This window comes from Zea mays, chromosome 3, assembly GCF_902167145.1.
Source record: "Zea mays cultivar B73 chromosome 3, Zm-B73-REFERENCE-NAM-5.0, whole genome shotgun sequence".
Classification (NCBI taxonomy): domain Eukaryota; kingdom Viridiplantae; phylum Streptophyta; class Magnoliopsida; order Poales; family Poaceae; genus Zea; species Zea mays.
This window is the reverse complement of record NC_050098.1, coordinates 214,421,959-214,493,834: the sequence shown is the minus strand read 5'-3', so window position 1 is coordinate 214,493,834 and position 71,876 is coordinate 214,421,959. Positions and strand designations below refer to the sequence as shown.

The following is a 71,876-nucleotide window of genomic DNA, read 5'->3' as shown; positions in this document are numbered from 1 at the left end:
GAACTGTCCGGTGGGTGGCACCGGACCGTCCGGTGCAATGAAGAGCAGTCCACCTTATCCTTTTTCAATCTAAGTCTCTTTTGCTCCTTTTGGCTTAACTTCATAAGGTCCCTAGCACTTAGACAAATATGATTTGTACACAAAACAATTGAGTGTCCAGAGCTTACCTTTTTCACATGGTACGATATAGATTTGTACTTTGCCCTCTTCCAAGCTCAATTTGTTTTACGTACCTATGCTCATTTGCTCATGTAAGATGATGTTAGTCTAAATGTAATGTGTTGAGCATTTAATCACCAATACAATATAGAAATGGCCCAAGGGCACATTTCCCTTTCACTTGTGCAATTGAGAGTTGCGAGTTCTTAGGTTCTTGATTCTATTTCAGTCTCACTCCCTTACTCATTCTCTTGATTATAAAGAAAGGAAAGAGACTATGTTCTTCGTATGGAGATCCTTGTAGGACTTGGTGTCCCTGAGATAGTGAGAAAACTCATTTGGCTTTCATGACCGTGTGAGAGAGGGAAAGGGTTGAAAGAGACCAGTCCTTTGTGGACTCATCAACGGGGACGCAAACTCTTCAGAGTTGAACCTCGGGAAACAAATCATCTTTGTCTTTGTGTTGGTCACAATCTTTGTGATTTGGTTCTTCCTCTCACCTCTCTCTAGTTCTCTTGCTTGCGATCGATTTGAGTTGGCTCCCAAAGTAATCCACAATTTATTGAGTAACTCTAAGCAAGAAGAACTCCTCTTCCACACTCTGATTCATTCTATACTCGTTCTAACATTGACCCCAGGTGAAGTTTTGTGTTCAAAATTGTAAATTTTAGGTCTCGCCTATTCACCCCCTCTAGGTGACTTTCAATACCTTATTGTTCCATCTGTGTAGACCCTAGGCTGATGGATCCTCTTCTAAGCTTGTGTGGAAGGTCTTGAATCAACCATGACACCAGAGACAACTTGTGTTGCAAAAACATTGGCCACCACATGTTCTGTTGATGGAGGAGGCTTGGTCGCATCAGTCACTAAAGAACCAATGTTGGAAGGATTTGCTGCATGCGCTAGGCACACAATAGACAAAGATGTGCAACATGAGTGGTTTGTGGTCGAAGGCAAGACAACACGCTCTATAGAGGATCCTTCTTCCCCATGTGGTGCGCGCGAAGGAGAAGTTATGTCAGAATCGTGCATGAGAGTCGACCATGTTAGGCGAACCGAGAGAGGTGAAGCTTCTGATGCTGGTATGGGGTCCGGTCCAAGGGTGTCGTGGTTGGACGCGGAAAGCAATCCTCCTCAATGTATTCACTATTTCTGCTTTGAAAAAGATGCAGTCCCGGTGCTAATGTCGTTGTTATGTCTTCGTATAAATTAACCTCAGACACATAGGAGAGATATTAGTACACCGTTCCACTTCATGAATTCTTCCAAGGCCAAAGCTAAGGATGGGCAAAGTTGGAGGAATGAGTTGACTTTCAAACTTGAGGCAAGCTCCTATATTGGAATGTAGTTTTGAAAATGGAAAATGTGCTCATCGAAAAGCACATCGTGAGAGACTAGATTGATTGAAAGATATTTTGCTCCTATATTATCACACCACATCTTAGTTGCTCTTAGAGTGTGAATCTTGAGTTCTCTGAGAAGAATTTGAACCCACATGACCTTTGTCGTAGCATTGACGATAGCTTTATATTCTGCTTCTATACTGGATCATGATGTGGTCCCTTGTTTTGTGCACTCTAGGAGATATGGATGGAACCTAGAAACATGGCGAAACCTTCTATCGAACGTCTATCATCTATGTCTCATGTCCAATCTGCATCTGAGAACACACCAACAAGGGTTGAATTTGATCTCTTGATCTTTAAGTCGAGATTAGCACATGACTAAATATATCTCAAAATTCCTTTAAAAACTACCCAATTAACTATAGTAGGAGTGCAGAAATTAGCAAACCTTGTTCATAAAGAAAGAAATGTTTGGCGTTGTTAGAGTTAGATAGTGCAATTCCCACAAAATACTCCTATAATTTGTTGCATCCTTGCAATTCCCACAAAATACTCCTATAATTTGTTGCATCCTTCTCTTCCTAAGTGTTGACTTTCATGGAGTGACAATTTTTTTCAAAAAAAATGAAAGCAGGGTACCAACAGGCTTGCTTTTGGCCATGCCTATCCATATTAACGGATATAAAGCATATTTTTCTTGACTCAATATAAGGCCATCATATTGTTTTGTCACTTCCATGCCAAGAAAATAATGAAGATTTTCCTATCTTTATGAACAAATTCACTTTGTAGATCAGAAAGCAATGTCGGTGTGGCCTCCTCCGAGGAGCTTGCTAATGTAATGTCATCAACATAGACTAGCATAAATATTGCTAAAGTTCCTTGTTGTAGATGAATAGAGAAATATTTGTCTTTGAAACATTAAAGCTAAGAGACACCAATTTTGCACTTAGTCTGGAATACCATGCCCAAGGCGCTTGTTTTTAACCTGACGATGCATTATCAAATTTACAAACATACCTTGGCTTTGTTCTATCTTCATAACTAGGAGGTTGTTTCATGTATACTTCTTCCTCTAAGTATGCATGAAGAAAAACATCATGTACATCTAGTTGTCTCAAGCTCCAACATCTAGAAACTACAATAAATGAAATAACGTGTATGGTAGTTATCTGTAACACCCTGAATTTTGGGGTATAAAAATTTCTTTGCTCTGTACTCAAAATTCAGGCGTTACTCTTTCCTTTCTTCGCTTTTCTTTTCCCGTTATTAAAACAATAGAGAGTTATTTTGTTCTATGTTGGCGTGATCCCTATAAGTGCTTTGGTTGTTGCATTCATGCTATTGCATAGTGTTTCTAAGTGCAAGAAGTGTTTGAACATGTTAATATGTCTTGTAGATTTTTTTGGTAAATTTTCATATTTTTTGGAATATTTTCTATTTTCTGAAATTCAAAATTATTTAGGATACTTAAAAATATTTTCAAAAGTCCTAAATATGTTTTTTCGTTCATTGGATGCCACATCATGTCTAGGAAGTTTCCTAGATTTCTTTGAGCCTTCAAGATATTTTCGGACATTAAAACGATTTCAGCTTTTTTCTGGAATTAATTTTAATTTTAAAAATGGGATAATTACGAAAAATAAAATATCTTCACACCCTAGCAATATATATATATATATATGGCTGGAACCCCCTAGTCGAGCCCTTTCCAAATCTCGAAACCATTTCCCCAGATTCGATCCACAATTCCCGGAATTGCTCGCCAAAGTTCAGGGCGGTTCCAACTCTAGCGACAACTCCGACGAGCAATTACTTTCAATATGTGCATTGTCGGCAGAATCTGAGGGTACTGTTGAGTTCATCTCGTCGAGAGCTTCGCCCCGGTGCCTTTGATTTGTCGATCCAACTGATGGTTCGTCGCCAATCGACGTTTTTCTTCTCGGCTCCAACGAGGTCTTCTCCGGTTAGCCCTCCCTCCATTGTTGCCCATGAAGTACTTTGTTTCTTCGATTCTCGTTCGCGCAGCAACCTTCCCTCCCCTCCCTCTTCTCCCCCAACGTGGGCGCCCTATCACACCCGGTTTTAAAGGTAAACCGAATACGAACCATGTACGTGCCAGGATCAGAAATTCACGTACACAGGGATTACATAAATGACTCATCATAGCACAATGCTTCAAATATAATAAAGGATAAGCAATAATATTATAAACTAGAGTCATTTGCATAATATGAATCAAAGTACAAGGAATAGAAACTGAAAGGAAATTAGGCTTACACCTAGTTCCTATATAATTTTGGTGGTTGAATTGCCCAACACAAATCTTTGGACTAACTAGTTTGTTCTAGTGTATAAGTTATACAGGTGCAAAAAGGTTCACACTTAGCCAATAAAAAGACCAAGTATAGAGTTCAAAGGGACAACCGAAGGCACCTCTGGTCTGGCGCACCGGACTGTCCGGTGTGCCACCGGACAGTGTCCGGTGCACCAGAGGACTCCAGTTCGAACTCGCCACCTTCGGGAATTTCCAGAGGCACTCGCGCTATAATTCACCGGACTGTCCGGTGTACACCGGACAGTGTCCGGTGCTCCAAGGAAGAGCGGCCTCCGGAACTCGCCAGCCTCGGAAAAACGCAGCGGCTGCTCCGCTATAATTCACCGGACATGTCCGGTGTGCACCGGACTGTCCGGTGCATCCTCGGAGCAACGGCTACTTCGCGCCAACGGCTACCTGCGACTGCAATTAATGCGCGCCAGAGCGCGCAGGCGTCAGGCACGCCCATGCTGGCGCACCGGACAGTGAACAGTTCATGTCCGGTGCGCCACCGGACATCGAGGCGGGCCCAGAAGTCAGAACTCCAACGGTCAGATTCCAACGGCACTGGTGACGTGGCTGGGGCACCGGACATGTCCGGTGTGCACCGGACTGTCCGGTGCGCCATCGAACAGACAGCCTCCACCAACGGTCAAGTTTGGTGGTTGGGGCTATAAATATCCCAACCACCCCACCATTCATTGCATCCAAGTTTTCCACTTCTCAACCACTTACAAGAGCTAGGCATTCAATTCTAGACACACCAAAGAGAACAAATCCTCTCCAACTCCACACAAGTTCTTAGTGATTAGCGAGAGAGATTTGCCTTGTTCTTTTGAGCTCTTGCGCTTGGATTGCTTCTTTTCTTTCTCACTTGTTCTTGTGATCAAAACTCCATTGTAATCAAAGCAAGAGGCACCAATTGTGTGGTGGCCCTTGCGGGGAAGTTTTGTTCCCGTCTTTGATTTGAGAAGAGAAGCTCACTCGGTCCAAGGGACCGTTTGAGAGAGGGAAGGGTTGAAAGAGACCCGGCCTTTGTGGCCTCCTCAACGGGGAGTAGGTTTGCAAGAACCGAACCTCGGTAAAACAAATCCGCGTGTCACACTCTTCATTTGCTTGCGATTTGTTTTGCACCCTCTCTCGCGGACTCGGTTTTTATTTCTAACGCTAACCCGCCTTGTAGTTGTGTTTATATTTGTAAATTTCAGTTTCGCCCTATTCACCCCCCCCTCTAGGCGACTATCAGAAACGTAGCCAACATAAATAAACCCACCACAGGCAGCTGACTGGGGGAGGTCGCTAGCCCAATCCTCGAACTTGTTGAAGTCCTGGAACTCCTGGAGATCCGCCTCGACACCTTCTTATTCTTCTTTACCTGAGCATAGATTGCACCAAAGACAACCTGGTGTTTTGTGAAAGCAAGGGTGAGTACACATCAACGTACTCAGTAAATGTCTCGTTTGGTTGAGGTGGACTAGCTTTGTGTGGGGTTTGGGTCAAAGCAGTTTCTTTTAGCCCTCGTCCTGGACCACCACTCTGCCAAGCCCTTCTCCCTCACCACCAAGTTTTCCTCATTCGTGTCCCAGTATAGCGCACACCCTCACCATCACCAATGTCTATGCGCCCTCTGATCACCAGGACTCCCCCTCGTTCCTTGATGAGCTCACGGACATTTCCTGATCTATCTACGACCCATGGCTCCTTGGTGATTTCAACCTTGTGTGTTGCCTCGATTACATTAGCTCCAGGAGAGTCGATTCCAGACTCTACAAACTTTTCAACGACTCCATTGACGCCATGGGTGTCGAAGAACTCCCTATCCATTGGTGCTCGTTCACTTGGTCCAATGACCGGCCTAACCCAACCCTTGCTAGCCTAGATTGGGCGTTCACCGACGCCTCCTTTGGTGACCTCTACCTGGACACCACCCTAACCACCCTACCTAGATCCACCTCAGATCGCCGCCCCCTCCTTGTGTACCTTCCCACCTCCAGTCCTATGAAATTTGTTTTCCGTTTTGAAAACGTTTGACTCCACAATCCTGATTACTTCCCTAATATCCTGTCGGGTTGGCCTACATGCATCGCTAACTATGGCGCGGCTAGCGGTCTGGCTGCAGACCTAAAGCAAATGTGTCGAAGAGCTAAAGCTTGGGCACGCTCCCACAAAAAACCACCCATGTTATCTTTGATTGCAAATTCATCTTTCTCCAACGCCACCGAAACACCATCAAAATCATTTAGGAATATAACATCGTTTTCTAGGATCATAACTCCAAAATGGATGCTGCAACTCGTCAATTCAATCATGCCATGAACTTGTGTCCCTAGCGATCTAGCCCTTCGATGTCAGGACTCTCTATCAGGGCAAGCAAAATGATGGTTTCTCTGAAGAGGAAGCCCAGATCGCTGTCTTCATCATGTCGGAACCACAGTGCCCTTGGCTCCGATGGTTGTCCCTGGCTTCTATAAAGCCACTTGGATCACCATTATATATAGGATTACGAACTTTCCGAATGCCTTCTACCTTGGTCAAGCAGACCTGGAATGTGTCAACATGTCATACCTAGTTCTAATCCCAAAGTTGTCGGGTGCATTGGCGATGAAAGACTTTAGACCAATATGACTATAAAGCCGTTGTGTCAAAATCATCTCGAAGGCCCTCACTGCCAGGTTGTAAACTAAGATCTCCTCCCTCATTGACCTAGACCAGACAAGGTTCATCCGAGGGCAGGCGATCTCAGAGAACTTCATTTACGCACTAGAACTTATGTAATCCTGTCACAAGCGAAGATTGCCCACCCTAGTGCTAAAACTAGACTTCATGAAGGCCTTTGACACTTTCAATTGGACCGCTCTCAGAACTATCATGCATGAAAGGGGTTTCTCTGACAAATGGTGCACTTGGGTCCACTAACGAGCTTCTGAAGCGCCACGGGCCTCGTTCCCTCCGGTACAAGGTGGCGGTCGTATCACAAACATGGTTGATACGATCTCGCAAGACTCTCGTCCCACTCGATACAATTACAATGACTCGCGCAAGAGCTGAGGGGTTATGTGGGTTTTTTCTAAACTCACTCAACTAATTAGTGATCACCTAGAGCAAGCGCAATAGCGGTCTTACTAACCTAAGCACTTCGCAAATCATCTATGTTAATCATCGAGTGATTCTATTAAGCACTTGGGTGTTTGAGCACTTGGAGATGTGTATAACCTTCCTTGTTCTGTAGCTTTCTGTGGCACACCGGACAAGCCACATGTACTAGCTGTTAGATGTAGCCGTTGGAATTTCCGGTCATGGCGCACCGGATAGTTCGGTGTGCACCGGACAACCAACGTAGAACATGATGCTTTGTCGTATTTTGGCAATAACTTTTAGATCCAAAGTCCGATTTTGATGATCTTATATTTTTTAGGAAGCCTATAAAATCCTATATATCCTAGAGTTGAAGCCATATCATTTTTGAATAAATTTGGCACACCGTACAGTCCGATGAAATAGCTCTTGTGCTGCTGCAGTTTTTTAGCACTTCCAACTTTGTATTGTGGGCATAACTTTTAGCTCTGAACTCCGATTTTGATGATCTTGGACTTTTTGAAAAGCTTATAAATGTATATACATCTCAGAGTTGAAGTCATGTCAGTTTGAGGAGATTTAAAATCGTGAAACACTTTCATATCAATTAACTCTTCCTCTCAACTTTGTCAACTTCACTTTTGTCTTGTGGCTTTGCATCCCACTTCTACTTCTTGATGTGTTGGACTCTTAGCATGTATAAAGTGTCTTCAATATGACTTTGTAATGTCTTCTGTGTGTCTCATAATATCTTCCTTAAGGTGTTGCTTCCTCAGTGCCTCAGTCCAAGTCACTTTTCCTGTGAACTACAAACACTAGAAAACACATTAGTCCATAGGTTATGTTGATCATCAAACACCAAAATCGTTTAGTCAAATGGGCCAAGGTCCATTTTCCTTACACAATGCAAAGAAAAAAGGACTGCGGTAGGGAGACCCCCTCTCTCTCCTTACATGTTCCTTCTGGTGGCTGATGTTCTAAAGGCCTTGATCAAGTCGGACTACAACATAGTGCACCCCATTGCTCCTAGGAAGCCAGGTGCGAACCTTCAGTATGGAGACGCGCACATTAATCCTCCTCGAATGAATTATTCCAGCTGCCCACGCCTTGAAGATCATGCTGGACCAGTTTAGCTACAGGCCTCCGCATCAATTACACCAAATGTGTGATAGTGCTGATGCATATGGATAACCTAGTCGCCACCCATTGCGTGAATACCTTTCTCCCCTGGAGAGAAGGTTTCCCTCAAAGCTACCTCGGTCTCCCCCTTTCCAACTGCAAGCTACGCCTACACATGTTCACCCCCACTATTGCGAAGGCTAACAAATTCCTCGTATGCTAACAATCCTGCTTCCTGAACCCAATGGGACACATGTTCCTCCTCAACCTGGTCCTCGATGGTCAGCTGAATTATATCATGAGCGTGATGCGGTTACCGGCTGCTACTGTGGGTTTCCTATGGAATGGAAAGGATATGGCCTCCGGTGCTCAGTGTTGATACGATGTGCTGCCAGCGCCATGTGGGTGGGATGGGGGTGAAAAAACGTCCAAACCCAGAACAATTGCCTGCTCTTCAAGATGGACAGATGGTCCACCGCCTATACACCTCGGTCACCTCCTCCTGGGCGACATAGGTTTGCCAAGAAACCTGCATGGCAAACATCATCGGGCCCCTGCAAGGTGATCACTAGAACAGCCTCAGGGTCTGTTCGGATATGCCGGATTCAACCTCCGGAATAATTTCACTTGGAATGATAGTTTAATTTATATAGTAATTGATCATCTAGAATAGTTCCGGGTCTCGTTCCGATGTAACCGAAAAAGCCCTCAAGAAGGTTCTCCTCCTCTATCGTGCTACCACAAGCCATGAGGTGGGCCATGAGTCTTCGTCTGCGTGTTCTCCCCGTACACTTTGTAATGTAACTCTCTTCGGGCCTTCGAGGTCCCCAGTCTTGAATCCTCGGACACTGGCTTCTCGAGCGAGGGGGCGTTACGCCTTCGCCCCAACAACCTCCCTGGATGAAATTCTTTACCTGGACGATGACGTGCGATCACCTTCAGTCGCGTGATTCTACACAGGAAGGCGAAAGGGCCTCTAGCGTAATGATTCTACACAGGAAGAACATTGTCCCTAACGATACCTGAGAGGTCTGCTCCAACGGTCCAGAGACAACGCCGCATATCCTCTTCCTCCGTGGATTCGCTCGCGACTTTTGGGCTGCTACGGGCATCAACATCGACGCCTCCACCTGCAGCTTCCTCGACCTACCACGCCGTCCTAGGAGGCCTTCCCCATATTTGTGGCCATGTGTTTTGGAATGAGTCCACCGCGGTGGCTGCTACCTTCCGGGCATGTCTGGCGGATGTCCGCTTGTGGGTATACTGTCTAGCGACTCCATCCAAATGAGTTCTTGGTGTACCACTCTCTCCGGCTTGTAATTCTCCATGTACCCGCTCTGGTGCTGATCTTTAACCTCCCTAGCTAGCCTTAATCTGTTTGTTTCAGATATTTTCGGCTTGTAGCCACCGAAAGCTGTTGTGTACTCCAAAACGCTCAGCTTTTCAGCCAGCTTATATAAAAACGATTTGGTAAAAACCATACAAAATCAACCTAAACACATAATTGGTCGATGCGATAATAAGAATCCATCACTTCGTAGATCCTGAATTATATGGACACCTTCATTTTCCTCCGCACGTAATCCCAACGATACTCAGGTTTTCTCTACAGTTACATTCTTTCCACAACCATATTCTTAGAAAAGCTGACCAGAAAAAAGATGAATCAAGCAGGCGTATATATATCTGGTGCTTCCCGTCGAGAAGTCAAAAAAAAGGGATCACTAAGAGCTAATTTGGTGACTATGAATCACGAGAAGATCCATAGGGAGAATTTCCTTCCTATTCAAATTTAAATAGCAAGAGATTACTTCTCATGGCTCGTGATCTCTCGCGACCCTGCCCGCTCTTACGGTACGTGCCTGCTGTCTGTCACCGATGATATTGCAAGTGGATAGTAATGAAGTTGCAAATAAAGAGGTCGGATATTGCGCCACTTGGAGCGGCCATCATCGATCGTTATCGGTCGCAACCGCGTGGGCATGCAATACGCACGTACGACCATGGACTTGTGCGAGACGTGCACTGCCGTATAACGCCCATGCATGTGCGTACCGGCACACTCCAGCTAAGATAGATATACATTGATGATTGCTGTGGCGCTGCTGGGCCGGTCAACTGCATGCAATGCAACTAGCTGGCGGCCTGGAAACAGTATATATATAATATAATATATACGTAGCCAACTACCTAACCCACCCATGTACGCTTGATGTATGCATGTACGTACTTGCAGCTATGCATGCCTGCCTATATATGATTGATCCAGCTTATATATAATATATGATTCCTAACCTGCGGTGGTTGGTAAAAGTTGGATGTCTGTCTCTTGAAGGGAACTCGACTTCTCCATTGCTGGCCAGTGCGGTGAGTGACGAGCCAGCTTCTGCCTTGGTTGTTGCCGGCTGCTAGCTGCGACAGCTTGCTGTAGTACAGTACAGGTACAGTACATACGTTGCAGTAGAAGCAATCCATGCATAAATACGTCTGGCACACCGGATGAGAAAAAAAAAGGTAAAGCAATGTCAGCCAGCGGATAGATTCACCAAAAATGTGATGATGCCATCATGATCCATACTACCTGTGCCCCCTGCACTTTCACTTGAACAAAAGCAGTAGAAAGCCCCTGGATGGAGTAGCACCGTGCAGTGCACCGACTGTCTGACGACGTACACGCGGTGGCGTGTTCACCTACCCTGCTGACCGTCTGACGACGTACGTACGTACCACGGTCAACGGATGATGAGCTGGAAGCCACAGGCACAAGCAATGGCCACAACCAGAGCAGCCCTCTTGCCTGAGGCATGTGGGCGGGCTTGCTTCCTCCAATCCTCCCTGCTGCTAAAGCACCGCCAGCTAGTAGTCGGAGTCGCGGACAAATTTCCATCCGCCGGGCCCTGCCTCCTGTCCTGCCTGCCTGAGACGTCGCTCGCTTTTATATATCATGCCTGATGACCAGACCCCGGCAGCGGCCTGCGTGGAATTGAAATGGGATTCGGTCGTACGCCAGGCTGGATCGTTTCCTTTTCGTTTCCTCTCGACATCGCTCATCAAGCCTCAAAGGGTATAGTAATCAGGCTAATGACACATTATATTCTAAGTGCATTTATGATAACCCCTCAGGCCTAGTTTGTGCTCAATCCACATGTATTTGTAATGTAACTTACACAATTTACACCACAATCCAACTCAACACACGTGAATTGAGGTCAATACAAAAGTACCCAAACAAAGCCATTACTGCCAATTTAACGATAATACGACATGATAATCTCCTCTCACGTATTCGATCGACCATTCGAGAGTAAGTAATGCTCTATAGTATTATACGTACATATTTATATATATATATATAATAAGGTATTAATGTGGCCATGGAAGCTCTAGATCTCAACGTAGTACGGTTGTTCCTTATTACAGACTTACAGTAGTCCTTACTATGGCAGCTGGCTTCCTTTATTTATATATGATATGATGATCGATATCGGCTGCGGTATACGTGTACGATCGAGATAGAGATAGAGGCCGGTCAACGGTGCATGCTAACATTAATGATTAGCGTCCAAAGAACTAACGGCCGGGCCCGATCGAGAGACATGCTAGCCATGCCATGTCCGTCCGCCGCCTGCTCTTCGTATTCGTATACTACTACTAGTCTACTACAACTGCACTGCATGCGCCCCCCGAACGACGAAACGCTCGCAGCAGCAGCAGGTCATGCATGCCATGCATCGTCGGTTGTTCCTCCATGACCACGACGACGAATTGAACTGATTATCCATCCCCCGATCATGCATCATGCGCTCTCGGAGAGATCCTCCGCGAAGCAGAGACGACTCTCACGCGGGCACGCGGCGACAGACTTTTTGCCCGTGATCATTGGGGCCGGCAGCCGGAGATTTGAAATCGATCGGCCGCGTTCAGCGCCGGGCATTAGGGGCGGGGGCCGGCGGCGCGGCACCACACCAATCAACCACATTTATTGTTTCAATCCAACCAATAATCCGTCGCGGCTGCTGTACAGCGCACAGGCGTCACATTTACCCCGCGCCGTCGCCGCTGCCCGCGTATCGCGACGGACGACCACGTGCCTCTCCCGGAACACATGGGCCAAAATTCCAAGCCGGCCGGTGTGGGTGTACTTGTTGAGGGCTATATCAGATCTACTCATCTACCTAGCTAGGGACACTAGTTTAAGTACAGGTGTCCGCTCGTCGTCGTGCATACAGCTCTATGCAGATACACAGCAGCCATGCAGGAAAGTCTATAAGGTTCTGTGAAACATGAAAAACAAAGTACCCGAACCCGATCAATTGGACAAAGGGCAACACGTACTAATCGAGCGAGCAGCGTTTTCCTAACTGTCCCTGTTAGATTTAATGGGGGCAGTTAAATGGCTACTACATTGTTGGTAAAGATATAGTAGGAGTATATATATACTAAATCTAATCATGATTCTGACACATGCTATAAGATCGAGGTGTACAATTTACTATCCGAATTTCTTAAATTCAATGTAGTTTTTTTATTATATTTAGTATAATTTATATTTATGTTGGCAACAGCTAATAAAGCGATAAGCCAAGCAGCAGTTGTCTAAGCACACGTTATCGCTATGACATGAGCCTGCACGGCAGCGCACCCCTGTCTAGTCAGCTTTATCAGTAAATGTTTATATAAAAAAATGATACGGAGGTACTATTTAAGTTGAAGAATTCATAACAATAGTAGAAAATTTCTAAATAGATAAATACTGATAGCATGTGTCAGAATCATGAAAATTACAATAACAACCACCTATACATATGGTCTCCATCAGTTGCGTGGCGGCAACGCAATCCTGACACGGGCAGGGCAACCTAGAACTTAAATACAAGCAAAAAGGGAGAAGCGATCGAGGACAGAGACGACGCATGCTGTTGAGTGTAGACGTGATCGTGGCGTGGTGTTCTGTTTTTGGCTTTTTCTCCGTCTCTTGATTGAGCTTACTTGGAAGCTTGGATCATGCATTTCGGTCTTGTGCATAATACAATTAATAAAGCACAAGGACAAATCTAGTGCGGGCAATCTGTATTTTGCAGAGGGTCCATGTCAAACCAAGGACTTTTTGGCTCGATGGCTACATTTTTTTATCATTGTGCCTTGTTAGGGATGGCAACGGAGAACTACTCCAACCCCACGACGAAAAAAATTATCCGCGGTAATCACTACAAACACTTGCGAAGAATATTTTTCTCCAACGGGGATCCATCCCCGTTTAAATTATAGCTAGCACATACGTTTTTTGTTATTAATATGAAATATTCACTTATAGACATTGTTAGATGTAAGAAATCATTATGTATACATCGAAATGAACACATTTGTATAATTAGTGGTCTCTGGACGATATAATTATTTATTTTTTATCGTTAACTACTACATGAAAACATCGTCACGTGCAATTTTAGCGGGTCCCCGCAGGGAACGGGACGGAGAATGCTTCTATGTCTCCGTCCCGTTTACTTGTCGAAGAATGAATTTTCCCTTTTATAACCCCGTGAAGGAAATTTCTTCCCCATCTCTTAGGCCTAGTTTGGGAGCCCAAAATCAAAGGGATTAGATAGGCTAAAATCTCCCTTGTTCAAAAATGAATAAGAGGAGAATTTTAGTCCCTCCAATATTTTTTTAGTTTTGTGGCTCTCAAACTAATATTTAATGGAGGAATTTTCCGTAAAAAATCGGGGATCGGTCCCCGTTGCCATCTCTATGCCTTAACCTGTTCTTTAGGCGCATGATAACAAATGTGATCGATATTTTTTGTTTTAGAGACTCATGAGTGGCGTCCCAAGCAACAAGCCACAAACTAAGTAAAATTTGCCAAGGAGACAGCGAGATGAACTGATGCAACAGCGCCTTGCACGCATGTGTTGCTCCTGAATGGTGATGGATTGGCGTACACATCACCGGAAGCGTTACTACCTTGTCTGTTTCTTTCATGCATTCCAGGACACGCGTCCTGCGCCCGTTAACGACTGATCACTCAGGGCATGTTTGGGTAATTTCGGATTGGAGTGGATTAGGCTGGTATGAGGTGTATTGAAGTGTAATATGAACTAATTTTTCTCTCAATCCCTTTAAAACACTACAATCCACTCCAATCCCTCCTTACCCAAACAAAGCCTCAGTGAAGAACCTAATAAGCAAAGCTCGTAATTTTCCTTACGTGATGACGAGTCTCCCAACGATAGAATATTGCGATGAGCACGTGATTCTCCAATCATCACGAAAATAGGAAAATTAACGCAGCACAAGGAATACCCTTCAAATTGCAATGCGTGCTAACCTACGTCTGCGTTAAGCGCCTGATTTATTGCATCCAACCAATCCAAACAAGGGTGAGGCGAAGACACTGCCCTGCCGGTAAGCCACCGTGAGAAAACATATACGCTAGCACCAGTACATGTACCGAGTTTAACAAAGGATTATGGATCGTTATTACAAGACGATATAGTAAAAGTATGATAGGATCTAACGAAGGGCTAGGAAGGGATAAACAATCTTTTTTTTCTCAAACTTAAACGCACCCGACTAGCCAAACAATTGCAGAAAAAAATAAATGATCTAACCAAGGCTACACTCCTCAATTTATCATAAACATCTTATAAATATTTTAATATATACTGCTCTATTAAGAACTTAATGTGGGCACCGTGTTACCACAACTTCACTCCCTCCACACCCAGCGCCCTCAAAAAATAGAGCAAAGCGAGCACACATCCCTCTGCTCTAAAAATTTGGGGTTATCCACCATACCACATATAACTTAGTGTTTAGAAATAAAGAATAATTATATTTGTAGCCTAGGCATCGCCCCTCACGCTCACCTGCCTCATGGCAACGCACGGGCTGACGGGCACATACCTAGTTAAGATTCTAAGGTGCAAGACTAGGTAGAGATCAACTACATAATTTTAGTTGACAAGGTCACATAAACGTATGCAGCTAGCATACAGAAAAAACAGATAAATATTCGTGGGTCAAATTAAAAACCCCAATGACGACAACCTTATTTGAGTTAAATTCGTGGGTCGGTGTATAAGAACGTGGGTACCCACGAACTTAATGAAAGTTCGTGGGTCAGGACCCTAATCGTCAGAGCTATGAAAATTGAGAACGTGGGTACCCACGAACTTAACTTAAGCTCGTGGGCCACAACCACGACCGTCAATTGACTCTAACACATGAATTCCTTTGTATGTATAGAGCATTATTAATTGACATTTACTTTTAAAATCTGTCGACGTTCTTAGAGGTTGCGATTTCTTTTTGCGCATATAATCTACTGTCACAAGTTACTTAGCAGCTTGATCTGAAACAATAGTGGTTCGAACCAATCAGTTGCTCGTACTGTCGGCCCTGCCTTCCGTGGAGAGGGCAAAGCTAGGTAAAAGGCAGTGGACGCACATTCACCCATGAAACCCACAGAAATTTGTAAAACTATGGTTTTATCGGATTTTCATCATATATGCATTATATACTCTTTTTCCTCCGGTGTCCTATTAGTTGTCGTTTAGAACAATGTCATGGTCTCTAAAATATAATTTTGACCAATGTCTTTTTTTGACAAAATACAAATAAACTCTTAAGGCTTTGTTTGGATAAAGAGGGATTGAAATGGATTGAAGTGTATTTTAGGGATTGAAAGGGAAATTAGTTCATATTACACTTCAATACACCTTATACCACCTCAATTCACTCCAATTCAAGATTACCCAAACAAACCCTAATGCATTTATACTAATATAAAAAGTACTTTTTAAGATACATCGTTGCATATAAATATTAGATTTCAAAACTAAATAATAAAATAGTTATATGTAGTCAACATTTTGTAAGTTTGATTTGAAGCTTTTCCAAAACGACAACTAATAGGACACCAGAGGGAGTACACCTTAAGCTATCTCCAGCAGCTTACATATTTCATATCCGTATTTAAACTCCACTCTACGAACAGTGCAGAATATTTTTTAGATCAACTTTGGATATACTGCTGCAGACATCCTCAACACATGTGCCGTGCTTATTTGTTGTTGTTCCTTGTCATTACACCGGTTGGTGCGTAGTCAGACGACAGCCAAAACACTATTGTCAGAAATCAGAACGCACGCGCGGTGTGCACGTACAGCTTTGTTGCGTGGTTACCTCACTCACGGTAACAACCAAAGCCCTGTGCGATCTGGACTGGAGCCCTGTGCGGAAAGGCGATGAGCCTTTCAGGCGGCGGTCCCTACGGCCTAGCCTACACACGCGACGCGGCGTATGCGTCCGTGTAAACGGAGAGGGACGAGGGAATCCAACCGAAATCCGGCGCAGCGAGGGACGCTTTGACCCGCGGCGAGAGCACCTGCCGCGACCGGCGGCCAGCAGGGCGCGCACAAGCACAAGGCGCCGCACGAAGCGCAGCGCGTCACCACCCACCCACAGCCCAGCACCATCTCTCTGTCTCTCTCCACCCCGTGTCCATGACCATGAGATGAGAGCACGAGACTGGCCACGAGCCACAGAAGCAGCCACGCCAACAGCGCCAAGCGCGGCAGGTGCTGGCCCGCCCGCCCGCCCGCCCGCGCGCTCCGCAAGGCTGCGCCCTGCCCTTGCGCAGCAGAGCCACCTAAACTAACCTAAAGCCACCCGTGAATACTACTATACTCCCATCCCAGTAAATAAACAAGTAAACCGCCTCCGCGCTCGCAAGATAAATACGCACTCCGAGGCCGCGCACACACGCAGCCCGAAACGCGAGCGCAATCAACACCCACCATTACCCACCGCAGCAGGCAGCAGCGGCGTTCGCAATGGCGGCTCGTCTTGCCTGAGGAGAGCTTCAAGGAGCGCGCGCATTGGCGCCGCCCGCGGCGTGGCCCATCGCCGCCGATCGCCGGCGCCCCCGTCACCGCGTTGTGTTGGCGGAACAGCTTAAGCCAGCTTGCTGCGCCGTCAGGAAGCCGAAACGCGGCGTCCCCGCGGATGGCGGGCCGCCGTCTGGCGACGACGCTGACGCTGCTGGCGGCCGCGTTCCTGGCCGCCGCCGGCGCAGCAGCAGGCAGCAAGCCCTCGGCGAAGTTCGAGCTCATCCACCGGGAGCAGGCGCCCTGGGACGAGGTGGCGCGCATGGACCAGGAGCGCACGGCGTTCATCTCCTCGCACGCTCGTCGCCGCCGCGCCACGGAGGCGGCCGCCGGTGCCAAGCCCAAGGCGAGGGCGAAGGCCACGCCGCCGGCGGACGAGGCCTTCGCGATGCCGCTCTCGTCGGGCGCATACACGGGCACCGGCCAGTACTTCGTGCGCTTCCGCGTGGGCACGCCAGCGCGGCCGTTCCTGCTCGTGGCCGACACCGGCAGCGACCTGACCTGGGTGAAGTGCCGCCGCCGCCGCCACGACGCGCCAGCCCCGGGCTACAGCGCCCCAGCGTCGAACGGCTCCTCGTCCTCCTCCTCCTCGCTCGCGCCGGCGGCATCCTCCCACGCGCGCGTGTTCCGGCCGGACAGGTCCCGGACGTGGGCGCCCATCTCGTGCTCCTCCGACACCTGCACGGCGTCCCTGCCCTTCTCGCTCGCGGCCTGCCCCACCCCCGGCAGCCCCTGCGCCTACGACTACCGGTGAGTCCCCGCCACCACACGCTCCTCCCGTTCCATCCATCCATCCATCCCCTCGTAACATAAACCCGTGCGTGGTGGAGAGCATTAACCCGTGCTTTACTTGTAGTGCGCTATATAAAACCTCTGCGCGCGTTAATGGCGGTCCTCCGTCGACCCATCGATCTGGGGGGGGGGGGGGGGGGGGGGGGGGGGGGGGGGGGGGGGCGGGGGCGGGGCTGTGTGGGGCGTGCGTGGTTAATTCGGTCCTGGCATTGATGAGATGCAAGAGGCAACAGCAGCTGCCCGCAGCAGCAGCCTGCAATTAGTGGCTGCCTTGTTGGTTGGTGGGTGAGTGAGTCGGGAGATCTCGGGGGGGAGAGGTTGTAAAGCCAGGCAGGCCGTGCCGCCGGCAACGGCGAAGCAGCGCGGGGTGGGCATCGAGGGCGCGCGTTCAATGCGCCACAGCTTTGCCGCCCGCCCTATCGCCGCGGCAGGATAGACGGGGCACTGTAGCAGCACTGGGCTCTTGAGATTGGGGGGCGGTTTGTGGGTGGACGACGATTGCGTTGCGCTTGCCATGCGCCGGAGCTATGGCGATCGGCGGATCGTCGCTTTCGTTTCTCGATCGGGGACCAAGCAGATCCATTCATCAACGTCTTGCCGCCCCGCCCCGGCCCTTTCCCAGTCACGGAGACACTGAGTGAGCGGCCATCATGCATTCAGCGCCCCTGCTCACCCAAAAGCGGAGCGTCCCGGACAAACAACAATGACACTGACGCTTGCCCCTCGATGCGATGCCGACCGATCTCCTTTACCCATCGGCCTCAGTGGCGTCGGCGTCCCGATAAGCATCACGTTGCGTGCACGCGCGCGCGCGCATGTGCGCTGGATCCTTAGCTCGACAGAAGGACGCCCATGGCGATGGCGAGCAGGCGGGCACGAGGGCATCCATCCATCGATCGGTGCCAATGGTGTGTCAGTCCGCCCTCCTCTGTTCCTCCGTGCCTTGCGTCGACGCGCGGGGTGGGGTTGTGTAGTGCTGCTGAATGCTGGGCAGTGAACAGTGGTGGCATTCGTATCTAGGCAGGCAGCAGACTTGGCGGGCGGGCGCTCGCTGTTGCCTGCCGCGTCCTGCCAACAGCGGCGCCGCGGAAAGCGAGCCGGCACCCGAACATGGCGGGTGGCCGCGAGCCGCTGCGGCAGCCACGCTGCGCCCCCGTGCTCCTCCATGTGCGAGCGCGACGCCGGATCGGGGGTGTAGTGTGTAGTGTAGCGTACTCCATCCGCTGCGCTCCACTCATGGGTGACCGTGTCAGCTTGTCAGGGCATTGAACATATTCCTTGGCAAAAGCGACGGTGTGAAATATCTAGGCTAGGCCCTTGTTTATCCTGAAATTTGCTTTTCACTGACACCGCCAAGAGCCACGAGAAGAAGGGATGCATGGCGCGGTGGCGCCCAAGCAAGCAAGCAGGCAGGGGCTGTGGGCTGTGGCAACGGTACAGAACGCTTCGGGATTCCACGGATTCGCTCGGCTGGACTGGCCCTGGAGCTCAGCAACATGTGTCGCTCTCGCTGCATGGCCAAAAAGGACATGCGGTCCGGTCCCATCATGTCCCTTTGCCTGGCAACTTGATCATGAAAGCCCCGGTCTCATGTCTCGAAAAATTCTTTCCCTTCCGTTTTGCTGATAATATTGTGTTTAGGAGTAATGCCTTAACTTCATGATAATCCTCTCTTTGTGAAAGACACAATCCATTCTCGTGGGCCATATACCGTGCCGTACCCGAGCCACGTCCTCTCTTTGTCAAAGCTCTCCTGGCTGGAACAGAATAGCTAATCTCCTCTAGTTCAAAAGCAAATACATCCTGCCACTGAACAAAGATAGCTTGGCATTCTGCATTCTGTGAGCTGCTACGGCGATGATTGCCATCGCCGGCTCTCTGCTGAGGCAGGTAACGTAATAAGGCTGCTAAAAATCAGGTTGGCACAGCGCTTGCCAGGCTAGGCCCCATGTCCATCTTGGATGCTTTTGTACAGTCTCCCTGTCCGTGACGTTCAATCATTTTGCTCAAGAAGAGGGTTTGCATCTGCTCGATGTGAGTCATGGCGTTGCCGTGCCACTCATGTTCCCTGCGAGTCGAAAGCGCGCAAGCATGCTCCATGATACCGTATAGTAGGTACATACATATATATGTTTGTTTCTGTTGCTACAATCTTGCACGGGTTTTTGTTATTCCTTGGTCAAACTTGGTTCGTAGTCGCTCTCAGGAGATGTTTCGATTAGCGTACAGGCAGCTAAACCAAGCAATTGTTTAACTGCAATTTGCAGACGAAACGTTTTTTTTTTAGTCGGGGTAGATGAGGATTCACCGAGGCACGGTAGCGCGGCGGCCGGCGGGCGCCGGGCGGGCTCAAAACAGACGGATCCCTGAATCGCGCCACACATGCCGTGACCGTGAGTGACTAACCGCCACCCATTTTCCTTGCGGGCGTGCAGGTACAAGGACGGGTCGGCGGCGCGCGGCACGGTGGGCACCGACTCGGCGACCATCGCGCTGTCGTCGTCGTCGGCGCGGCCGGCCGGCAAGAAGCGGCGGCAGGCGCAGGCCAAGCTGCAGGGCGTCGTGCTGGGCTGCACCACGTCCTACGACGGCGAGAGCTTCCTGGCCTCCGACGGGGTGCTCAGCCTCGGCTACAGCAACGTCTCCTTCGCGTCCCGCGCCGCGGCGCGCTTCGGCGGCCGGTTCTCCTACTGCCTGGTCGACCACCTCGCCCCGCGGAACGCCACCAGCTACCTCACCTTCGGCCCCAACCCGGCCGTGTCCTCGGCCTCCGAGACGGCCTGCGGGGGCTCGGGCTCGGGCTCGGCGGCGCCCGGCGCGCGCCAGACGCCGCTGCTGCTTGACCGCCGGATGCGCCCGTTCTACGCGGTCGCCGTCAACGGCGTCTCCGTCGACGGGGAGCTCCTCCGGATCCCGCGCCGCGTCTGGGACGTCGAGAAGGGCGGCGGCGCCATCCTCGACTCCGGCACGAGCCTGACGGTCCTCGTGAGCCCGGCGTACCGCGCCGTGGTGGCGGCGCTGAGCAGGAAGCTGGCCGGGCTGCCCCGGGTGGCCATGGACCCGTTCGACTACTGCTACAACTGGACGTCGCCGTCGACGGGCGAGGACCTCGCCGTGGCCGTGCCGGAGCTGGCCCTGCACTTCGCGGGGTCGGCGCGGCTGCAGCCGCCGCCCAAGAGCTACGTCATCGACGCGGCGCCCGGCGTCAAGTGCATCGGCCTGCAGGAGGGCGACTGGCCCGGGGTGTCCGTCATCGGCAACATCATGCAGCAGGAGCACCTCTGGGAGTTCGATCTCAAGAACCGACGGCTAAGATTCAAGCGGTCGCGGTGCATGCAATGATTCGACCCACCGCGGCCTTCCAACCGCTCCTCACTCCACTTCTTTTTTTTTTATTTTTTTACCCCTTGGTGGTGGTGATCTTTCTGATTCTTTTTCTTTTATCCATGTTCAGATACTGATGCAATGAGAAAAATTGTACCTTCTTGCAATGCAAAGTGATAAGCTGTAATCAGTTTTCCTCTCTTGTTCTTCTCATTCTAGTGAATATATTCGTTCCCAGTTCACTTGCTCCTCCTGTTCCACACCTCTGCTTCACATACGAGAGGCTTGTTTGGTTACATGAGAATGACTACCAAAAAGGTTAAGTCGATGTTTATCCTGTCAAAAAGGGTGCCCTAGGATCCACAATACCATCTAAAACATCACTAAATCTCACAATGAGAAGCGATAAACAACAAGATTAAGAAAAATGGTACAAAATTAATGGATATATTTTTTAATCATTGGATGTTGATAACTCAATTGATCATAGAGAAAAATTGTCTTGGCCTAGTAGAAAATCACCCCAAAACACGTTTGACAAGTTTTGGTTTTAAAAAGCAATTAGAAAACAATCAGTTCAGAAAATCAACATAGTCGACCCTGCCAACCGCCAAAATTGGCTAGATCCGGTTTCACAAAGAAAGACAACCACTGTAGCTAACTTGCCCGAGTCAAGAAGGTGGCATGGCCGACTTTGCTCTAGGAAGTCGGCCTAATCAGGTTTCAAGGGTGGCCTAGCCAGCTTCAGAGACCTGATCTGCCCATGTTAGGGATTTGACCTAGCCGACTCCAGGCAGAGGTAACATCCTTATTATCCTTATTCCACTTTTTATATCGACATATGTTCTTCTATTTTTATATGAGACTTTATTGAATATAAAACATTAAATAGTGGGGATGTCCAAGTCATCGATTATCTAGCATTAAATGTGATATATACATTGATCGTATTTGTTCTAAGGACGACACAAGTGTTGGCCATTATTTAGAAGACACACTAGCCTTCTTGCCAAACACTTGTCAAATATTTTTTTCCCAAATATCTTCTGGTGATTGCTCTTTGGAGATTATCACATTGTAACATCTCTAGCATATATGAATTTTCAAATATGACTTTGATCATTTCATAAGGACCTTCCTAGTTTGGTGGCCACGTGCCAAATTTATTGCTCTTTGATTCAATTAGTAGTGTAGTTTTTTACTAGATATCTAATTTAAAATGACTTGCTTTTGAGTTTCTTATTGTATGCTCTGGCAACTCGAGTCTGTCCTTTGTCGGATACATAACAGTAGATAACTCTTTTTCTTAGCAATCCTATATGCACCTAAATTTACTTCAATGGGTAACATGAACCCTTGCCTATATACTAGGTTAAAAAGAGTAACTTTAGTAGCACCATGTCTAGCCATGATGTGCCCATAGAGCTTCAGATAAAACATCATGCCACCTCTTGAGAATATCCTCAACTTTATTTTATAATCTTGATCAAAGTCTTGTTTCTAGATTCAGCTTGAGCATACTATAGAGATGAATTGAGCAACTTGATCAATTGATCTTATATAATTTGGCAAAATCTCATACATATTTGGATACAAATGATGTTTTTCAATTGGTAGTCAATAATTGAGGGATAGGTCGATATGCTCACTAATAAACTCAATTATCTCCATATGTGTCATATTCTTCAAAGAAACAATCCTAGTCTATTTAGTGAAGTAATCCGTAGTAACCAAGACAAAGAGGTGTCCATTTAATGATGGAGGATGAATTTGGTCAAGAAAGTCTAGCCCCCAACCATAAAAACGACATAGTTTGATAATAGGATGAAGCATAACAACAAACACAAGCTAAATTTTACCAAACCATTGGTACTCTTCACAACCTTTGTAGTAGTGAAAATAATTAACTGTCATAGTAGGCCACTAAAACTAGCTCTATACAGTAACCATTTCATCCCAGAAGATGACTAATGCATACCACATATATCTTCATATACTTATCACATAACCACTCTTGTTTGATCAGAATCTAAACGATTAAGCAATAAGTCTTGAGTAACACTTTGGTATAATTCGTCATCGTGCAACATAAACTTAAATGCACTTTGTTGAATACTCTTATTCACTTTAGCACTTGTATTATGTAAATATGTTATTATGGGGTCTCTATAATCATCTGAATCGACATTAGTGTCACCGAGATTCAAATTGGCTAATTTGAGATTGCATCGAGAAAGCTGGCCTAACTGACTTCAGAAGCCGACCTAGCTAGGTTTACCTCATGTGCAGAAATACCATGAAAGTTTTAGTAATGTATGTGGTATAGTAATTAGCGACCATTAAATGAAGTATATACATAAAACATTTGTCACATATAATTAGGTAGCCGAGGTTTTTTAAATATAATATGACAAGATCATCCATTAGATTTTGTGGATGTCAAAGAAGGTTGGTGATAGTCGCCTAGAGGGGGGGTGAATAGGGCGAAACTGAAATTTACAAATATAAACACAACTACAAGCCGGGGTTAGCGTTAGTAATAATAAATGAGTCCGCAAGAGAGGGCGCAAAACAAATCCCAAGCGAATAAGCAAATGAGACACGGAGATTTGTTTTACCGAGGTTCGGTTCTTGCAAACCTACTCCCCGTTGAGGAGGCCACAAAGGCCGGGTCTCTTTCAACCCTTCCCTCTCTCAAACGGTCCCACGGACCGAGTGAGCTTCTCTTCTCTAATCAAAGTCGGGAACAAAACTTCCCCGCAAGGGCCACCACACAATTGGTGCCTCTTGCCTTGATTACAATGGAGTTGTGATCTCAAGAACAAGTGAGAAAGAAAAGAAGCAATCCAAGCGCAAGAGCTCAAATGAACACGGCAAATCACTCTCTCTAGTCACTAGGGTTTTGTGTGGAATTGGAGAGGATTTGATTTCTTTGAATGTGTCTAGAATTGAATGCCTAGAGCTCTTGTAGTAGTTGAGAAGTGGAAAACTTGGATGCAATGAATGGTGGGGTGGTTGGGGTATTTATAGCCCCAACCACCAAAAGTGACCGTTGCTGGTAGCCTCTGTTCGATGGCGCACCGGACAGTCCGGTGCACACCGGACAGTCCGGTGCCTCTGCCACATCACCATTGCCGTTGGATTCTGACCGTTGAAGCTTCTGACTTGTGGGCCTGCCGAGGTGTCCGGTGCACACCGGACATGCACTGTTTGATGTCCGGTGCACCGGTATGGGCAGCCCTGACGTCTGCGCGCGCTGCGCGCGCATTTAATGCTGCGCAGGGAGCCGTTGGCGCCGCAGAGAGCCATTGCTCCGCTGGCACACCGGACAGTCCGGTGCACACCGGACAGTCCGGTGAATTATAGCGGAGCGGCTGTCGTGAAAACCCGAGGATGACGAGTTCCGGAGGCCGCGGTTCGTTGGCGCACCGGACATGTCCGGTGCACACCGGACAGTCCGGTGAATTATAGCGCGCCGGCCTCCGCGAATTCCCGAGGGCGAAGGGTTGAAGTCGAAGTCCTCTGGCGAAGGGTAGAAAACGAAGTCTACGGGCGCACCGGACACTGTCCGGTGCACACCGGACAGTCCGGTGCCTCCAGCCAGAGGTGCCCTCGGTTGCCTTATTGCTCCTTTGTTGAATCCAACACTTGGTCTTTTTATTGGCTAGATGTGAACCTTTTGCACCTGTATAACTTATACACTAGAGCAAACTAGTCAGTCCAATATTTGTGTTGGGCAATTCAACCACCAAAATTATTTAGGAACTAGGTGTAAGCTTAATTCCCTTTCAATCTCCCCCTTTTTGGTGATTGATGCCAACACAAACCAAAGCAAATATAGAAGTGCATAATTGAACTAGTTTACATAATGTAAGTGCAAAGGTTACTTGGAATTGAGCCAATATAACTACTTACAAGATATGCAAGGAATGTTTCTTTTTTATATAACATTTTGGACCACGTTTGCACCACATGTTTTGTTTTTGCAAATTCTTTTTGTAAATCCATTTCAAAGATCTTTTGCAAATAGTCAAAGGTACATGAATAAGAGTTTGCAAAGCATTTTCAAGATTTGAAATTGTCTCCCCCTATTTCAAATGCTTTTCCTTTGACTAAACAAAACTCCCCCTAAAAGAGATCCACCTCTTAGTGTTCAAGAGGGTTTTGATATACCATTTTTGAAATACTACTTTCTCCCCCTTTTGAACACAATAGGATACCAAATGATAAAGACTTTTGGAAAGCACTAAGTTTTTGAATTTGGTGGTGGTGGTGCGGTCCTTTTGCTTTGGGCTCATTTCTCCCCCTTTTTGGCATGAATCGCCAAAAACGGAATCATTAGAGCCCTCCTTAGTAATTTCTTCCCCTTTGGTCAAAAGTAAATGAGTTAAGATTATACCAAAGACGAAATCCGGTCCTTTTGCTTTTGAGCTTTTACTCTCTCCTCCAAGGATGAAGTCCTTTTCTTTGATGCTCATTTCTCCCCAAGGAATAGAGAGTTGCTCGGAGTGATGGCGAAGTATGAGTTACGGAGTGGAAGCCTTTTTCTTCGCCGAAGACTCCAATTCCCTTTCAATATACCTATGACTTGGTTTGAAATAGACTTGAAAACACATTAGTCATAGCATATAAAAGAGATATGATCAAAGGTATTCAAATGAGCTATGTGTGCAAGCTTAGCAAAAGAAATTTCTAGAATCAAGAATATTGAGCTCATGCCTAAGTCTGGTAAAAGATTGTTCATCAAGTGGCTTGGTAAAGATATCGGCTAATTGATCTTTAGTATTAATGTAAGAAATCTCGATATCCCCCTTTTGTTGGTGATCCCTAAGAAAATGATACCGAATGGCTATGTGCTTAGTGCGGCTATGCTCGACGGGATTGTCGGCCATTTTAATTGCACTCTCATTATCACATAGCAAAGGGACTTTGGTTAATTTGTAACCGTAGTCCCGCAGGGTTTGCCTCATCCAAAGCAATTGCGCGCAACAATGTCCTGCGGCAATGTACTCGGCTTCGGCGGTGGAAAGAGCGACCGAATTTTGCTTCTTTGAAGCCCAAGACACCAAGGATCTTCCCAAGAACTGGCAAGTCCCCGATGTGCTCTTCCTATTGATTTTGCACCCCGCCCAATCGGCATCCGAATAACCAAGTAAATCAAATGTGGATCCCCGAGGGTACCAAAGCCCAAACTTAGGGGTATAAGCCAAATATCTCAAGATTCGTTTTACGGCCGTAAGGTGGGATTCCTTAGGGTCGGATTGGAATCTTGCACACATGCAAACGGAAAGCATAATGTCCGATCGAGATGCACATAAATAAAGCAATGAACCAATCATCGACCGGTATACCTTTTGATCCACGGACTTACCTCCCGTGTCGAGGTCGAGATGCCCATTAGTTCCCATGGGTGTCTTGATGGGTTTGGCATCCTTCATCCCAAACTTAGCAAGAATGTCTTGAGTGTACTTCGTTTGGCTAATGAAGGTGCCCTCTTGGAGTTGCTTGACTTGGAATCCTAGAAAATACTTCAACTCCCCCATCATCGACATCTCGAATTTCTGTGTCATGATCCTACTAAACTCTTCACATGTAGACTCGTTAGTAGACCCAAATATAATATCATCAACATAAATTTGGCATACAAACAAGTCATTTTCAAGAGTTTTAGTAAAGAGTGTAGGATCGGCCTTGCCGACTTTGAAGCCATTAGCAATAAGGAAATCTCTAAGGCATTCATACCATGCTCTTGGGGCTTGCTTGAGCCCATAAAGCGCCTTAGAGAGCCTATAGACATGATTAGGATACTCACTGTCTTCAAAGCCGGGAGGTTGCTCAACATAGACCTCTTCCTTGATTGGTCCGTTGAGGAAGGCACTTTTCACGTCCATTTGATAGAGCTTAAAGCCATGGTAAGTAGCATAGGCTAATAATATGCGAATTGACTCAAGCCTAGCTACGGGTGCATAGGTTTCACCGAAATCCAAACCTTCGACTTGTGAATACCCCTTGGCCACGAGTCGAGCTTTGTTCCTTGTCACCGCACCATGCTCATCTTGCTTGTTGCGGAAGACCCACTTGGTTCCTACAACATTTTGATTAGGACGTGGAACCAAATGCCATACCTCATTCCTTGTGAAATTGTTGAGCTCCTCTTGCATCGCCATCACCCAATCCGAATCTTGAAGTGCTTCCTCTACCCTGTGTGGCTCAATAGAGGAAACAAAAGAGTAATGTTCACAAAAATGTGCAACCCGAGATTGAGTAGTTACCCCCTTATGAATGTCGCCGAGGATGGTGTCGACGGGGTGATCTCGTTGTATTGCTTGGTGGACTCTTGGGTGTGGCGGTCTTGGTTCTTCCTCATCCTCCTTTTCTTGATCATTTGCATCTCCCCCTTGATCATTGCCATTATCTTGAGGTGGCTCATCTTCTTGATTTTGCCCTTCATCAACTTGAGCCTCATCCTCATTTTGAGTTGGTGGAGATGCTTGCATGGAGGATGATGGTTGATCTTGTGCATTTGGAGGCTCTTCGGATTCCCTAGGACACACATCCCCAATGGACATGTTCCTAAGCGCTATGCATGGAGCCTGTTCTTCACCTACTTCATCAAGATCAACTTGCTCTACTTGAGAGCCGTTAGTTTCATCAAACACAACGTCACAAGAGACTTCAACTAGTCCAGTGGACTTGTTAAAGACCCTATATGCCCTTGTGTTTGAGTCATAACCAAGTAAAAAGCCTTCTACAGTTTTAGGAGCAAATTTAGATTTTCTACCTCTTTTAATAAGAATGAAGCATTTGCTACCAAAAACTCTAAAATATGAAATGTTGGGCTTTTTACCGGTTAGGAGTTCATATGATGTCTTCTTGAGGATTCGGTGAAGATATAACCGGTTGATGGCGTAGCAGGCGGTGTTGACCGCTTCGGCCCAAAACCGGTCCGGTGTCTTGTACTCATCAAGCATGGTTCTTGCCATGTCCAATAGAGTTCAATTCTTCCTCTCCACTACACCATTTTGTTGTGGAGTGTAGGGAGAAGAGAACTCATGCTTGATGCCCTCCTCCTCAAGGAAGCCTTCAATTTGAGAGTTCTTGAACTCCGTCCCGTTGTCGCTTCTAATTTTCTTGATCCTCAAGCCGAACTCATTTTGAGCCCGTCTCAAGAATCCCTTTAAGGTCTCTTGGGTTTGAGATTTTTCCTGCAAAAAGAATACCCAAGTGAAGCGAGAATAATCATCCACAATAACAAGACAATACTTACTCCCGCCGATGCTTATGTAAGCAATCGAGCCGAATAGATCCATGTGGAGTAGCTCAAGCGGCCTGTCGGTCGTCATGATGTTCTTGTGTGGATGATGGACTCCAACTTGCTTTCCCGCCTGGCATGCGCTGCAAATCCTGTCTTTCTCAAAATGAACATTTGTTAATCCTAAAATGTGCTCTCCCTTTAGAAGCTTATGAAGATTCTTCATCCCAACATGGGCTAGTCGGCGGTGCCAGAGCCAACCCATGTTAGTCTTAGCAATTAAGCAAGTGTCGAGTTCAGCTCTATCAAAGTCTACTAAGTATAGCTGACCCTCTAACACACCCTTAAATGCTATTGAATCATCACTTCTTCTAAAGACGGTGACACCTACATCAGTAAAAAGACAGTTGTAGCCCATTTGACATAATTGTGAAACAGAAAGCAAGTTGTAATCTAATGAATTAACAAGAAAAACATTGGAAATGGAATGGTCAGGAGATATAGCAATTTTACCAAGACCTTTGACCAAACCTTGATTTCCATCCCCGAATGTGATAGCTCGTTGGGGATCTTAGTTTTTCTCATATGAGGAGAACATCCTTTTCTCCCCGGTCATGTGGTTTGTGCACCCGCTGTCGAGTATCCAACTTGAGCCCCCGGATGCATAAACCTACAAAATAATTTTAGTTCTTGATTTTAGGTACCCAAACGATTTTGGGTCCTTTGGCATTAGACACAAGAACTTTGGGTACCCAAACACAAGTCTTGGAACCCTTGTGCTTGCCCCCAACAAACTTGGCAACGACCTTGCCGGATTTGTTAGTCAAAACATAAGAAGCATCAAAAGTTTTAAATGAAATAGTATGATCATTTGATGCACTAGGAGTTTTCTTTCTAGGCAACTTGGCACGGGTTGGTTGCCTAGAGCTAGATGTCTCACCCTTATACATAAAAGCATGGTTAGGGCCAGAGTGAGACTTCCTAGAATGAATTTTTCTAATTTTGCTCTCAGGATAGCCGGCAGGGTACAAAATGTAACCCTCGTTATCCTGAGGCATGGGAGCCTTACCTTTAACAAAGTTAGATAAGTTCTTTGGAGGAGCATTAAGTTTGACATTGTCTCCCCTTTGGAAGCCAATGCCATCCTTAATGCCAGGGCGTCTCCCATTATAAAGCATGCTCCGAGCAAATTTAAATTTCTCATTTTCTAGGTTGTGCTCGGCAATTTTAGCATCTAATTTTGCTATATGATCATTTTGTTGTTTAATTAAAGCCATATGATCAAGAATAGCATTAACATCAATATCTCTACATCTAGTGCAAATAGAAACATGCTCAATATTAGATGTAGAGGGTTTGCAAGATTTAAGTTCTACAACCTTAGCATGCAATATTTCATTCTTAGTTCTAAGGTCGGAAATAGTAGCATTGCAAACATCAAAATCTTTAGCCTTAGCAATCAAATTTTCATTCTCTAATCTAAGGCTAGCAAGAGAAATGTTTAATTCTTCAATCCTAGCAAGCAAATCATCATTATTATCTCTAGAATTGTGAATTGAAACATTACAAACATGTGAATCAACCTTAGCATTTAAACTAGCATTTTCATGTCTAAGGTTGTCAATCATCTCACGGCAAGTGCTTAGCTCACTAGATAATTTTTCACATTTCTCTATCTCAAGAGCATAAGCCTTTTTAACCTTAACATGTTTTTTGTTTTCTTTAATTAGACAATCCTCTTGGGAATCCAAAAGGTCATCCTTTTCATGAATAGCACTAACCAATTCATTCAATTTTTCTTTTTGAGCTATGTTAAGGTTGGCAAAAAGGGAACGTAAATTATCCTCCTCATCACTAGCATTATCATCACTAGAAGATTCATATTTAGTGGAGGAGTTGGATTTAACCTTCTTCTTTTTGCCGTCCTTTGCCATGAGGCACTTGTGGCCGACGTTGGGGAAGAGGAGTCCCTTGGTGACGGCGATGTTGGCGGCGTCCTCGTCGTCGGAGGAGTCGCTAGAGCTTTCGTCGGAATCCCATTCCCGACAAACATGGGCATCGCCGCCCTTCTTCTTGTAGTACCTTTTCTTCTCCTTTCTTCTCCCCTTCTTGTCGTCGCCTCGGTCACTGTCACTAGACATAGGACATTTAGCAATAAAATGGCCGGGCTTACCACATTTGTAGCAAACCTTCTTGGAGTGGGACTTGTAGTCTTTCCCCCTCCTTTGTTTGAGGATTTGGCGGAAGCTCTTGATGACGAGCGCCATCTCCTCATTGTCAAGCTTGGAGGCGTCTATTGGTTGTCGGCTTGGTGTAGACTCCTCCTTCTTTTCCTCCGTCGCCTTGAATGCAACGGGTTGAGCTTCGGATGGCTCGCCAAGCTCGTTGATTTTCCTTGAGCCTTCTATCATGCACTCAAAGCTTACAAAATGCCCGATAACTTCCTCGGGGGTCATTTTAGTATATCTAGGATTACCACGAATCAATTGAACTTGAGTGGGATTAAGAAAAATGAGAGATCTTAAAATAACATTTACCACTTCGTGATCGTCCCACTTCTTGCTCCCGAGGTTGCGCACTTGGTTCACCAAAGTCTTGAGCCGGTTGTACATGTGTTGCGGCTCCTCTCCTTTGTGAAGCCGGAATCGACCGAGCTCCCCCTCGATCGTTTCCCGCTTGGTGATCTTGGTGAGCTCGTCTCCCTCGTGCGCGGTTTTGAGTACATCCCAAATCTCCTTGGCGCTCTTCAACCCTTGTACTTTGTTATACTCCTCTTTGCTTAAAGAGGCGAGGAGTATCGTCGTTGCTTGAGAGTTGAAGTGCTCGATTTGGGCCACCTCATCCTCATCATAGTTCTCATCCCCTACCGACGGTACCTGTGCACCAAACTCAACAACATCCCATATACTTTTGTGGAGCGAGATTAGATGAAATCGCATTAAATCGCTCCACCTAGCGTAATCTTCACCATCAAAAGTTGGTGGTTTGCCTAGTGGGACGGAAAGTAAAGGTGTATGTTTGGAAATGCGAGGGTAGCGTAGGGGGATCTTACTATACTTCTTGCGCTCTTGGCGCTTAGAAGTGACGGAGGGCGCATCGGAGTCGGAGGTCGATGTTGATGAAGTGTCGGTCTCGTAGTAGACCACCTTCCTCATCCTCTTGTGCTTGTCGCCTTTCCGATGCGGCTTGTGGGAAGAAGATTTTTCCTTCTTCTCTTTGTGATGAGAAGAAGATTTCTTCTCCTTCCCTTTGTTGGAGGAGCTCTTCTTCTTCTCCCTCCTTTTGGTGCGGGACTCTTCCGATGAAGTGCTCCCGTAGCTTGTAGTGGGCTTTTCGCCGGTCTCCATCTCCTTCTTGGCGTGATCTCCCGACATCACTTCGAGCGGTTAGGCTCTAATGAAGCACCGGGCTCTGATACCAATTGATAGTCGCCTAGAGGGGGGGTGAATAGGGCGAAACTGAAATTTACAAATATAAACACAACTACAAGCCGGGGTTAGCGTTAGTAATAATAAATGAGTCCGCAAGAGAGGGCGCAAAACAAATCCCAAGCGAATAAGCAAATGAGACACGGAGATTTGTTTTACCGAGGTTCGGTTCTTGCAAACCTACTCCCCGTTGAGGAGGCCACAAAGGCCGGGTCTCTTTCAACCCTTCCCTCTCTCAAACGGTCCCACGGACCGAGTGAGCTTCTCTTCTCTAATCAAAGCCGGGAACAAAACTTCCCCGCAAGGGCCACCACACAATTGGTGCCTCTTGCCTTGATTACAATGGAGTTGTGATCTCAAGAACAAGTGAGAAAGAAAAGAAGCAATCCAAGCGCAAGAGCTCAAATGAACACGGCAAATCACTCTCTCTAGTCACTAGGGTTTTGTGTGGAATTGGAGAGGATTTGATTTCTTTGAATGTGTCTAGAATTGAATGCCTAGAGCTCTTGTAGTAGTTGAGAAGTGGAAAACTTGGATGCAATGAATGGTGGGGTGGTTGGGGTATTTATAGCCCCAACCACCAAAAGTGACCGTTGCTGGTAGCCTCTGTTCGATGGCGCACCGGACAGTCCGGTGCACACCGGACAGTCCGGTGTCTCTGCCACGTCACCATTGCCGTTGGATTCTGACCGTTGAAGCTTCTGACTTGTGGGCCTGCCGAGGTGTCCGGTGCACACCGGACATGCACTGTTTGATGTCCGGTGCACCGGTATGGGCAGCCCTGACGTCTGCGCGCGCTGCGCGCGCATTTAATGCTGCGCAGGGAGCCGTTGGCGCCGCAGAGAGCCGTTGCTCCGCTGGCACACCGGACAGTCCGGTGCACACCGGACAGTCCGGTGAATTATAGCGGAGCGGCTGTCGTGAAAACCCGAGGATGACGAGTTCCGGAGGCCGCGGTTCGTTGGCGCACCGGACATGTCCGGTGCACACCGGACAGTCCGGTGAATTATAGCGCGCCGGCCTCCGCGAATTCCCGAGGGCGAAGGGTTGAAGTCGAAGTCCTCTGGCGAAGGGTAGAAAACGAAGTCTACGGGCGCACCGGACACTGTCCGGTGCACACCGGACAGTCCGGTGCCTCCAGCCAGAGGTGCCCTCGGTTGCCTTATTGCTCCTTTGTTGAATCCAACACTTGGTCTTTTTATTGGCTAGATGTGAACCTTTTGCACCTGTATAACTTATACACTAGAGCAAACTAGTCAGTCCAATATTTGTGTTGGGCAATTCAACCACCAAAATTATTTAGGAACTAGGTGTAAGCTTAATTCCCTTTCAGTTGGTACAATCATGAATGCATCCGTTGCAGGTGATGGGAGAAAAGGATGACCCTAAGAGGGCAAAATTGGCTTGTATAGAAGGGAGGGGGCTTGCTGCCTCTTGGGATGGCAGTCACACCCGTGGGTGCGGGTGTCCACGTGTTTCACACCCATTCGTGTAGGTTTGGGTGTTAAATTCCACCCATGTGTTTACACTTGTCCTGACCCGCAAAATGATGGGATGGCCTAGATGTGACTTTTCATCCATGGGTGCCTAATGGGCACCAAAATATTAATTTTGAGTAATTGTTCACATGTAATTTTGGTCCAACCCAATGAAACCTTAGGTTGTCTACTCATCTTCACTTTTTTCAAATGTGAACTAGTCAGGTGCCCATGCATTGCCACGATTTCTATATATCATATGAGTAGACTTTGTTTCAATAAGACACAAAAATGTGTGTTCTATATGTTAGCTGGTGTGATTGTGGAGCCAATAACTAAGGTCCAAACCCTTGCTTATGCATAATTTTACATTATTTTTGTATTAAACGGGAAAGATGACACGGAACGACCGTTGAAACTGGTGCTTTATATAGTAGAGATTGATATTGAAATATCCATTGTGTGCTTCTAAATAATTATATGTAGTGTGCTTCTAAATATTTATATGTGTTTTCATTATTTTTGTGATGCTTTTATTTAATTATTTTTAATTGTCGATTACCTAATGGGTGTCAACACAGAGTGAGTGCAAGTGTGACATGCTAGGTGTCAATATGGATGGACTCCCCTCATTCACACACCCATAGGCGGCAGGTCCCACAGAAATCCCAATTTCTATCACAATTAGATCCCTGCCGTTAAAGTGCCCGACACCATTTTCTCAATTTTCAGTTTTAGAATATAGTTTTAAAATTTTGAATATTTTTAAATGTGAAAATGAAACACTACAACAAATTGGTAGCACCCAAAGCCGAATGAATGGGTCAAAAAACACAAGGCCTTAAGCCTTCCGTTGTGCTCCGCGAGGAAAGCGAGGAGGCGGCCGGTTCGGTGCTGAGTGCTGAGTTGTTGACCAACGGGAAGTCCAGTACCCAAGCGGAGCCACCAAGGAAAGGAGGAATGGAAGCCACCGGCGCAGCCTCGCAGCCCTCGGCGCCGCAGACAACTCACCCGGCGGTGGCGCCGCTGGCCTTCCTACTGGGGAAGTGGCGCGGGGAAGGCGAGGGCAGCTTCCCCACCATATCCTCCTTCCGGTACGGCGAGGAGCTCCTCTTCTCGCATCATCCCTCCAAGGCGTGTGGCCCTCTCTACCTGCGATGTTTCTCTCGCGAGAAAATCTTCCCTTCGGCTGCCAAATTCTTAGAGCTTTTTCTTTGGCTTACGGATCGGCGGTGGTGGGTGGCTGCAGCCAGTGATCTCGTACACGCAGAAGACGTGGAAGACGGCGTCTGGCGAGCCGATGCACGCCGAGAGCGGGTACTGGCGGCCCCGCCCTGACGGCTCCGTCGACGTGGTCATCGCTCAGAGCACTGGCCTCGCCGAGGTCCAGGTGAGCTCCTCACTCCTCAGGCCAGTAGGCTTCTTCTCTCTCTCTCTTTTTTTTTCTAAAAAACGAGTTTTACCTCTGCTTTTCAGAAAGAAAAAAAAACAGACCCCCTTGGTCCTTAGGCCTACTGACCATCTTCCATTTTGCCATATGATATCTGAAAATTTATCATCAGCCCCTTGCCAGAGAAACTTAGCCTTAATGCTATCCAGTGCTCATGAATTCTTTCCTGCGGCTTATAAAAGCTCATACGGTAAAGTAGGATACTGCTTAAACAAGAATCTGTTAGGATCTGTCTGCCTCTAGAAGTTAAAAACTTCTTTCTCCAAGGATCCAACATCTTCACCATCTTTCAAGCATAATGGGGTGGGCCGGTGGGGTGTGCATTTTTGGGGACAGATGCACATTGCTACCTGTGCATGTGCCATCGCATATGTTGCATAGCTAGACCCTGGTGAACTACTTATACTTACTACACATCTGTTGCTTGTACCGGCATCTGAAGAATGATTTATGCTGTTGTGGCTAGAGATGAAGGACATGAGTATCTCTAATTGTGGCACTGAAACTATTATCAGACCAGCATTCCATTGGAGAAGTTGTATTATGTTTATGTATTAGGAGATTTGCATTATCGATGATCGATAGGAAATGAATATAATTGTAGAAAATTAGTGACCAGCGGAATGGCCGCCCGGGCTTGTCGGCAAAGTGCAAAAAAATATTTGTATTATAGAAAACACCGTATCTTTTTAGATTTTATACAATGAGAATCATCCAGGCTTGTAAAAGTTTCTGGGTCTACCACCTCTTGATGTTTTTACTTTTCTTGATGGAATGGAACTATGGAGCAGTACATTTTCAGACAGTCTAGTTGCAAATGATAATTGATACATGAGTGCAAAATAGTTACTAGTTACAGCTAATAGTCATCCTTGTGCCTCTTCAAATTGTTGCTAAATGGAAAGTATAAGGCTATTTCTAGCAGCCTTACTCATATCATCTCATATTTCAAACTCCACTTTGTAAAAAGTACAGACTGCATTGTAAAACAGTGTTTTGTGGGATCATATGCACGGTCTGCTGGCCATAGCCTAAGTTCACCTCATAGTAGTTTTCATTTAAATTTAAATATGTTGCTATAGTAGTTCTCATTTAGATTTAAATATGTTGCGCCTTGGACTAAAAGGCACTTGCTAGCTGAAAATTATGTCACTTTTCTGGAAACTTGTATGCTATTCATAGCTTAAGTAACGTGTGTTTGGTTTATGGAGCCACTTTTTCGCTTCTATGGAATTGCAGAAGGGTTCATTTGATGCTGAAAAGAAAACAGTGACACTCCAAAGCGAACTCGTAGGGAATGCATCAAAGGTACTGTTCACTGGATAACTGTTGTTCTGTCTTGCCCTCATTTTATTTTACATTATCAAGTCATCTATCCCTAGAGAAGATAGACCATGATATGGAATATCGGCAGCTTCTTCTATGCTATAGCGAGTATAAAGAATCTCTAAGGGCTAGTTTGGGAACCCCATTTTCCCGATAGATTTTCATTTTCCTAAGGGCTGGTTTGGGAACCATATTTTCCCAAGGGATTTTCATTTTCCCAAGGAAAATTGAACTAATTTCCCATAAGAAAAAATAAAAATCCCTTGTGAAAATAGGGTTCCCAAACTAGTCCTAAGGGAAAATGAAAATCCATTGGGAAAATGGGGTCCTAAACTAACTAGCCCTAAAGGGAAAAAACAGTTTCATGAAAGAAATCCATCTTTGCTTACGGGCGAGACTACCTTTTATTCTTTAATCATTATTGTGTTCAAGGGTCATGCTACTACAGGTTGGCCCACACCCTAAGTCCAGTCGGAACTCGGAAATCCTATTCTGAATTGGCCGTTTGAACTGCTGCATTTTGATTGCGTCGCCTTCGCACACTATCATGTGCTAGATCAGATGCTACTGAGTTTAGATGCAGATACGGTGTCTTTACCCTACTAATAAACACTGCTGAACTTTGGCAGGTGAAGCAGATCACGAGAACTTTTCAGGTGGCAGATGGGGAGCTCTCGTACGTCGTTCAGATGGCAACGATCACAACTAGCCTACAGCCACATCTCAAGGCCCTTCTTAGGAGGATTTGAAGTTGACCGGCAAAATCTCCTACAACGACGTCGCTGCGGCTAACCACAACCGAGGGACACCTGTAATACAGAGCATACTTCTGGTGATTACTACGTAGTTATTAGTGAATGAACTTACAGGTTAAATAAAGCTCATTTTCAAAAACAGAGGTTCCGCTGATAGGAACTACCGTATATGTAAACGGCTTACCATTCAGCCCATGCTCCACAAATCGAGATTATTATTTTTTCAGTTTTTTTTTGCTTTTTATTGTTTATTCCTCCTTAGCATGCATTGTGAGAACACACATCACTACGTTTCTCAAGATTACGTGCAGAACCACCACAGACCACACCGACGGCAATCCAGAGACGAGTATAAAAACCAGATATTTGCTCGGGTGAGGATCGCGACTGGTACCAGTGCCCCCGGCGGCCCGGCCCGCGACATAACGGTAGCGCCACCGTGTTAGGCGAGCAGCTGTTGAGGTCCCTCGAGACGGCTGCTCCCGCCTCCCGCGTGCGAGGCTCGCGGCGGCTCCACACGCCCGTTTGTGGTGCGCTGTGCAAAGCCAGCAGCAGATCGTGCTGTTTGTGTATACTAGTATATGGGGCACGCCCTTGGGCGCGCTTGAGCTAGTTTATAAGTCTTTTAACGATAGTAGATATATTTATTGTAATAAATTGTATCATTAACTTGTGCTCAGAGTAATGAAAGTATCACCTATGTGAACTATTTAAAGTTGGATGTTATAGTTCATATTAATCAATAATAGATATATCAATTCTAACATTCTCACATGAAAAAAGTTGTTTTAAGCAACTATGGATCATCGGCTGCAGCTTACATACTAAAACAATCAAAAACTGTTAAACGATGATGCCTTAATAGGAAAAACCATATGATTTCAGTCGCAAGGCCTTACATTCTAAGCATGCCAACACATGTCAAAATGGACATCATTTTTCTTACCTGCCTGTGGTTGTTGAATTTATAGGTTCTTCAGACCATAACACTGAGTAGTGTTTGTTCAGTTTGAGGATCCGTGTAGTGTCTGGCTAAAGCTAGACTAATGTTGCATTCATTTATGTACTCACTTCTTACTGACACGTGGGGAAATTGAGCTCCAACTGAGATCCCTCAATGCAACAAACAAAAGTTACGGGTTAGAGCCTGAAAAGAAGCACTACGACTGTGTTGTTGATTTGTTAGACAAAGTTGTTAAGTTTTCCGGTGTCTGTAGGCTCATAATAAGTCACTAAACCAATAGAATTTAAATAGACCTTCCCTCTTCTAACTTAATTTATGGAGCTGAAACGGTTCGCCATATCTGTGATTAGTTAGATTTAGAATCTAAAGTGGAGCTAAACTGTTAACTGAGTAATCTCGGAAGGAGCACTTACTGGAAGGGAGACATTTACACCTGGGCCTTGCTATGATGCAATATCCATCAGAGGAGAACATAAGGTTTGTTCAACTTATTTCTTTTGCGCTACTTCTTTGTGGGAAGTCTGTATGTGATCTGTGTGCAGGTCATGATAAGATGCCTGCAACATTTAACATTCAAAAATCTAGGACACGACGATGAGTTTCAGTCCAATCAAGTATTCTAAAAAAATCCTGTCCGAAACAAACTAAAATATATGTGGCCGCTACAGGTTGAATAGTGCCCAATTTAATATTGCGTCAAATTTGTATTTCAATATTATTCTTGGTGGCAAGAATGTATCACAATTCTAGTTTTATGTGTACCTGTAGCATTTGGATTAGCTCCATAGTCTAGAAGAAGCTTGACACATTGTTTGTCCCCTCTAGAAGCAGCTATATGCTGAAAATAATGAAATGAGCACTTAAATTTCTTGCTTGATAGAAATCTGTATGCACACACATATGCTTCATCGTATATGCATACCAGTGTTGTATGTCCATCGTTATCTGATTCATTTGGTATTAACAGCATTAACAAGGACTTCAACACCCAAAGAGAGATCCACACTATTATGTCCTCAAATAGTTCAGAATTCCACAGAGAAGATCAAACCGCAAGTACAGAGTTCTCATGTTCCTATCATAGCAGCTTATGGCCCTACAAATCTAGCCTAACCAGGTGAAATGGAGAGGTTGTCGGTTGTCATGCCAAATACAACAAGGCTAAGTACATCATATTCATGCAGTAGTTAAAAGAAAGAAAATCAAAGGCGGCTACCTTAGTGGTTGTACATGAAGCGTAATAGAGACCACTGCAATCCAGTTTATCTGACCACCTGGTAAAATATTCACTTGCAGCCAAAGCTAAATCTGGTTCAAAGCAACGACCCAAAGCTACTACCTTGGCAGAATAATCTATCGTCTCAGGAAAAATAGTGAGATGTTATATATATTTTCATGTGTGGACTGATTAGTATTTGTATCTTTTTTCACAAATGAAGCATTATATGAAGACACAGAAAGAACTTTAATCAGAATCGTAAGAGCAAGTTTTGACCATTGCTAGTTTGGTTTTATTGAATCGCTTGGGAGCATTTTTTTCAAAAGGATAGGGGTAATACTTTCCAATTTAGTTTCTTGGATGGAAAAAAATTGAACAGCAGCTCTCATCAATTTTGTCTCACCGCGAGACATTTAGAATCTTCGTTCAACCCCCTGATATTCCAATTCAACACATTCCAGCTTCTTGAGTTGTGATCCATTCACACCAAACTTTGATAGCATAAACCATCCCACACATGAATGACACATTCACGTGGCGCTCGCCGTAAGAAATCCGAAGACGGTAAAGAAAAAACCAGATAAAGCACAAATCAATATGCCGGCACAGATCAATATCTAAGTAGTAAAATAAACGCCAACAGTGCATAATCATAAGGTTCAACGACATAACTGTTTCCCCCAGCAACCAAAATAAACAAGAGTATTTTGTTAACATCATCACGCTTCTGGTCCATTAGTCATGGAGAACATGCAGAATCCTGTCACCAGCGTTGCCTTCAGCATTACCCAAGGAGGGGTAATGAAGCAGCGCCCTCAGCGATGCCTCCTCAGGTAGCATGCCGCAACGGTCAACAACCACCTTCTGCAAGGTGGAAGCATGAATCTCTGGATAGATACCAATAAAGTCTGTAATATCTTGGATAGAAGGAAATTTAACAGGGCATGGGAAGTTGAGACCGGACACATCATCAAGCATGGGGGGCATATGGTGGCCCTAGTGTCAAAGGAGACTTTGAAGCCCAGCATACGGGCCTTGATCCTCTCACTTCTTCTTGGTTGGATGGTTTGCAGTTTTCTGGTATACTCGTTCTTAACAGGACGACTGCTCTTCTTTCGATTTTTCTTAGCCCGATACCCCAATCTTCTCTGGTAAACCTTTTGGATCACCTGCCACTTCTTTATCTGGTCTTGGTGGCTCCATCCAAAAATGTCCGGGGGTGGGCAATCAACAGGGGCAACATCAGATAGCAGATCATCCGAAGTCCTCGGAGTAGGAAGTGCCAAGATCAAGCAGGGATATTCAGAATTCTCCTCCACCTCATCAATCTGCACTGAGGAGGAACCAGCAACAATGACTTGAGAATCCGAAGGGTGAAAGTTGATGCTAGCATATTAGCCCACCAGGCCAACGACTGAAGGTGAGGCATAGATGCAAACATGATTCTTCTGAAGCCAATGGACACAAAAGGAGCAACTGGAGCCGAAGGGGACGCGACGCCAAAGCATGAGGAGGTGGCAGAGGCGGTGGAGCGAGCGGCAGCGATGCGGTGGAAAGCAGCTCGATTTCGAACCGTGAAACAAAATCCGAAATCACATCGGGGGACATGGATCTTTACCTCTCTAGCAGCTTGACCTCCGACTTGCGCTTGACGGGGTTCCGCCCAGCCTCGGTGCCAATGTTGAGCTCTCCTTCAACGGATACGAGGTCATCCGTCGCTGCCTCAGCCTACGCCGCCGGCTACGGCCGTGCGCTTCAGCGTCTCCTCTGGCTTCTCTGGCGTTGGGATTAGCTTCACGTCCGTTGCTGGCTCCTCTATGGGCTTCTTCGGTGTCCGAATTTTGTCCAACAGAGCGGCAACCTCCCTCGTCCTGTGCCACAGCGCTGTGGCCATCCTTGTAATGGCCTTCTTGAGCGGTGGGGTGGCGTCCAGCTCGTTCCTGAGAAGGGGCGGCTCACGGCATTGTCACCGGTTCTGGCCTTGGGAAAGTCATAGAACGGAGGAGCAGATTGGACGGAGGATGGAAGGATCCGTGGAAGAGGAGAATGGGTCGTAGCTAGAGCCTGGGAGGAAGATGCATAGTTTTTCCTTCTTTACGGCACTTTCGGCTTCGTCTGGAAGCATCGCGGAGGTCGATTAGTAGTGCAGGCAGGGAGGTTCACCGAAACGTTGAAGAGCAATCTGACGGCTGACGAATCGAAGGGTGACGTGGATAGTCTCATCGAGGCCGTTTTTAACCGCGTTTCATATATAGGAAACTACACATAGCAATGTATCTTTGTTGGGGGGAAACGTTTGAGCTGCTGTGAAATTCTAGGGTTCTAAAGTGCAATATGGTAAATGCGTTGGATTTCTTGGTGTCGGCGTGCATATTGATCAACAGCTACCATTATGCCGTAACGAATAGCAAAGCGATTATGAGCAATTTCTGGTAGATGAATATACTACGCTTATTCGTAACGCACAAGATTTTTTTTGGACAACTTGGAAGAAATTTAAGAGACGGATCTGCAACCTTGCAATTACAAGCTAGAGCCAGGCAAATAAATAAAAGGACATGCAAGTTTTGTAACCTGACTCTGCTACAGTCCACTCTATTAAAGCTCGCCTTAAAAGTTATACTATCAGCAAGATGTCGCGTTTCACCGCCAATGGTAACCTATGGCTCACTGGGAACTGGAATCTTCTACGATTCCTATATTAATCCAACTGCATCTATAGAATCTCTCTTTAAAATCCAGTGAAGTTTCTACGCGCGCTCGAGACACAGCCTAATCAAAACAAGGAATAGGCCAGGATCCAAGACGAGCTTGTCCTCCTTGCACGATTAGTCCCAACAATGGCAACATGGAATGCTCACAACCACGACAGAACACCAGCACAACCAACTCTGAGCAAACTTTAATGAACCCGAAAAGGTAAATAGCTAGGCAAAAATTCTGGCCAAAATATGTACATTTCAATTATGCTGCATCCCTAACATTATTCCTACACAATGCAAAAAAATGGTGATGCTTCCTACACCAAACAACTTAGCAGTTAGTAATAAAATACATAATACCCGGATGGTGAGCCATCCATCTATGTTCACAGTACAAATCATTATGACACATTGTACATTGTTTACAGCACAAAATGTATGAAGCTAAACATGACTCATCTCCCATCTGTTAAATTCGCATTGGTGAGCTCGACAGGAAAGGCCACATCCCGCAACTGGCACAGTACACTAATAAACGATCTGCTTAGCTATATGCTGAAGTATGTTTCCTCACAACACGAAAGCATGAAATTCAAGTGCATCCACTACTGTGCTTGGAGAAAAATTATGAGGCTCAACTGAATCCATGTCAACATTGATCAGCTATTTTCGGTGCTTCCTTTTCGTTTCAGTTCTTGGTCGCTTTTCCTCTTCCCATTCCCTCTCGTGCATTCTGCAGTTAAACCAGGTTAGGTTCATTCGTGAAACAGAATTACAAGCGTAATAAAATGAATTGCCCTTAAAACACAATTCAAATGTCGTTAAATAGAAAATAATGTAAACATGTGCAAGTGGATAGCACTAGAAATCATAATACTACAAAAGTAATTCTTCTATGGCTACAAAAGTGTAGGAGAAAAAAATGTGGCTTACTGATTTGGTGTTATATTTGCCTTTCATTTACATAAAAGTAATACATTTATCAAAAAAAAACATATGAGGCAACTAATTTTTTCCTTTTGCTACAAAGGATCTCCACAAGGTAAGGAAACTTAACTAATACGTAAACCATGCTGTTGCAGAGGGGTTTGCTTTCAAATCTAGTACGAGTAACGACAAAGCCAGGGCTTGCCAAAAACACCGCATGACATGCGGTTACCACCAGTCAAGGCCCCACTCATCATTGCCATGGTAGATGGAAAATTGGGCAATTTCCTACCAAAACTACTACAGCAACCAACATTTGGCTAAAGATACATCATTTTAGTGAGAAGTTCATCAAGGTCTCATCACAGCCCTAGTCTTAACACCTAAACATTAGAGATGAGGCCATCTATGGTGTATGGCAAGAGCCAAAGTTCTCGAGGGCATTTGATAATGAGTTGGATATGTGGATCGTTGGTCATAGTTTTTGTTCTTTCTTTGCAAATCTTCTGTACAAGAACTTGTCATATTGGCCTAGTTTGAGGCTTCTTAGGACAGTCCCAAAAGTGTCGATGGTAGTTTCCATAACATTGATTATCTTGCCATATAGATGTTTTGCTGACGTGGAAAAACAGTTAAAGAAGATAGGTAGATATTGTTTCTCCCCTGAGAAATGTTTCTCGGGCTCCAACAGGACAAGAAAACACCCATACTGTGTTGGGGCACCCATGTCATTTCCATGGACCAGGGGCTTCATTTTGCACCACAGCAGGATCCAGTGTGCTTTTCTCCTGGCCACCTTCGCCTCCCTCACCCCGAGCCATCCATGACAATGAGCATGCACAATCGTCCTCCCCTGCATCATTATCCTGGGCGGAGAGACCCTCTTTCCCCAACTGATCCCCAACCAATGCCCAGCTCTACCCCCATTGATCCTGCTCCATCTGCTTCACATCCTTAATCTCTGCAAGGATGGATCAATAGGGAAAGGGAGGCATGGAACGAGACAAAAGATCGAAGTCTTCTAGCTCCAGAAGACACACTAGTGCAGGCAGCAGGTGCTCCTACCTCTGTTGCCTCCGCAGGTGCTCTTATGATCATGACCCACTCTCCAAACATCAAGTGCTACTGCAGCCAGTGGATGATGATGATGTACCGCCCAACAGCTCAGAATGGTATGGTTCTGGGTATGATTTTTCACCTTATTCCTATCTGCAGTTGATTATTTGCAGAAGTGTATATCAGTACATGTACACGCAGAGTATCATGTGCATAGTTGGTACTTGGTCGCTGGATTTGTCTCACGTGTATAGTTGAGCATCACCTAGATGTAAATAAAGGCATGTGAATTTGTATGATAGCTACATGGATGCTTGTTGTAGCTGATCAACTCCTTTTTGTGATGTATGCATGTGGTCATTAAATTCTTTTCCATATATTATAGTAACCATGGGATGGGAAGGTTAGTTCCTTACTACCCTCTCTCTCCCCCCTCTAGAAACTACTCAAAAAAACTATGGGTTAGGACTGCCCTTAGGCACTTTTTCTCTCCCTAACATTGTAACATAATGATGTTCCCATAATGTAACTTTGACATTGATTTTTATTGTAATATATTTGTAAACTCTGAATTATAATATCACGCCACTTCTTTTTCGGGTGAATCTATTCATATCAAATTCAAATGCACAATATTGATGTCCAAACATTAGTATGATTCCATAAAATACAATACATGGGCCACTTTTTCACGACTGGGGGGAGAATTGTTGTTGATTTCTGTAAAGTTCAAATTATTAGTTATTTTTACATAGCCTCATTTGGAAGGAAAAAAATAACCTCCTTGGAAGGAAAAAAATAACCTCCTTCCAAATGAGTAATCATGAAAGGGCCTCTAACTGAGTAGGTTAGGTGGTCTGAATAGTACTCCTTAGGTCTCCCCGAATGTCCCACGCCATACGTTCCCACATGGGCTACGGTGCCGCTATGTATGGGTGGGACAGGGGTGTTCTCGACCTATACGAGGTCTTCTTAAATGCAATGTCTGGGGTGCTTTCTTATCCCCCAGTTCGAGTTTTTTTGTGAGAATGTAATCAAAGCTAAGATATTATGACTTTGATTTTGTCAACAAAATCCAACAAACCAAGAAAACAGAAAACAAAGAGCAAATCGCAAAGTGGAAAAGATTTTTGTTAGGAACTGCGCAGTGCACATTTGAACAAAAAAAATATTCTTTATTAAACTCACTGGTCAGACTCTCGACGACTTGACTTGCTTGTCATGTCCTTGCCATGTGTCCTAGGAAGGTCATCAGCGTGTGAAATACGATGCTGTGAAATTACCCCTTTCCTTTCTCTTTCTCGTATGTCAGACAATTGTGAGCTGCCAGATCCATGGGAGGGAGGCTGTGGAGCAGAAGGTGCATATTCCCCAGCTTCTAAAGTCTGTTCTCGCTTGATCTTTCTCCGTTTAGAAACATTACTAGGATCACTGTCTTCTTTCAAAGAAGTCCCCTTTTCCCTATCCCTGTCATCTACCTACACAATCAACAAAAGATCTGTAAGTCAAAGATGTGGTTCTTGAAGTTGAAGCCACCTAACAAGGAAGCACATGTGAAATTACAGCTATAGGATTCTTCTGCTGTTAAATGGCAGATAACAATCATGACATACAGAACAAATGTAAAATTGTACTGATACAACAACAAAAAGAAGAGTACATAGTGGTCACACAGCAGATGCACGACATTGGTAAAGACATCTTTTACCTTGTTTGATAAAGTATCCCTGTCCTCACGCTTTCTATCACGAATATCTTCCTCTCTTCTGTGCTTCCCATCATCCTGAAATGACGAAATATTCTCCTCTGACTGCCTCCTTTCTTTCTCATCGTGCCTAGGAGATGACCTTTGAACATGCCTGGAGCTCCCACCCCTTCGGTCAGCATCTTCTTCACGTCGGTTGGCGCCAACTGATTGGGGTACAAAACTTGCGGGAAGAGGTGGGGGCGGTGGCAAACTTTGCCCTCGGAATCGTTCATCAGAAGAATGTGTCCGGTCCACCGAAGGTTCAGCATATTTAACTTTATTCCTCTCATCCTTATTTCTATCCTCTCTACCTTTTTCAAGGGCTTTATCTGTACCTCTCTCTTGCATCCTTTCAATGGAACGTTCTCTCCTGTCCGACAATCTATCTGTTGATCTCTCAATGGCATCTTCCCCACGACGCCTTTCACCCCGATCTAATTTTTCCCTAGGATCTCTGTCATATTTATCATCAGATTTTTCTTTTATTTTGCCCGCTCTTAAATTTTGTTCCTCATTAGCACTCTTCTCATGATCCACTGAACGAAACTTATCTCCACCACGTGAGTCCAAACTCTTTTCCTTGTCTACATGGTGTTCACTCAAATCGGGTTCATTTTCTCCCTTCCTCCGTTTACCTGATCTATCTTGCTCCTCAACCGGCGGTCTTTTTTGCTGTCTCACAGGAGAGTCAATCATATCAGTAGACTCAACAGAGGGATTGGCTGCTCCATTATGTGTAACTGCATTTCTTTGAGAAGATGATGAAACCTTATGCGGCGCTGGATGCAAGTTACCATTGCTAATAGTGGTACTGGTTTCTTGGGCAGCATCAGCTGCATGAGACACTTCTCTATCAACAGTGGAGACTTGTTGATTTACATTCCAGCTTGTAGGTTTCCCAGCTTTTGCATCTTCCTTTGCAACATCATGCTTCATTACCTTCCCAGCATTGCCAGCACGCTTTTGTGTTGCCCTTGTCTGTTGCACAAAAGAACTGAAATAAATTCCAAAAGCTCATGTCCCACACAACATTGCTCACTGAGACGCATAAGCATAATGATTAATGATGTTTATTTAGTATAAGACACCTTTAGGACAAGCTACGCCCACGAGGAATTCAAAAAATAAATAATGAGTTAGGAAGCTAACCCCCACCCCCTCCTACTTAGCCATAGCCAGGTGTTGCCTAAAACTATGATAACCTAGACTCTTTCCATGCTATACATATTAAACTAGCTTTGTAATTAATGATATCAAACATCGAGTACAACCTGACAAAATCCAAATAGCACAAGATTTTGGCGGCAAACAGTCCATGAAAATTAAGAGGTCAAAAGTAGGAACTAATACCAGGGCTTTCAAACAAATAATTGAAATCATGACAAAAAAACATATGGAGGAGTTACTATTCAATCAATTAATATAGTTTCACAAAATATAAATTGAGCAGGCAGACTGAAAGAAAGACCATAGATTGAGCAGACTGAAATAATGATAAAAACAGTCAAAGTAAAACCATGCATATATTTAGTGATGGGAATGTGTTCATTAAGTGTTCTTGTGTTTCCTTTTCCCTTGAATTCAAGTAATAATGTATGCAGAGGGGGCAGACCCAGTGCAAGCGGCTCCTTTTTTTTGACCGGGATACGGCTCCCATATGAGTGGGGTCTGATGAAGGTATAAACTGAAACAAGCCTTCTCCCCGCAAATACGGAGAGAGGCTGCTTCAAACCAGCGACCCGGTGACTCAATGAGACAGCTATCACCACTGCACCAAGCCTGCACTTCCTATGATAACTAAGGGTGGTAATGGGCTCTAAATTTTACACTATAATAAGGATCGAATCGGATTAGGATCGGGCTCTATTCCAATTCATTTTTGAACTAAAACTAATTAAGGGCCCTAACTTATTGTGAAGAAACATTTGGATCGTGATCCATTACCGCCCGGCCACCCCTAATGATAACCATGCAAAATAACAAAAATATAAACTAAAGACGTGAACTGACAGATACCTCAAATTCTGAAGTAGATTTTGTAGAAACTTTAACCCCCTCATCAGACACAGGTTTTGGAGGCTCATCCATTGCACGTGCAACCACTGAAGATTTCCCTTGTACGGAGGAAGATTGTATTAGAATATCAGATCCATTTGAAGCCACAGTGCTCTTCTTTTGCTGAACGTCAGGCTTCATAGCACCCTCTGACCTTTCATGCCTATTCTCTACAGACTTTGCACGGGCATTTTGATCTTTTGCCATCGAGAGATCTGCTGACTGGTTTCCTGTAGGAGATCCAAAGATTAGTGATGCTCAGGCTAATGACAAAACTTACACAAAAAACTTCTAAACATTCCATTTACCAAGCACAGATCTTGCTGTTGCTGGCTTCAGATCAATGTGACCCCCGCCAAACTCTTCTTCAGATAGCCAAGAACTCTGCACAATAGAGAGCATCGCGTTTGTACATAATGTACACAAATAGATGTCTCCTACTGGAGACAGGAAATCGATAAAAAAATGGCAGACCCAATGCCGAAGGCTCCCACATGAGTGAAGTCTGGAGAAGGGATAAACCGAGGCAAGCCTTCCCCCAAAAATGTGGAGAGGCTGCTTCAAACCCACGACCTGGTGACTCAATGAGGCAGCTCTCACCACTGCACCAGGCCTGCCCTTCTGGAGAGGGGAAAACGGTTTTTGGAATTATTATAGAACTAACCTTGCGAGCAGCTAAAGCAGCAGCTACACCAGTGGCTAGAACTTTAAGATCTTCTCTTTCATCCCCTTTTAGTTTAGCCACCTGGTCAAAAAGGTTGGTGAGAAATATACGTGCAACATAAGAAAAGGAATAAATAAGGACCCACCCGTTTCTCAAGATTGACACCACTTTTACGAATCACCGGGAAGACACTAGAAATCTTCGTAAGGACAATAAGGGCATTTCGAATTTCCATGTATTCTTTTGATTCCATACATTGATTAAGTGCTTTGGTGATTCTTGAACTCCACTTCCAATGAACCTTTAAAAAATAGAAAAATACAAATTAATAAATATGGCAAAAACCATAAAATACAAAGAACAGGGAATAACACAATCACATATGCATCATATATTTTGTTAGTGTAACTGTATAATCTCTCTTGTAATGGGCCTTGGCCCAGTTACTCGTCTATATTAATATACTACCAGCCCACATTAGGGTTAGGGTTTCAGTCTTCTAAGTTCTAACTTGGTATCTAGCTAGGTTTCTTCTCCCACCCTCACTCCCTCCCATAGCCGCCAACCCCTTCATCTCCCTGGCGCTGCCAGCCTTCTTCCCCAACTCTAGTCGTCGGCCCGCCTCCGCCAACTTTCCCACCTCTGGTCGCCGTCATGCTCCCTCCCCTCCCCCTCCATGCCGGACGGGCGTCACTAGGCCACAGACAGGCTCGCCCCTGGCGCGACCACGCTCTCTCAGCCGCCATCCCCAGCGACCGTGCTCTGCCCCCTCACCGACGTGTCTTCCCACCTCGTCGTCTCGTCCTCCCATATCGTCGACACCACCACAACGGCGACTTCCCTGGCCCCTGTTGCGCACGGCTGCCTCACCGGCCTGCCCTCCCACCTTGTCGACGTCGTCGTGACCAGCATCGGCGCCCTCCCTGGTGCGCAGGATCGCCCAGCCCCCTGCACCAGTGTTGGCACCCTGCTTTCTGTAGCAAACGCGCTGCACCATGTCCTGCAGACAGGAACCCACACCTAGGGGCGCCCCCAGGCTTCCCCACCCATCGTCTCCCTTCCGTGTGGGCCCTCACCACACCGTCCAGTCTCGACGATGTGTAGTATTCTTCCGTCCCCGACAAGCTCGCCCTCGTCGCGTCCACTGTGGTCCTGCCACTCTCGTCGCTTGCATCTGCTCCTCATGCCCTCCGTCACAGCCCCGTCGACCGACTCCACCTTGGTCGCAGCCCTTGCCACTGTCCAGGCCATCGTGGCTACTGCTCGAGACTGTGAACGTGTCACGACCCTCGCTTGGAAGCACGAGCGCACCACGGCGGATGCTCTAGCCTCTCAGATGGTTGAGTCGAAGTGTCTTTTCTTTGGCTCCTCCGTCGTTGTGCCCTCTCTAGTGGCCACAGTGCCACCCCCTCCCTCTGGCTTCGACACCGCCGTCCACGCCCAGGCGACCAGTGTCCAAAACACCCAGTCGCTTGTCTCCGTCGCCCTTGATCCGACGTCCACCCACTGCGCCCGCTGGCGCGACCAGAATACCAGATGCTCCTCACGCTCCAGCGCTATGCCCGCGACGACCATGTCCTCCGTCTTGGTACCGGATGGACCTTGTGGTCCTGTCGTCAATCCTCGACACGTTCACCATCGAGCTTCAGGACATCGTCCGGGAGCGCAGGGCACTGCTTGCTAGGCCTGGGTTTGCCCTCAAAGCCCAGTTCCTCGACAACCGAGAAGCACACGCTCTCCACCTCGACGTCGGTTGGAGGTTGGGACCAGCCTTCCCTCGCCGCCTCATTCGGCACCATGGTGTCGGCTATGCCCCACCTCTCCAGACTGGGTGGTCAACTTCAGCACCTCCAAACCACTCATGTTGCTAGCACGTTATCTCACACTCATCCTCACCTTCCCTCCCATCCTTCTATCATTGTGGGAAACAGTTCCACCCTCTCGGTCACGTTAGTAGGTGATTCGGTTATTCCGAGACCGTTCTACCCCAAAGACATTCTTGTTGCTTCTCATATCATTCAGAATCTTCTTTCAGCATGATCTATGGACTTCTCCTATTTTCAGCAAGTCAGGTTATAAATAATTATCTGGTGATTTTTTTATGAATTTCCCCAATTTCTTTGGACTTATCCACTGCGGTTGAAGTCTGATACTTTTCGCACTCTTTCATACTTTTTTGCTTCGGTCTCCACCTAGTTCAATCGCCCCTGTACATGCTCCCAGTGTGACAATGGTCACAAGTTCGACAACTCCACCACCACCACCCCCTGCTCTTTCTTTCTCTCACGGGGTTCAGTTGCGACTCTCGTGCCCCTACACCTCCCCTCGTAATGGTCAGGTCAAAGGCATGATTCGCACCACCACCAACATGATTTGTTGCATTCTCTTCCAAGCGTCACTCCCGCTAGCTATTGGGTGGAGGGGTTGAATACTGCCAGCCATCTCCCCAAATGCCTCCCCTCCAAGGCGGTCAGTCATCCCATTCCTTTCTTCGCCCTCTTCGGCATTGCCCCTTCATATACACACACACCCATGTCTTTGGTTGTGCATGCTATCCTAACACCTCCGTTATCGCTCCTCACAAACTTTCCCCCGATCCACTCGATCTCTTTTCCTTAGGTACTCCTCTAACCACAAGAGGTATCGGTGCCCTGCCCTCACCCAACGCGTCATCACCTCTCGACATGTCGGTTTTTATGAAGATGCCTTTCCCCTTGCTGGATAATCGCCACCTCCCGACCTCGACAGTCACCTCGATTCCGATCTCGTCATCGTACCTTATCTTCCCCATCATCGGTCCCACCGACCTCTTCCATGTCGTGTGTGGTCCCTTCCCCTTCGATTGCATCATGTGCGGTCACGCTGCCTCCGCTTGCGCCACGCGTGGCCCCGTCACCCCCGCCTATGCCTCGCTCGGCCCCGCCTCTTTGGCCGCCTTCGACTCGCTTCGCCAATCCCGCCCGCGTCTACCAACGTCGTTTGCAATCCCAACCCTCGATCCCCTCCGTTGAGTCGGCCCATGCCTCGTCCCGCTTCTGTGACGATCCGATATGCACCATCCGATCATTATCCACCGCAACCCACGCCATGTTCACCCGGTGTTCTCAGACTTGTCGATCGGATGGTGCTCACAATCGACGTTGCTCCAGCTTCCTCGTATGTCGCCCCTCCGTGCACGCCACGCTCGTTGATCCCCATTGGCGTCGCGCTATGGAGTATGCGGCCCAACTAGCCAACCACACCTGGGACTTAGTGTTCTGACCCGTTGGCACTAATGTGGTCACCGTCAAGTGGATCTTTCGCCACAAACTCAAGTCTGACGGCTCCCTGGATCGGTACAAGGATCGTTGGGTCCTTCGGTGTTTCACTGAACGCCCCGGAGTGGACTACGACGAGACCTTTAGTCTTGTTGTCAAGCTCGCCACCGTTCGGACCATCCTCTCCCTTGCCCTCTCTCGAGACTGGGCGGTCCACCAGCAGGACATCAAGAATGTCTTCCTTCACAGCACTCTGACCGAGACAATGTATTGCAGCCAGCCCACCGACTTCATCGGCTCCGCTCGCCCAGGTATGGTGTAAGTTGAAACGTTCTTTGCCCCTGTTTGTTTCGGCTTTTCGCAGCTTCTGGCCACCAAAAGTTGTTGTGGACTGCCAAACACTCAGCTTTTCAGCCAGCTTCTATAAAATTCGTTTGGGTAAAAACCATTCAAAATCAACATAAACATATAATCGGTTGAGTCGTCGCAATAGTAGTAATCGGTCACTTTATAGATCCTGGGCCCCATGGACAACTTTATCTTCCTCCGCACGTAATCCTAATGATACTCAGATTCTCTACACAGCCAGATTCTCCCCACAGCTAGATTCTCGGAAAAGCTGGTCAGAAAAAAGTTGAACCAAACAGGCCCTTTGTATGGCCACAAGCAGGCACCGCGGGTTTGGTACAGTCGCTTCGCCTCCGACTTGTTCATCCATCGGTGCGGCGACGGCACCGTCTACCTCCTCTACTTCAACGACATCATGCTCACGATGTCCACCTCTTCCTTCACCAAAGTCGGTACGCCATCGAGATTCTGGAGCAGGCTAGCATGTCCAACTGCAAGCCCTGCTCTACGTCTGTTAACACTCGGACGAAGCTCTGCGACAACAATGGCTTCACGGCCAGCGACGTGACGGGATATCGGAGAGCCTAACCGAGGCTCTCCAGTACCTCACCTTCACAGACTCGACATCGCCTACGCGGTCTAGCAGGTGTGCCTTCACATGCACACCCCATGGGAGCCCCACCTCACAGCTGTCAAGCGGATTCTTCGCTACCTTCGCGTCTCCCTCGACTTCTGCCTCCTTTAACCCTCTCCGACTTCTAAGCTGGTAGTCTACACCGACACCGATCGAAGCTTCCTGCCTCCGTTAGCTTCTTCATGAGCTCCACACCCCCCTCACGTGTGCCACCCTCATCTAATGCGACAACGTCAGGGCGGTCTACCTCTCCAATCTCGTGCAATGTCAGCGCACGAAGCACATGGAGATCAACCTCCACTTCATCCACAAGTGTGTCGTTGTCGGCGATGTACGCGTTCTCTGCGTCCCAACAACTTCGCAGTTCACCAACATCTTCGCCAAGGGGCTTCCTTCCACAATTTTCAACCATTTTTGGTCCAGTCTCAACATTTGTACATGATAGAGTTGTGAATGCGGTGGAGTGTTAGCGTAACTGTGTAAACTCTCTTGTAATGGGCCTTGGCCCAGTTAGCCAGCTATATTAACATACTCCCAACCCACATTAGGGTTAGGGTTACAGTCTTCTAACTTATTTCCTGATCTTTTAGATCAACATGACCAAACATAGAGGGAATAGCAAGATACTAAGACATATAATAATATACTAATACTAAAGATTATATTAGTATTTCAGGGATTAATACATAGAATTACCAAGACATGTACTAATATACATAGAACTAATATCATGGATTATATGACAGAAGCTCCACTTAGAAAAGTGGAGTTACACATGATCATTGTACATAGGAACAATAGCGGCTACCGAAACATACTAATTCCTTAGAAGATGTCTATATGACCCCTTGAACTACCGTTGTTGGTCTACTTCACCCCCTAACATACAAAACAAGGTATTCTACCCCATCGTCTATCCAAAACCATGTAACCAAGCCCCTATGTGGTTTCAATTGGTGGTTTCACCATTGTGGCTTTTTATGGTAAACAGTGCTCATAAAAAGCTGAAAGTACAGGATTAGATCTGTAAAACAAACGGACTTGAGCGTAGTGGTGCTGAATTGTGAACCTCGCTTGTGACAACGAGGCAAAACCACCAATCGGAACCACCTAGGGGTTAGATTAGGTGAGCAGATAGAATACATGGTTTTGTAGGTTAGGGGGTGAAGTAGACCAACAGCAATATTTCAGGGAGTCCTACTAATTCCAACGACCAACGTATAAGTTCCCCTTCTACTCCATACCTCACACATTCGGATTCAGCGAACTATCATTATTACTGGATTGAGTATTTGAGTATGCACAATTCCAAAGCCACTTTATAAATTATTGTGTTCGAAGCATATAAGGTATATCATGACCTTTTCTTCATCCGCTACATGAGAAATGATAGAATGTACAGGGAAAGAATTTCATGCAACGGTAAATATAACTTTAAGAACAGATAAAACCTACCCGAACAAACTGACTGTAGGACACACGCTGGCTGTTTGGGTATCTGAAGTACACTGCAAAACCAGGTTTGTTCGCACATTCACGCTCATAGACAGATTCATCACTCTGCAGTATGTTGGAGATAAACAATTAAGAAGCACTAAAACAATAACCGACACTCCCATTCTTTACCATGAATACAGCAATGATAAATGTGTGGTAACAGTTGAGAGGGAAAATACCTTCCAATAGTAGGCCATCTTCAACGTATCATGAAAAAATCTTCCAAGCCTGCCAGCTTCAAATTCTGTGCAACAGCATATCATTGGCTGTAGGGTTTTACAGACAAGAACATCGATATGATTGACTGTGTTAAAGAAGGGAGTCCCAAGGGAGTGTAGTGTTTGGACAAATGTAGCACAATACACTGCATCTTGCATACTAAAAACACATCGTGGGAATATGCAGCGCTGCAAGAATTCCATGTTGATTTTCATTGCATCCGGACTGGAGCTCAACCACTTATCCTTTTCACGAGCTAACCTTTGGACCACAGATGCAACGTGCTGCTGGTGCTTCTGAGATTCACTGTTCAGTCTGTCAAGTAAATCTTGGATTCTCTCCTTGTCCTTCTTACGTCTTGAAATTGCAATGCTAGAATTATCTGAGTTGTCCTCCAATTGTTTGAGATTCTCGTGCAGCTTCTTGATTTCTGTATCATAACGGTCTTTTGGAAAGTGAAGATCATAGAGTGTTAAGCCCCAGAAAGCAGCATATAGGTCTGGTGAAAGACTGTTCCAAGCTTTTGCTGGCAAAATTGACTGGACTGCGTTAAGAAGATCTGACCACCTATACCAAAACAGAATGTTCATGTGAGTTGGTACCTTAAGTTGCCATGGATGGACTAATAGTCCGGTAATCATGCACTGCAGATCTTCAATAAACATGTATCAAAGTTAATCATCGCTAAATCCGTAAGTCACATAAATCTCAGCCAAATATTAAGCCAAAAGAATGGCATGAGTATAATAATTCAACATTTAAGAAATTGCTCATTTCCACAGCCATCAGGGATGATAAAGAGACCTCTCACCACGGAAAAAATGAAAAGATATTTTGAATGGGGAAATATGAGGAAAAAGTTTCTGTATTTGTGCTCTGACATTTTGGAGGGAGTATATATTGCTTTCAAAAACATCCTTTATTTGCTACTCCCTCTATTCGAAACTATAAGTCGTTCTGGCTTTTCTAGTCTCTAGACATAGAAAAAGCTAGAACTTATAATTTGTACTGGAGGGAGTATTTAACTTCTATATTTGCACCTCACCGATACCATGATGGAACACCAGTGTAACATATCAATTGAAAAGCTCAACAGTTGCAAATATTAGATAATGATGGAGGGACACAGGAATTATTAGCCACCTTTGTACCTTAGTATTCAACAAACATAAAATGGCAATTCCCCTATAATTTCAGGGTAAAAGGATGAAAATTGATGATATAACATTGATAATCCATACTACAGAATAGATAATCGATGTGAAGAAATAGAATCTGAAGCATGCATCATAAGGATTCCAATGGCTCACGTTATTAAAAAAAAGAATACAAATTAATACAAGTTATAGGGTGTTCATGGATTATACTCCCTCCGATTTTTTATATTTGCCGTTTGTTAGTGCAATTTTGAACTGTACGACGTCAAATAAAAAAGAATGGAGGTGGTACAATACTAAACCAAATCATCTCCATCAAACCAAACAAATGTAATGACTAATGACAAACATGCATACTCGTCAAAGACAGTCAAATTAGGAAGACTTACATGATTGGTTCCTGAAACGAGTCAAGATGTAAGATAAGATCATCAGATGATACAGATTCTCCTTCCTCGTTATCATCAAGAGGCCAACAAGTGTCACCTCCATTAGTGCTCTTAAAAAGCCGCATCACTGGGCGGTATATAAGGAAAGCAACCTGGATATAAATATGAAGACCACTATGTCACCCATAATGAAGAACAGTACTGAAACAAGTAGCACCACCAACACCCGCACACAAGGCAACAACAAAGGTGAGCAAAAGTGGTGGTAGAAACCGAAATTTACTACCTCTGGCTCAATGTGGTATTTATGGACAAGATCTTGCAAAGGAGGTATTAGTTGAGCATAGGCAGTTGGAGTTACGGCGCTTGAAAGAAACTCAACATACTGAAGAAGTATCCCATGGCATCTATCAAACTGCTCACTGACCATTTTGATATAGGTGGCATCAGCGTTTATTATGATCCTGAGAACAGAAACAGTTTTATCAAGATTGAAATTGGTGCATAAAGCTAAAATTAAATATGACAGGATCTATTGTCAACACATAAACTTTATGTAGGGGCATTGGCCAGACAAAGGGACAATTTGCCAGATAAAAAATAATTTAATAAATAATGTCAGCCAAGGCTTGACACCTATCCTACTCCAGTACGTACTTCCTTTGATGGTAAATCATTAGCAATCACGCCATTTATATTTCTGCATCGCCATTTGCATGGTTTGGAACAAACACATGGAACAAAGGCAAGATGCCTGATAATGGCCCCACCAAGTTAATAAAAATCTTACTTGGATCGATGCTGGGCAATAAGCAGTAACATAGGAACTGCAAGTTTGGGCTCATCTTTTGGAAGCAACGAATCCCTTAGCCTGTTTGTGGACTTACTCAACACCTGCGTAAGAATTACATTTTTTGGTAAGACAATTGTTTGATCCAAATATGCTGCTGAGATAGATGAATGTCCCTTCAACCTTATAGTTTCTTGTTGCTCCGAACAGTGAAGCTTGCTGCCGCAAAGTCTCACTTCCTGCCATAGCATCAACCTGTTCCTCTGTCATGTTCTCGGTGTACTGCACATTCGCCATTTGCTGAATGAGCTCCTGCATGACTAATTCATAGTTAGTTGCCAGTGCATCGCTACGGTTTCTATATATCATATAGGTAGACATTGCTTAAATGGGATAGTTATTCAAACACGATCCAAACACATAGATTAGGTGAGTGCGGATGGCGAGGTATGTGACTGTGTGGTGTGGGGTCAAACAAGATGAAGTGTTTTCTCTCATCTTTTTCCACACTCACGAGATCAGGTACGATGATGAGGGAGGAGTACTAGACTATTGACTATAGATGGCCAAATGGGTTGTGCCTAGCGGGCCCAAGGCACGACCCATTTAATAGTGCCATGGCCTGGCCCAACGCACGATGAAACTCCCACTTTAAAGGTGTAGTGATGTTAGGCTTCACACTCATATGATTCAAAGGAGGAAAGAAAGCTTTAAAAAGAGCAGCCAAGAGACCTCCAGGACAACAAGTTCAATGCCCACACCCTTCTTCAGTTGATTAACAAGATACTGCAAAAGGCTTTTCAGTTCCACAGCATTATGCTTCTTGCACCTGTAAAAATGAATTGGATCAAAATAGAGTCAGCAGCAGAATATACTTTATCAATAATAACTGGAAGGTGGAAACACAGTGATCAAAAATCTGAATACTGAATACAATAACTCTTAACAAATGTAATGAATTTGGAAAGAGTAATCAAGTGCAATAAGTAATATAAACATAGGATACCAGAATGTAAAAACAGTTCCGGAGTCAAAAGGTACATACAGGTGCCCCCAAAAGGATGCAAGACATTGAAGCCAATCTGAGAGATTAAGTCCATCATCTTTAAGTTTTGCACGCCCACCTTGGGCCAAGCGTTCAATGACAATATATTGCAAGATGTCATACTCCAGCTGTAAATGAAGTGTACGATTAAACAATGCTGTAAATAAAACAGATGACAATCCAAAGGCATGTTAAAATAATTGAAGCTGATATCGTAAAGGGGGTAGTGCTAGATTCATAAATCATGCAATAATTACAATAAAACATAAAAAATATGCACAATACTTAGATAAAATAATAGCTACTACCTGAGTCAAGTACTTAAAAGCATCCACAACTGGTGTAATCATATCCCTGTATGCTTCAACCTGCAAAATTTTAGCGTGCAACTGTAAATAAAATCGGTAAAATACACAAGAATTTAACGCATAGCATAGTGCAAACAACCAAAGATAGAAATATAAATTTTGTTTCAGGATCACTGAATTGTAAGTATTGATTTCAACACTAAAGAAGTGTAATAATAAATATTACTCCCACGAGGTATGAGAAGTAGAAAACCGTATACCAAGATAGTGTTGATCGTTGCGCTAGTAACTCCACTGACTGCAGCCACACTCATGGGCCGACGTATCACCACATAAATGGCTAGGACTCTGTGTTTTGCATGGATGCACGCACAGGAAGGACCACATGCAATGAGTGAAGGAATATGAACAATGCCCTAACTACAGCATGCAAACAACCACTTAGGTTTTGTGAGATTGATTAATAATGTGCCCTTTACATTAATCTTATTAAAGATATGTACACTAATGTTGTGACAAGTGTCCGAACAAGTGATGGGGACACCGATGACTTTCCAATTAACATAGGACTACATCAAGGGTCGGCTTTGAGCCCTTATCTTTTCGCTTTGGTGATAGATGAGGTCACAAGGGACATACAAGGAGATATACCGTGGTGTATGCTTTTTGCCGATGATGTGGTACTTATTGAGGAGAGTAGGAGTGGTGTTTCGCAAAAGTTGGAATTGTGGAGGCAGACGCTGGAAGCAAAAGGTTTTAGGCTTAGTAGGTCTAAAACGGAATATATGAAGTGTGATTTCAGTGCCATGGGGTATGAAGATGGCGATGTTAGTCTTGATGGGCAAGTGGTACCCAAAAAAGACACTTTTCGTTACTTAGGGTCAATGCTTCAGAAGGATGGAGACATCGATGAGGATGTCAGTCATAGAATTAAAGCTGGATGGTTGAAGTGGCGGCAAGCGGCGGGTGTCTTATGCGACCCCCGGGTGCCACACAAACTAAAAGGCAAATTCTACAGGACAGCAATCCGGCCGGCTATGTTGTATGGAGCAGAATGTTGGCCCACTAAAAGACGACATGTCCAACAACTATGTGTGGCAGAGATGCGTATGTTGCGCTGGATATGTGGCCACACAAGGAGAGACCGAGTCCGGAATGATGATATACGAGAGAGGGTAGGAGTGGCGCCAATTGAGGAGAAGCTTATGCAACATCGTTTGAGATGGTTTGGACATATCCAACGAAGATCTAAGGAGGCACCAGTGCATATCGGAATAATTAGGCGTCCCGAGAATGTGAAGAGAGGTAGAGGTCGACCAATCTTGACGTGGACAGAGGTTGTGAAGAGGACCTGAAGGAGTGGAATATTGATAAAGAGCTCGTCGTGGATAGGAAGGGGTGGAAGTGTGCGATTCACGTGCCAGAACCTTGATTTATAGTTTCGCTTTTCCTCTTTAATCGTTTGACCTTTTCTTGTGCCCATTTAGATCTTGCTGGTTCTTGTGGGTTTTATCTCTTTTATGTGTTTCCCCGTCTCGTCGTTTTTCGGTTCTCCTTTGCCTTTGTTTCCCCTTTTTTGGGGGGGTTGAGCTCTGAGGTTTTCATACGGGGTTTCATCTCTAGCCTACCCCAACGTGCTTGGGACAAAAAGGCTTTGTTGTTGTTGTTGTTGTGATTAATAATGTGCCCTTTGGACTCTTCAGTGCCCATGTACACTGTATAAACAATTGATTAATACTGTGGCACTGTGCCCTTTAGACTTTTCAGTACCCATGTACACTGTATAAACAGGACTTTTTCAAAACCCAATAATGTCTAAGAAACTGGTTTGGAGGTGAATTTAGAGATCCTTTGACAAACTGTGTCCCTGCACCGCAATTACCCTAACATGACCAAAAATGGTTAATTTGCAGTGCCCACAAGTGCAATGTTAGTTAAAACTTAAAAATTAGGGTAACAGTAGAGTTTCCAAAAGTCAGGCATTATTTCTTTGGGATCATGTTCAATTGTTCAGTCATCCCTACAAAAGAGATAATCATGCTCCCAAATGTAGTCCATAACGAATTACAAAAGTGAGAACAACAACCACAACAAAGTCTTTTAGTCCCAAGCAAGTCGGGGTAGGCTAGATTTAAAACCAGACAAACGCACAAGTCAAGGTCCTGACACAAGGATAGCAATTTTCCATGCACTCCTATTCAAGGCTAAATCTTTGGATATATTTCATCCTTGCAAATCTCATTTTACTACTCTTCCTATGTCAACTCCGGTCTTCTTCTCTTCCCATTGCTCGCGCTGGTGCCTCAGGAGGTCTTCATTGGATATGTCCAAACCATCACAATCAATGTAGGCAAGTTTTTTTTTCAATTGGTGCTACCTCTAACTTATCATGTATATCATTGTTCTGGACTCGATCCCTTCTTGTATGGCCACAAATACAACGCAACAATCGCATTGCTAAAACACTTATCTGTTGAACATGTCTTTAGTAGGCCAACATTCTACACACAACAATATAGCAAGTCGAATCGACGTCCTATAAAACTTGCCTTTTAGCTTTTGTGGTACCCTCTTGTCGTATAGAATGCTTCCACTTTGCTTTGGTTTTATGGCTAACATCTTCATCAATATCCCTGACTCTTTGTAGCATTGATCCTAAATACCTAAATGTGTCCTTCCAGGGCACTACTTGACCTTCCAAAGTAACATCTCCTTACTCATGTGTAGTAGTGCCGAAATCACATCTCATATATTCAGTTTAAGTTCTACCGAGTCTAAAACCTTTGGACTGAGTCTCCCGCCACAACCTTTGGAATGACAAATAGTGAATGCCATAAAACCTCTTCTAAACTTTCCATTCCATTCACACCACTTCCAATCTTGTACCCTTCTCGCCATATTTTGTTTTTCTCAGGACAATAATCATTTCATTGTCAGTTGGATCAACTCTAAACAACACCTAGAGGTGAGTTCACATTAAACAAATAAACATACCTCCCTAACGTTCATTAAGCAGATTTACAAGCATCTTAACATAACTAACCTTTTTTGTGTGTGTGTGTTGTGGAGGGGATCTAGTTGTGCAGGGCACCAGTGGAGCAATAGCCAGCTATACCACTATGGTATACCAAATAGCATGGCAACAGGAAAGAACATGGCTATTGGTGGATGCCATGCATGGCAAAATGATACTGAACTATGGAGTTAGATGTTTCATTTGAAAAGGCTAAACAGAACTCATTCGAAAAAAATATTAGTTGCCAGGAAGTAGGCATAGTGGTTCAGGTTTCCCAAGGAAATACAATGTTTGGAACTTTGGATATGGAGCACATAATAAATTTTTAAGTGAAATCAAATAATTACCAACCCTAAAAGCAGTGAATATCACACAACTTCTGTTCCACATACCTGTTGGACAATTGTCCGAAGCACAATCATAGGATTCGCATGGGCAAGTTTAGCCACCATGCGTCCAAGTGGCTTCAGGTTTTCCTTAGCCAACCGTTTTAGGAGCCTTCTGGTGTCCAGCTGATTAAAAAATGCTATGTGTGAACTCAAAACTTGACATGAAGTGATAGATTTAAAAAATGTCAAACAGCATAGAAAGGTAACCTTTGCAGTTTGCCTTGCAGCAAGGACAATTGGGTTTTGTTCGGTCTCCTTTTCCCATTCACCATACAGACGATAGCGGGCCTGGAGACTAAGGATAGTCAAGGTACTAAATTGCTAAAAACATGAATAGAGCACTACAAAATTATACGATATCACAAACCTCATATGGAAGAAGGGAAAGAACCCCCCATATCTCCATATCAACAGCAGGATTAGCAGGGATAAGCTGCAACGAAGGGAACAAGCACGACCCAAGTGCTTCCTCGATTCGAGATTCTGGTGAAACTACATTCGCTACACGGGTTGACTCTTTTGATGAGTGGTAGTACGCTTTTAATACTCTGCAAACCTAAAAAACATGGACGATGGGTCACCAAGTACATGGTGATGTTCAACATTTTCACTGGTAGAGTATTCATGTGAAACTGGATACTTGCAAATTCCAAGCAAAGAATAATAAAAATATAACATTTTGCACAGCAACTGCAAAGCTGCAAAACTTGGTTGTTGATTGTTATAACTAGGCAACAAGCCAACAACAGTGACATTTTGGTTTATCGCAACGAATGGAGGAAATTCTAGTCATGACTATGGCTAGGTGCAATGCAAGGGCTAGTATGGTGCTTCTGTATGAATTCCAATGCCACAACCAATAATGTAGCATCTGTGTCCTGGACTAAGCCATCAGTTTGGCAGCGCCAAGTATGCATGATAGCAAGCAGTAGTAAAAGATTTAAGTCACCTTTTGAAATAATTGAGTATCACGATGAAGATATGGTCCACAAGCGGTGAGCATTTGGAAAAACTCCTTCAGCAGATCAAATGAACTTACAGACACAGCAGATGTGCCTGTCTGGTCAGCATCATTTCTAGGAGGCAGGTAATAATACAGGTGACAAACTATATGATATGCGGAAGACATTGTCTTTTCAATCATTCTGCATAAAGGAAAATAATAAAGGTGAATATAAGTTAAACTGCATAAACCTAAGAAATATAATCATTGGATCAAAAGAAATACAACAAACCTAAATAATCCATCACAGATTTCAATGTGCTCAACAGGATTTAGGTGCCCAAGACGCTCAAATAGTAGTTGTGCATGATACCTAGTAAATAACAGAGGAAAGCAATCAGTAATATTTACAACAATAAAGCATTTTTGTCCCAACAAAGTCAATCTAGACTAAAAAGTGCTTTGAAATAGCGTATTGTCTTCACAATATGATTATACAACAATTATGTTTACAAAGTGCGCAGAATATTGGTGCATCTCCTACAGAAAAGTGATTGCCACCTATGAATAAAACAATAAAAAACATTTGTGTTCATTTAATAATTATAGAACAAGTAAAAAATAACGGAACATATGTATCTTACCAGTCATGCACAGAGAGAAAACCAAGAAGTAGCCCAAGTTTCTGGTTCTTTTCCATCTCAGGGGCTCGCTCCCCAACTATATCGTTTTCCATCTCCAATGCGGTATACATATCAATAGTAATTTCTTGTTTCTCGTCATCCATAAGGTCCTTCCCAGTAGCAGCAAGGTTGATTTTGCCAATTTTATTAGCCTAAAGTCAAGAAAAAGAGTAACTTCGTTAGTCAAAGCCTCAATGTCCTACACTACATAAAGAGAAATCAATATGGCCATATTGTTAATGTAAGATCAAATCCACGTGTGGAGGTAGAAATTGTTCCGGTGAAGAAAAAAACTAAAGCTCTTTCTGTTTTTCATTACGACAAAAGGGGAAAATATTGTACATAGTTAGACAAGACAACAACGTGTAACATAACCATGCAGTATATGTCACATGAAGGGATGGCTGTACATAAGGCTTTTACTTCAAGAAACTTCTAAAGTTTTCCATCCATCAACCTTCTTGCCACTCCCTTTCATGCTACTCTCTTGGCCAGTTACAGATTTATAAGAAATACCAACCTCATCAATTCTTCTTGAAATGAAAGAATCAAAATGCTCAAACGCCTCGTCGTCATTTGGAAGCAAGTGAGAATAGCTGGAGAGAAAAAATGGTCATGACAGATCCCATTCGAGAAACAAATAGTCCAGCACCAACCAAACTATATATAGTAGAACATAAAAAAAACATAGAGAGGCTACAATCAGTGAAATCATATATTTATATATGTTCCCTTTGGTTCAGTAACACCTAAATTTGCACAACTTGAGGAAAATGAACTGATAGAAATCTAACAACACTGAAAACTGTGATAAAATTGGGAAACTAGGAAATGGCCACCATGGTACAGATAAAAGATTGAAGAACAATGCTTTTGTTGGTTACACCTTGAGAAAACCATAGCTACAAAACCTCACAGCATAAAATAAAAGGAAAAGATCTGACAATTGTTTAAATTAGAGATGTATAATGATCTTCAAGATGAATGTTAGCCATCATGAATTTTCCATGGATGAGTAGGCAATTAGAAAACATACACATTATCAAGGTCGATGAATCCAGATTTGATCAATAAAGCTGCTGTTCTGAAAAGGCCAGAAGGAACAGGGCTGTTGACATCCAATCGTTGATAGTACTGGAATTTGAACCCCAAAATTTGGGCAGCATGGGACTGAAATAAAAAAATGTATTAAATTGTGAAAACGCTGCATTAATTATGACAAAAATCATGTGAGATGTGGTAAAAAGCTGAAAATATTCATAAATTATGAGACTCCTATTATTGGATGCTGGTTCTAAACTTCTAATTCTAATAGAACAAATACCTTTGGGAAAAGAGGTATGAGCTGATTAAAGATGTTACTATCTTGGTAGAGTTCAAAGCATTCCAACACCTGGCAGACAAGAACAACAGAATTGCACAACTTCAACACCACACTCTGACATTTAAGAGCATTGGCATAGCAAACGAAGACTCACAATATCAAATACACGATTTGGGTCCAGATCAAAATGGCCAATCAATGACTGCCACAAAATAAACAATTTGTTATTACACAGTACTGGTAAAAAAAGCTAAAAATATAGCACAGAGGGAATTAAGGCCTACAGACAACCTTTATAATGCTGATCGTAACCGAAGAAGAATTCTGGCAAGCCAGATCTGAACCAACTTGACAAAGGAGTGTCACCTGAATGATCCACACACACAGATGTGTAGGTAAGAAACCGCTAAACATTAATAAGCATCACAAAAGAACCTTACAAAACTATAGGAAGAACATGATTAGCAGAAATCACAGACAGTGGCGAGGTACAATCATTTAGGTAATTTTCAAAGTACAAGTCTATATAGAGATAGAGGACGTGGTATTCCTAAGCATAGCACACTTAGCACTGTAGACATCATTGTTTACAGAGTGAGTTTGAAATAGGAGATAAGAGAGCTACTGGAGATAGCCTAAAGTGATTAAATTGGAACACATTTCCAACAGTTGCTTTGGGAATTATAAACTCATAGATTCCTACTATATTTATATTAATTTCCTATCCTTAGCATCCATATGTACTTATTACTTTAACCAAAACACATTGAACAGTGCACTTGTTTGGTACTCCCTCTATTCTAAATTATAAGATGTTTTAACTTTTCTATGTACATAGCTTTTGTTATGCACATAGATATACGCTATCTTTTTTCGGCAAGGAAGATATAAACTATGTCTATATACATAGGAAAAGCAATTGATGCATCCAAAAACCAAAATATCTTATAATTTGGAACGGTGTAGTACTAATCTAAATTTTTTAGGTTATTGGTAGGTTCATGGCCCTCTGGCATTTCTAAGAAACTCTAGGGGGATGTAAGAAACTAAGAACTGATACTTTGCTAAATTTTGACCTCATCCTAATAAACTAATTCTTACTCCAGCAAATGGATTGTCGCAGCTTCTCAATTTCCCTCCTAACAACCTATGGTTGTGACAAAGCACAACAGCAGAGGTTACAAGAGTGGTCATACCAGTCACGACACTCAAGGTGCAACATGTGTTGCGGTAGAATTTGATCAGGCTAGTACAAGAGCCAAGCATGCACTTTCAGACAAGGACAAAACCCAGATGGACAAGGCAGTATGGTAGACAAACCATCAACTACCATTCAAGGAACAGGATTATGGTTATCTTTATTCATAAGCATGTGCATCCAAGGAATAAACTAGTCAACTAAATCATTTATCCCTTATAGAAAGAAAACAGTTTCTTGAACCTCTTTCACGCTCATGTCATGTCGAGGTACTGCAGAAAAAAGAAACACAAAATCTGATCCATTTTTCTAATAGATTAGTCAACATGGTGGTTACGAAGGGTGTCATCCAATGTTTTATAGGGATGGCCTAATCAATGCTGCCGCTCTAAAATCACTACAAGAACAAAAAAAAGAACACAAAATCGGGACAAGTAGACATACATACCAACTTGGCATAGCCCTCACTTTCCTCCCGTAAGAGGTTGAATTTAGTTTGCTGGTAAAGAAGCCGTGTGTTGACCCTAACCTGTTACCAATTACAGATCAACGTCAATCGATCATATAGCTAATGTTAAAAGAAAAAACATATCACCGAATAATATGAGGCAAAAGTAAATCACTCAAGAACCACGATAATAGAGGAAAGGTAAGGACATGAATGTGATTGAGAAAAAGAATAAGGATACTATGAATATACCATGGTAAATTAGTTTACTTAAAAAAAGTTTAACAATGTGTGCCCGCAATAAGATGCCAGCATAAAACATCATGACTCAACGTGTATGACAGATAGAGAAATCAGCACATTATGCGTACCTCCTTGGATTTTAAATCCTGGCCTTTTAGCTTACTTTGCTCAACTTCCCAAAGGAAATCTTCCTTCAAGTCCATGGGTGGAGGAAATAGAAAGCATGTAATGTATCAGCTTTATCTTAAACTGATGCCAAAAGGAATAAAAAAACTCACTTCACATCGCTCTTGCAGAAGCTTAGGCACAGTAATCAACGACTCCACAAATGACTTAGTCTGCAAGATGAGTATCCATATAGAACTCAATGAGCACTTAAGCAGTCCCATTTTTAAACCAACAAGAAAGTAGACATCGAGGAGTACGAATTGTTTCATTTGCTTTAGAAGTCATGCCTAACTTATTACCATTTTAACAAGACGGCTGCGATATTCACCAGATATTGTAATCTGCATTTTGAAGTAAGTTAGAATGACTAAACACTATTAGAGGAATGTCACTAAACCAAAACACGAGGAGAAAAACTCATCCAAAAAAACACAGGTGCCAAAGCTCATGTCAGGTAAAACGTAAAAGCAGTGAATCATGGGTCAAAGTCTAATAACCTAATTGCAGCAGATAAATAAAAAAGCAACAGAGGCAGGAAAACATTTAAAATTATATGATGGGAAATGGTAATGGCACAGTGAATAGTATTATTTGCATTTATACAGTGTCGTCTCTATTGTCCACCTTTTAGTTCAAAGAAATGCATCGAAACAGAACTTCTTAGAGACACAGACACCTCATAAACGCTACAAAGTGGCCAATTCAGTCCATATACACATAGCTAGTGCCACCAAAACACATGACAGGATACAATCATACAATCCTAGTCTGAGAAAGTTAACTAATCAAATACACACCAGACACCACGAAACAAACTTACTACCCACAACGATGGCATCAGAATAAATTGCATATACTCACGTCCTGTCCTAGGTGGGCAATGATATCAACGAGCACGGAGCCGAGCTCCTCCTCCCGCCGTGCCTCCTCCACGAACACCACCGACTCCAGTGCCACTCGGCTCTTCTGGGGCGGCAAGTCGCCCAGCACCTGCGCATCCCAGCCCACCCAGTCAGCACAGAAGGACCAACGGGTGGAGGAAAACCAAATCACGGAGCAACCCGAACTGTCGAAAGCTTACAATCGCCCAGCAGAGCTCGTAGAGGAAGCGCGCCATGGGGACCGGATCAGGGATGCGGAAGGCGCCGGCGGACTGGCCCTTCCATTCGCGAAGGGACTCATCCGTGATGTGCTTGTAGTCGGGCGCCTGCAGAGGGGGCGACATGGCGGTGGCGGCAGTGTTGGTTCGGGTGAGGGTTTTGGGGATTAGGGTTTCATGGGAGCTGCCAAAGGCCAGAGAAAGAGGAGCAGGACCGGGGTGGTACCGATGGAGAAGGCGAGGAAGACAAGGACGGCAGAAGCGCGGTGTGTGCAAGCAAGAACGGGATGCGTGGCTTCCGTTTTTTGTTTTACACCAGTGAAAACAGAGGCTTGCCTAGTGCGATCTAAGCTGTCAACGGTCCAGATCCAGCGTTCATAATAGCTACCAAAGTAAACGAATATGTACATTTCAACAGAGTTTATATATTGGATCATTTGTTCTCGTTTGTGCATTTTAGAATCAGATTATATATCGTAGTTATATACTCCCTCTATCCCAAACTAAAATTCGTTTAAGAATTTTAATGAATCTATACAATGTTGATGTATGTTTTTTATATATAAATATTTACCATCATCCATTTAAATATAGTAACAAAAAATAAGAGTTAAGCCGAATAATAATTTAGATCCCTTGTATTCATACGATAGATGAGTTTAAATTGTGGATAGATGGTAAATCAATTATAGCTTTATTTGGATGCTCGTGTATCTCATATTCTCATCCAGTCCATGTGCGTTGGAATGTGATGTTAAATTTTTTGGCTACTTTCTTCAATTGTGACAAGTAGGATATATAATTTATATTCTTGTGTGTAGCATTGAGCTTATTAAGATTCATAAAAAACAAACATTAAATTTGTTCTAACCCTTTTTAAATGATTGGTATAAAATCCAGATACGCATACAGATTCAAATTTGGGTGTTTTTTACTTTTTCCATGTATGAAGAAAACAATGCACGAACAAATATACAAAAAATTATTCTTGTTTTTCATAATATTCTTAACAACATAATTAAATATTAGCACCAAATTACATGTATATCTATGTTAAGATATTGAATTTATCATATACTAAATAAAATTAGTTACTCGCGCTCACAAAGTGGGTCGAGTGACGAAAGAGTGTGATGTAGTGATTTTGAAGAAAAAAAAATCACACTCTAGTATTAGATAGAGAGAGATTTATATGTTTTTTAGGTCTTTAGCTTTGACTCTCGCATTTTTTTCAAACTTACACACTATGATGTTGCACAGACGTTGAGACTGGGAGATTAGTACAACCACACTCGTAGCTTGTGTCTTATAGCATAACTGAACATTAAGGGACAGTTGGATCTCTTTATTTTAAAGGAATTGAAATTTACTTAATATAGTAGCCTACTTAGTTTGAGATTTGGTATTCAACCACTTTTTAAAGTTCAAATATAAACATGTCTCAAATTCATAGAGTTGAGGGATTGAAATTGATTTTATATATCTTTAAGCTATGACTCTGCTCTGCAATTTATAACACGCTCTTCAGTTCGCTCATCTGTACCGAAAATATTGCACATAAATATCTTCCTCATATAACTAACAGTGGTATACAAATATGTTATGCGTTGAACCATGTTAACTTAATTGATTTATGCCTAAATTACTGTTATAAAATGGGATTCAATGCCAAGAATCCAAACGGGCCTAACTGTATTTTCTATCTATATCAGTCACAACCTGTTAGCAGATGCAATTACGATTTCCATGTATCAATACATGTCATCCACAAATATATATTTAGCTATCCATGTCACTTATTAATATTAAGTTATAATAGTTTATCACTTTATATAAGTAACTAATTATAGTCTAATTTGATTCTAACTCACCTACTGTTCCTCATCAATGTACAAGATATGCTTATAGCCTAGATGGTCGATGATGACAAACTATCAACGTAAAGCATGTTCAATGATGCCATCGAACCATTCGAAGGATTGTACTGATAGTCAATAATGTAACATGGAACATTACTAGTAGTTAGGAGATCCAATAGATTCAAATGAGCTTTACTTATAAAGTCAAGTGTTGGTATAATCTTATCATCAAGAGAGGTGCAATAAAGTGGAAAAGGAACTTCACCAACAACAATGGTAGCTAGGAGAACTAATAGTTTCAGCCAGACTTTATTTTGAAGGTTAAGTATTGGTACGACCTTACAATCAAGAGATGTGCAATCATGACGACCTGGCATCCCTCCGACTTTAACAACCTAAGTGTTAGTAAGGCAGTCAACCCTAAAACATGCAACCATCAACTTAGTTAAGAACCGACTAAATAAGAACAAGGTGGAAGGGAACTCAAATATATGAGGACATGAAAACAAAATGTTAAACATAAGTTGGTGGACTCGTGCTTAATTGTCACCAAAAAATGTTAACACACACATCCAACTCATCTTGGTCAACGAAGAAATATGAAGCCCTCTAACCTACTAAAAACAAAGTTAACGTTTCTAAGGACTACATGTGATTCCTATAATAATCATAAATAGGAAATGGTGCAATTCAAAACAAAGTCAACGCCCAACCTAAAATATGATTTCATATTATACATCAATACAAATTAATTTAACTAGATTTAACTAGTGATTAACCTTGATAAATAAGCATATGTAATGATAAAACTATAGAGGTCAAGCTCTTTAAAGGGAAGTCGAACTCTATATTGGTGAAAAGACAATTAAAACAATAATAAACATTATTAATGGCTACAAATATGAAAGTAATACAAATCATCAACACAAGATGCACAAGCATCCAATCATTACCTGGAAAAAAGCGAAAGGGGAAGAAAAAGAATAAAAGAGGAAGCACTTGAAATGATGAAACCTACAAGCTCTGAATCTAACCTGTTAAATAAATAATATTAACATATATTTGACTAGAGCTAACTTTGTTTCTAACGAACTTTAATTAAGTTCATCAACAACTTTTATTAAAGACTTAAACTACAACTATATGAGGAAGGTTGTCAAAGGAAACTCTAAAATTTAGATAAAAATTTAATAGACGTTCAACTAGTCAAATAGATAATTGTTTGTATAAATACTTTAAATGTTGTCATCATAAGAAATACATTACTCCCTCTGTCACAAAATACAATTCATTTTAGACTAAACATGCATTCATTGATTAGTCTATGAATGTAGTATGTATTGTATGTACCACATTCGTTATCATTAATTCGAACGTGGACGAAAAAGGGTCAGAAAGAACTATATTTTGAAAATAAGAGAGTACAAGTCATGTACTTTAATGTAGTATATAACATTAGTTAGAAAACAATATACAGATAGTTAAATTTGAAACCTCTATTCTAGAACAAATTCAAATTCATAAAAACAACTTAGAGTACTTGTCTTGAATTTGGGTTAACGTTACAAATTTGATACTATATGTCCTCCCGCTTTTATTAGACAAATAAATGTGAATCAAATGCAAAAGTTGATGTTATATAGCACTTGAGTTGGCAAAGTTTGACCTATTGAACTTCCTAGGCGCACTTTCATTTTGAACCGAAACAGAAGTTCCAAACCCTAGTTCATGACCAAAAAAACCTTTTGACAATGCAAAACTTAACCTTAATTGTCCACTAGTCTAGAACCTCAATAATAATAATTACGTAGTAGACTTTGTAGATCATCTTAAGTGGAAGATGTTTTGTATATAGTGTCACACCTAGGTCTACACCAAAACGGCCATGATTTGGATATAAAAATCAACACATGGATGCCCCAATTGCTCAATGAAATGCCTATAAACACATAACAACAATGGCCATGTTTGGGACAACTCTAGCTCCAGAAAATTTGGTGGGGTTAGTGGAGCAGGTCATTAGGTGCTCTAGAAAAATCATGGAGCTAGAGTTATAAGCCTTTATAATACATTTAGATAAGTCATTTTGTTTGTTATTTAGATTGAAAATATTTTTATAACTATTTAAATTGATATTATAAACTATAGCTCCACACTAAGTGGAAATTGGAGCCATCTGAAACACCCCAATGTCAACATGTCATGTGCGCATTTGACACACCCATGGCGCATACATGTCCATTCCCATTTGCAGATTTGCCACAGTCACTTCCTTGATGCCCAAGTTGTCACTCCGAGATGTTACGTGTGTGTCTTGTCACGGTGTCGTATGTGCATGCTACATCATGGTCACACAGTCACCAGGCTCTACCATGTAGCTGCTCGCTGCCATGTTGTCATGCTCCCACATCCTCATCCTGTGTGAAGCCTTCACTAACGTGTGGATCCCTGGCCATTACCATCAGGTTCACCATGCATGTTAGGAAGCAAAGACACGGTACGGTGTCTTGGTGCCCATCATGCCTCCTTGGCACCTGCCACCATCCTTGCCTTCACTATGACGCGTCGAGATTGATGCGACGATTGGTTTGCCTTGGGGCCTACCCATCGGTCGAAACACCAACCATGATAACCATTTACCCTATGGACGCCATGGTTGGCTTAGCCCAAGCCATTTGTACCAACATCACGAATAGTCTCATACTACACTAGGTTGGCAATGCTCGACGGCTCAACGTTGACCGACCAAGAGTTCCACCAGTGTCGCGTCTCTGCTTCGTTCTTCGCTACCGTGATGGAACACTGCCTCCATTTACACA

General features: G+C 44.2%; 3 protein-coding genes and 1 long non-coding RNA gene across 9 annotated transcripts; 2 read left to right on the top strand and 2 right to left on the bottom strand.

The window, feature by feature from the left end:
- The first annotated feature begins 16,551 nt into the window (after positions 1-16,551).
- On the top strand, positions 16,552-21,268 carry LOC100273869 (Eukaryotic aspartyl protease family protein). The gene is made up of 2 exons (NM_001360478.1): positions 16,552-17,654; positions 20,132-21,268. Exons 1-2 carry the CDS (start codon positions 17,023-17,025, stop codon positions 21,036-21,038), a joined length of 1,539 nt encoding a protein of 512 aa, NP_001347407.1. The 5' UTR covers positions 16,552-17,022; the 3' UTR covers positions 21,039-21,268.
- A 12,810-nt stretch (positions 21,269-34,078) lies between these two features.
- Positions 34,079-36,930, top strand: LOC100282456 (uncharacterized). Its single transcript, NM_001155366.1, is given in 4 exon segments — positions 34,079-34,312; positions 34,428-34,568; positions 35,868-35,936; positions 36,584-36,930. Coding segments are annotated over 4 exon segments (504 nt in total). The 5' UTR covers positions 34,079-34,138; the 3' UTR covers positions 36,704-36,930.
- A 637-nt stretch (positions 36,931-37,567) lies between these two features.
- On the bottom strand, positions 37,568-41,051 carry LOC103651355 (uncharacterized). Of its 5 annotated transcripts, none has more exons than XR_004857377.1 (3): positions 38,436-41,051; positions 38,087-38,230; positions 37,568-37,813 (listed from the first exon to the last, which is right to left on the bottom strand). It is a non-coding gene; the product is annotated as an uncharacterized lncRNA (long non-coding RNA). The 5 variants fall into 5 exon arrangements; XR_002750320.1 differs by having other exon boundaries at positions 37,568-38,205; positions 38,436-38,511; positions 38,596-41,043; XR_002750318.1 differs by having other exon boundaries at positions 37,568-38,230; positions 38,436-38,511; positions 38,596-41,042.
- A 733-nt stretch (positions 41,052-41,784) lies between these two features.
- LOC103652539 (THO complex subunit 2) lies at positions 41,785-67,509 on the bottom strand. 2 transcript variants are annotated; one of them, XR_002268203.3, is made up of 34 exons: positions 67,181-67,492; positions 66,961-67,089; positions 66,399-66,440; positions 66,210-66,269; positions 66,060-66,122; positions 65,689-65,769; positions 64,334-64,408; positions 64,197-64,244; positions 64,043-64,111; positions 63,755-63,888; positions 63,239-63,314; positions 62,680-62,870; positions 62,328-62,408; positions 62,042-62,237; positions 61,460-61,648; positions 61,300-61,380; positions 61,096-61,215; positions 57,688-57,747; positions 57,380-57,507; positions 57,067-57,163; positions 56,518-56,646; positions 56,335-56,438; positions 55,831-56,008; positions 55,545-55,696; positions 53,959-54,565; positions 53,738-53,842; positions 48,189-48,344; positions 48,044-48,124; positions 47,688-47,763; positions 47,341-47,609; positions 45,286-46,302; positions 44,766-45,055; positions 43,587-43,730; positions 41,821-42,327 (listed from the first exon to the last, which is right to left on the bottom strand). XR_002268203.3 is itself a non-coding variant. In XM_020550513.3 (33 exons), the coding sequence occupies exons 1-33, from the start codon at positions 67,322-67,324 to the stop codon at positions 42,258-42,260; spliced, it is 5,298 nt and encodes a 1,765-aa protein (XP_020406102.1). In that variant the 5' UTR covers positions 67,325-67,509; the 3' UTR covers positions 41,785-42,257. The 2 variants fall into 2 exon arrangements, 1 of the variants encoding a protein (XP_020406102.1); XM_020550513.3 differs by lacking the exon at positions 43,587-43,730 and having other exon boundaries at positions 41,785-42,327; positions 67,181-67,509.
- Positions 67,510-71,876: the final 4,367 nt, after the last annotated feature.

Coding starts and splice junctions, on each gene's coding strand:
- LOC100273869 (NM_001360478.1), top strand. CDS start 17,023: ATGGCGGGCCGCCGTCTGGCGACGACGCTGACGCTGCTGGCGGCCGCG. Junction 17,655..20,131: donor CCCTGCGCCTACGACTACCG/GTGAGTCCCCGC, acceptor GCGGGCGTGCAG/GTACAAGGACGGGTCGGCGG.
- LOC103652539 (XM_020550513.3), bottom strand. CDS start 67,324: ATGTCGCCCCCTCTGCAGGCGCCCGACTACAAGCACATCACGGATGAG. Junction 64,112..64,196: donor CAAATCGTGTATTTGATATT/GTGAGTCTTCGT, acceptor CTTGTCTGCCAG/GTGTTGGAATGCTTTGAACT. Junction 56,647..57,066: donor TTGAACTTGTTGTCCTGGAG/GTCTCTTGGCTG, acceptor TTAGTCATGCAG/GAGCTCATTCAGCAAATGGC.